The sequence below is a fragment of the Myotis daubentonii genome, chromosome 3, assembly GCF_963259705.1.
Source record: "Myotis daubentonii chromosome 3, mMyoDau2.1, whole genome shotgun sequence".
Lineage (NCBI taxonomy): Eukaryota > Metazoa > Chordata > Mammalia > Chiroptera > Vespertilionidae > Myotis > Myotis daubentonii.
In genome coordinates, this window is record NC_081842.1 from 6,578,966 (window position 1) to 6,649,936 (window position 70,971).

The window sequence follows — 70,971 nt, forward strand, 5'->3', positions numbered from 1 at the left end:
TACAATATTTCACAATTCAATTTACAGTTTAAAAAAAAGATACAAAACAAGACAAACGGGGGTCACATAAATAAAAGGGAGCAGGAAAGGAGGAACCCGTTCTCACACCGGGTAGCCTCCGGCGTGGGGAGCGGGCGCCTCAGTGCCGTGGGTCTGGGAGACCTTGGGGACGCCGCTGCCACGGAGGCCAATGGAGCGAGCATCTGAGAAGGCGGTCGCACCACCTGCCACTCCAAGGTCAAGTCCTAGCAGGAGCGTCATTTCATTCCTGGAACCCAACGTCCTGACTGAGCACTGACCGCCCCCTGCAGTTCCAGCATGGCCCCTCCTTCCGGGGGACACCCAGGGGCCGAAGGGGCCACCCACACGGAGTCCACAATTCACCTTTCCCTTCTTCGCCGCAGCACAGTGCTGCTCTCCAGCAAACTCCTTTACAGAATGTGAAACCAGGCGCAGGCACCGGGAAAGCAGCTCCCACAGGCCGCTGCTCACCCGTGGCAAGGACAGCAGTTCCACGGAACCCAATGTGGCAACTACTGGGAGCCTCACAGCCGAGACGCCATGAGCACTGAGGTAGAGTGGCACGTGGAAACGGTACAGGCAGACAGTGTCGCTGGATCACACATCCCTGATTGCCCCGTAACCTCGATTCCCAGTGATCAGCAGGCCGAAGGGCAGCGTGGCAGCGCACCTGGCCCTCCCTGAGGTGCACTCGCCTAGGCCTGTGGCCGGCAAACTGCGGCTCGCGAGCCACACGCGGCTCTTTGGCCCCTTGAGCGTGGCTCTTCCTAAGCCTTAGGAGTACCCTAATTAAGTTAATAACAATGGACCTACCTGTATAGTTTAAGTTTAAAAAATGTGGCTCTCAAAAGAAATTTCAATCTTTGTCCTGTTGATATTTGGCTCTGCTGACTAATGAGTTTGCCGACCACTGGCCTAGGCCCTAGGGCCCGGGAGCCAGGCTGGTCTCTCCGGGCGGAGCCCCACCCGATATTTGGTGGCCACACTGAGCGCGCTCAGGAGCGAACCCGTCTTAATGGCTGCCGTGCTCCAAGGGCTCTGTCTACACCAGCGGTTCTCAACCTGTGGGTCGCGACCCCTTTGGGGGTCGAACAACCCTTTCACAGGGGTCGCCTAAGACCATCGGAAAACACATATATCATTACATCTTGTTTTTGTGATTAATCACGATGCTTTAATTATGTTCAATTTGTAACAATGAAATTGGGGGTCACCACAACATGAGGAACTGTATTAAAGGGTCACGGCATGAGGAAGGTTGAGAACCACTGGTCTGCACTCTCACCCACAAGAAGAAAAAAGGTTTCTCTGCCCCTTCACGTGATTATCAAGTCATCCCCCATGAAGGGCGGGTCCCTGGATTTCCAGCCACCACCCGGGGCTGCTAAGTCAGTTAAACCTGATGAGTGAGAACTCCTGTGGGGAGACCGGCCCGGGGCTACCAAGGGGCCTCCCTAGCAGAGGCCCAGGGCGAAGCGCCCTTCCCATCTCCAACCGTCCACAGCCGAGAGGGCACCAGCCCCGTGGGCACCCCCTCGACGGGCTCAGAGGGAGATGCGGGTGGGCAGACTCCAGCCCTCTGCCCTGCGTTGGCCCGAGACACCCACACCCAGGCCGGGTGGTCACCCCTTTAGGACAGAAGCTCAGGGAGCAGGGCCCGGGGAGGAGCCCCCGTGGCCTTTGCAGAACGGTGGAGACTGCCAAAGACAGACAAGCTCATGATTTAATCAAAACGAAAGGACCTCTGGATCATCTCTAAAATACACCAGGCACGGGGAACGAAAGACCAGCCCCTCCGTTTTCTTGGTGACGGTGTTGGGGGCGAGGCCGGGCGGATCAGCTGTTTGCCTGTTCACAGGGAGAAGAAAGGATGTTACTTCCTTAAGATAAACGCGGGTAGAAAACTTCTTTTCTCTCTAGGTTGACAAGGCACTTGCACACCAGCTGAGCAAGCCTCCGAGGACAAAGGAACGTGGTTTCCCCACGGCACGAAGGTCAAGGGGTGAGGCTGACCGTGGTGGCGGGCAGCTGGGCTGAGGACCACGTGTGCCCGGGCCTGGAGGGAGAGGGGAGCAGGGCCGGGACACAGGCCTGGGCTGGGAGATCTCGCTCCACACGGCCTCTGAGAGACATCAGTGTTCAACCGCTTGGCTCCCTGCCCGTGGCCTCTCCTGCACCCCGCCTTCCGCCTGATGCTCTGGTGCTGGGCCCTGGCCATGTCCTGAACATCCATGCAGTTTGCTCTCTCACAGACCCGGCAGACTGTCCCCCCCCACCCCACCCCCCCCGGGCCAGGCTCCCCGCCGAGCCCCACCCGCTTCCCTCCACCGGGCAGCCCCCTACAGGACATCCGGGTGCCCGTTCCAGCACTCGGCCCTCTGCCGGGTGCGGCCTGGCCAGCCGCTGTGGCCACTAGAAGGTTTGAGGTCCTCTGGTTTTATTGGGGGCCACGTCAGACAATGCCCTCGTGTCCTGCCCCCCTCCCCAGACTGGAGACTTGGGGGGACACAAAGTGAAAAGACTTCTCTCACCAGCAGCCCAGCCCTGGCCGGGGACCGGGATGGAGAGGGACCTGGCTCTCGCCCAGGATCCAGGCAGCGCCAGGGGAGAGGTTCCCGCTGGGCAGCGTGGTCAGGCCCGGAGTCCAGAGGGCAGGATGGCAGGGAGCCCCCAGGACCTCCCGCCTTCACCGCCTCTGTGTGCACCAGAGAGCCCCAGCTGCTCCCCCACCCTCGACTTTGGGACCTGCCCGGGGTGCACTCGGCCCAGAAAAGGACAGGGCACCGTCCCGACTCCACTGGCTAATTTGCGTCCCTGTGCTCTCTGCCCGCACCGAAGTCTGGGTGGAGCCAGCTGAGCCGGACTGTGGTCAGCAGAGCACAGCCTGTGTGACGTCAGCCCTGCCACGCTGAGCCCGGCTGCTTCATCCTCGCCCACTGGGCGGCGTGCAAGCGAGGCCCCCAGCAGTGATGGGTGGACACCGGGGGTGGGGGGTTGGGGGGGCAGGAAGGGGGGACAGCCCTCAGCTCCCGGCAGCAGGACCACGGCTCATAGACACCTGGGCTGTGACGTGTCCGAGCTCTGAGCCAGGACAGGGAAATCACCTTCATTTGTCGATAGATCCAGTCTGTAAACACCGTCACGTTGCCGTACACTCCTGGCCTGTTCGCCTTGGCGCAGCCGGACCCCCAGCTCGTGTCCCCAATCAGCCACCAGATGCTGCTTTTCAACGTGACCAGAGGGCCGCCACTGTCGCCCTGGGGGACAAGCACGCAACAGAGCGACGTCAAGCCACAACCGCACGCGCCATGACCTTGCACAGAGGGTGGGGGTCCCAGTGGGTGTGCGGGTGTCATCTCTCCTCCAGTAGGTAAGAGTAATAGAATCCCCAAGAGAGACTCTGCCAGCGATGAATTTTAGTCTACTAGTAGATGCGCTAAGAGTTACTAAGTCAATTGGTGTCTGTATTTTAAAACAGTCCAATACTTGTTTCTGCTCCATGGACACTTAGCTAATATAAAGCCCTGTATCCCAGGGACATGGAACCTTCCCTCTCAGCGGGGAGAAGGGGCTCATGGACTCAGTGGGGTAGGCAAGAGCAGAAAGCGGCAAACACCTGGCAGGAATCCACGCTGCCCTGCAGGTACCCGGCGCAGACCATGGTGGGCGTGACCAGGTTGTTGTAGACGTATCTGCCGTTACACTGCCCGGGCTCGATGAGGGGCACCATCGCGGCGTTCAGCATGTCCGACGTTTTCCCTGAGACAGACCAGGTCATCGCGCCATCAGTGCAGCCCGTGGCTCCCACGGGAGGGAGACAGGCCACTGCGGACAGACAGGTGGCCCTGCCCCGCCCCTCCCTCCTCCCTCCTAAGCCGTCTCCCGGGGAACCTGGGTCACCCCTGCAGCTGGCGGGTCTGCGCTTAGTGCAGCTCTAGGTTTGGGTTTCAGGGGGAAGACTTCCTGCCCCTGGAGCCAGTCAACTCTCCTCCCCCTGCCCCCCCAGGTTCCAGAATCGCCCTCGTCATCACTCAGCGACTGGGTTCTGCGGGCTCACCTTGCCCCAGTCATTGCTCCCTCTTCTCCAACGACCCCACCAGCCAGGAGCTCCTGTCTCCCTCCGTAAACAAACCCGCTTTTCTTCATCCCACACCCTCCTTCCATACACTCGTCAAACTGAGGCACAAAGCCTGCGTGAACTGCCCCCTGTCACCCATCCCGCCGGAGTAGACCCAGGATCGGGCCTCCCCCTTGCAAACCCAGGGCCGTGCTCACGGGACTGCAGACTCCGTGCCCAGGAGCCTCACCTTTCTCGTAGGTGGCCCCCCACCCGGAGATCCAGCAGGCCTGTCTCGGCTCCAGCATCAGGCCGGGGTTGGGCAGACACACCGGCTTCACTTTGTCTGTTTCGAGAAGAAAAAGCACCGTGAGTTCGTCTGTTCTGACGAAGGCGGTGGCCTTCCGCTGGACCTTCCCCGTGTGCCTGCGCTGGGCCATCCTGCCCGAGGAAAGCCCGGGTGCCAGCGGGTCCTGGCACCCCGCCTTCTGCCCCTGCCGGCGCCCTCCTTCCAAAAGGCAGGACGCTCGCCTCCGGAAACTGTGCGACTTACAAATGGAACAATTGGCTAGCTCTGCTTCAAAACACACACAATTAACTTTTCTTCAAACGAAGTCTTCCAGAAACAGAAATGAAAAACACACAGTGTCTCCAGTGACAGACGGTAAGAAAGACAGACAGACCGGTGGCAGTGGCCAGTGGCCAGGAGGCTGGCGGGCACTTCTAGCTCCTGGGGGCGTGCTGGACCCGCCTCCACCTGGGTTGTTTCCTGACTGGAATGTAAGCACCTGGAGGGCAGGGGCGTGGTTTTGCGTCTTCTGCCCCGGGGGTGGGGAGAGTGGGAAAGAGGGGGCGCTAGAGGGCTCTGGACCCTTGGATGGACTAGATCGGGGCCCAACTAAGAAGTGCAGGGGATGCATGTTGGTTTGTTTTCATATCGTTTTAAGTTGTTATTAAAGTGTTTTCTTTCCAGAATAACGTGGAAAACTAAAGCATCTTTACAAGCCAGAGACCAGTTGGCCTCCCTGGCGGTGACGCTGCCCCCAAGGAGTGTCTGACAACCTTTGCCTGCACAACTGAGGCAGCTCCCGGCATCTAGGGGCAGGGGCCCCACAGTGCACAGACGCCCCCCAAAGAGCCTGCCAGCCCCCCATGCCAACATGCCACACTCTCCCGTGTTGGTTAAACTGCCCCCCTACGTGGAGGAAAGTGTGGTGGTCACTGCTTCCCTCAACACGCACGGGCACGTTTCCAGGTGATCTGGCTTCTGCTGAGCACATTCCTGCCAGCCACCCCTCCGCCCGCCGCCCCTGCCTCCCAGGGCTCCCAGCCCAGGTTTTATGCCCAGCGAGCCGCTCCTTCAGCTGTGGCCAGCACGGCTCACGCACCCGCGCCCCGCGGACAGAGGTGTGTACCGTTAAAAGTCAGCGGCGTCTGCAGCTTCATAAGAGCGATGTCGTTGTTCTTGGTCTTGGAATCATAGTGCGGATGAGAAATCACCTTGCCCACGCGGTACGCGTTTCCGTAGAACATGGCGGACTGTCTCAGGATTCCCGCAAAGGCCATCCAGTACCGGGGATTGTTCAGAGGCCTGGGGGGCAAAGGTGAACACCGCTCAGCGTCTCAGAGCCGCAGACGCGAAACACTCGTTGGATGAGCAGAAGTCAGACGCTGGAGCCCAGCGTCCCCGGGGGTGACAGGACCACCAAAGCCAGCGAGACTGGCCAGCAGGAGTCAGGCCTCCCCAGTCCCCGCCTCGGCCCGGCCTCACCTGCACACCTTCCCGCCTTCTAGCCCCTGCTCTGCCTCCTGGCTGAGCCCTGTGCCCCGTGGGCCCCGGCAGCAGCCCACGGAGCCCCACAATTCCGAGAACACTGTTTCTTGGACCTGCCTGCCTCTCTGAGGTTTTAAACTTCGTTTCTGGCAGGAGCGGGTCTTACCTATCTTGATGTGCTAGGGATTTCCTGACACTCAGTAGGTGCTTTATGAATGTGTAGTGCCGAATAGCCTCTAGGTCTCCAGCCCTCACCTTTATCTAGCAGCGATGGCGAACCTTTTGAGCTCGGCGTGTCAGCATTTTGAAAAACCCTAACTTAACTCTGGTGCCGTGTCACATATCTGCTGCCACCACAGCCCTGGCAGCAGCCCACACACCTGTCATGTGTAGACACCTTGACGGCCCCGCCTGAGGCCACACAGCCAGGCCAGGCCCGGCCCAGCCTCAGGCTAAACCAGAAAAACAGCTCTGATGAGTGAGTTTTCCTCCAAAACCAACATAGGAGCAAAAACTCTTATGTTTAAGCTCTAGCCGGTGTGGCTTAGTGGACAGAGCATTGTCCTGCGGACTGAAGGGTCCCAGTTTTGATTCCAGGCAAGAACACATGTCCAGGTTGCGGGCTTGATCCCCAGTAGGAGGCGTGCAGGAGGCAGCTGATCAATGGTTCTCTCTAAACATTGATGTTTCTCTCTCCCTCTCCCTTTCTCTCTGAAAGCAGTACAAATATATTAAAAAAAACAACAACAACTCTATGTTTAAGGAAAAAAAGGGGGTGGGGGGGACAGTATCTTCCACAAAAGCTAACGCTATAAATTATGCCTTCCCCTTGCCCCTCCCAGCTGGCTGTGTGGGCAGCGCTGTGGCCAAGGGAGCCTACCTGAGGCCACAGGGAACCTTCCAGCAGGGCCGTGTGCGATCCCCGAGTGTGTCTGAGTGTGACCTCTCTCAGGACGATCGTCCAGAGACCAGAGCTCCCTTGAGGGCAGGAAAGGCAGTGACGCCCCAGTCCGACCCTGCATCCTTGCTCCCAGAATCCTGCCTTCAGTGGACGCCCGATGCACGCTTGCTGAGGGATGGGTGTGGCCGAGGCATCACGTGCAGTGGCTCATCTGACCCTCCCAGGGACCGAGGGGGCGCCATTAGAGCCCCACTTATACACTAGGAAACTGGAGCTCGAAGAGGTCAAAACCTGTCGCTCAAGGTCACGGGGCCACAGAGCCACCTCCCAACCCAGGAGCTGCTTCCCCGTGAACATACTCTTCCACGCAGTGGGCGGCCGTCACGATCCACTCGGGGGTGATAATGGAGCCTCCACAGACGTGGACGCCCTGGACGTGCAGGCTGACCTGCCAGGGCCAGTCCCCCGGGGCAGCACTCGATCCGCCCACGATCCGACTCTGGCGGCCCATCTTCGAGTTGACCCCACACTCTGGAAGCGACAAGCACAACAGAGCAGGCCAGTGAGCAGGACCCGGGCCATCCTGCACCCCGATACCCACCCGTGCAGCGTGCGCCCGGACCGCGCCCGTCCCCCAGGCCCCGCCAGGCTGGTGGACAACTATTCCCACCTCTCATTCCAGGTTGTTTGGGGTCTGACTTTTGGAGAACATGGCCTGGTCTCTTAGGTTGGAGGGGTGGGGGCCATGCCAGTCACCCTGAGATCCCCCACCCCCTCCAAGCACCCCTTTGCCACTGTGATTCCAGACACACAGCGTGGGTCCTGGGTGACAAAGGCCCTGGATCTCCCGAGTCCTGGAGGGATTGGATGCTCAGAGGCCCAAGATCATGGAACAAAGTGAAGGAGGGATCCGCCTGTGTGCTGGTCACCTGCCCACCCGGTGCTGGCGGGGCCGGAGGGCGGGGCGGGCACCTGGCTCCCTTGGTACCCAAAGGAGCTTGAGCCCAGTGGGCTGGGAAGCTACTGCCAGGACCACTGGGAGCATCTGCTAGTCTCGCCCCTTCGATCAGAGAAGCTGAGCTTCAGGACCGAGCGCCCGTAAAGGAACAGGACAGGCGTCCCCGAGCGGAGCGCAGGGCAGAGCCTTCCCTGCTGCTAAGGGGTTTGCAAGCAGAAGTAACGCAAACACAGCAGCCTCAGGCCTCCAGCTCCACCTCGGGGTGGTCCAGAGGGGCCCCCTTCTCTCTCCACCTTCCCAGACACGGGATCTGTGTCCGAAAATACAGGACCAAACAGGAACACCCAGGCTCACTTACCTATACAGCGTAGAGAAACCACTGTTTTTGAAGAACAGACATCACTACAAAAGAAGAAAGACAGACAGATGAGTGTACTGAGTGGGCAAGGCGATTTCTCATCTGCACTTTTGACCTCTGTGGTCACAACGGATGAGTCATTTGACTCTCAAAATACTTAAGAGTGTTTTCCAACGTTCTCACTCCCCTGCCTCCCCAGACGTAGAGGGATCCATGACTGAAGGCTTGAATCAGGAAAGTAAATCCAGTTAGAGGACAGTGGTGAAGAGCAGACACCGAGAGTGGGTCAAACCCCAGCTTGGCAAGTTACGTAACCTCTGTGCCTCAGTTTCCCCATCTGCAGAATGGGCTAATGACAGCACCAACTCAGAGGATGGCTTTGAGGGCTTTGCAACAACATCGGCCATTATGTTTATTCTGGGATTTTAAATCAGCCTCTACTTTTTCAAGGGAGCCATTTGTAAACTTTGGTTTCCTATGACTGCTTCTTCACATTTGTCACACAGACAACAATTCAAGCGATTATTCGTCCGGGAGCAGAAGGGAAAAAAAAAAGAGTTACTGCTTTGGGAGGCAAACATTCGAGGTTTGCCGATGCATCCTGGTGTATATCGAATGTTCCCCTGAATATGCTGAGGAGGAGAGAAGTGGCCTCAACATCTGGGCATTCAGAGCTGGCCACGGTCCACTACACACAAACAGCTACAGAGACCAACACCGGGCCAGCCCACTGCTCGTGAAGGACAGCACACAGAAGCCCACCGCACAGTCCTGCCAGAGCAGACCGCGGGCCTGGTCCCAACCAGGGACCCTCTACTGTGAGTGACGGCAGCTTCCATGCCAACCCTGGGGTAGCCGGGCTTCATGCCACCCACCTGCTAGGAAAAAAGTGCTGAGATGCCAATCCAAGAATCACCCTCGACTCCTGCCAGCATCCAATCCAGAGCCAATCCCTTCTTCTTTGACTCTTCCCCCAAACGACACACCACAAGCCCAAATCCTGTAAGCCGTTTGCAACACCCTCCTGCCCACACGACCCACGTTCCAAGGACCACGGCGTGTCCCGGCGGTCCTGGCTGAGGGGCACTGGCAATGCCGAGAAGCACATTCCCACGAAAAAGTGTTTTCTAAGAACCGTGAGGTTGATTCTCCAGGGGAACCCGGCTGTGCAGTCATCAGCCTCTGGGCTCTCTGCGGCCACGCTGACGGGCCCCACCAGCGGCTCAGATGTAAGACCAACAATGTAAGAAATGCCCAAACCTGTACGAATTTTTTTATGAGTTCATTTGAGCCAAACTGGCGACAATTGCTGGGAAGCAAAATCACAATGGATTTGGCTTATTTTATATATTACAACCAAAGGAGGAGATATAAGTGGGTCACATGAAATCCACTGGTGATAAATTAGGGAGGCAGGAGAAAGCAAAGCAAGGAAACCTCTGGGATTGGATAAAAAGTGAAATGATAAATGCATGCTTCTTCTACAGAGGTGGATACAGGACAGTTTACAGTTAGCAATTAACATGATAATAACAATGAGGGGATCATGGTTTCCACTCTGATTGTGCTTTGAGGGGGGAAGGGGAGGAAATTACGTTGATATTCCAAAGGTATGTTATCATTTATGTTATTGTAGATGCAAAAAAAGACAACAGACAGGCGCAGTGAAGGCAAAGACTGGCCTTTGTTAAAGAAGAATACCGGCCTAGGACGTGACTATCGCCATGGCTCACTTGTGGTTAGGAAGTTTTCATTCCCGACCATCCTATGCGGTTACTTCCAGTCCCTGAGCTCCTGGGGTGTAGTATGCATGGGGTTTAGTGAGCTCCTGGGGTCTGTTATCGTCCATAATAACAAAGGGCAGCTTCTGAGAGCAAAAGGGAAGTCTCCCCACCCCTGCCACGTAGAGACGCCACGAGCCAGGCCAATGCCTTCTCTCTCCCCGCCAAGGCCGCGGCCCGCCTGAGCTCCCAAGGCTCACAGAGGCGAGGTGGCCGCTTCCGCCCCTGCTCAGCCCCATCCGCGGTCACCCAGGGGGACAAGGCAGCACTCAGCAGGTACAAAGGGCCCAGGCAGCTGTGTTTGGCTTCCCTGGCGGGCAGACCGCAGCCCCGCTGTTTTGATGGGCACACCTGGCCGGGCACAGCCCGCCTCCTGGGCGCACCCTGTCACCTTCCCAGGGACAGCCAGGCTCGAGAGGAAGTCGGCCACCAGGAATGCAAACCAGCTTCCGGCCTCCCACTCACGGGAAGGAGGGACGGCATGATTATCCATCCTTCCCTCCAGCAGCACCTGGCCTGCGGGAGGTGGCGGCTGGCTGACACCTGGGGGGAGGGACCGGGACCTGGCAGCTGGGGGAGGCTCGTGCACAAAGGACACTGTGTCTCACATTAAAGAGCATTCAGACAATGACAGGCTAGGGAGACTGTCAACATCTTAAATACACGCAAAACCAATCACGTAGCTCAGCCCACCCCTCCCCACCTTCCTAACCAGCTAAGCCGTCGATCATGTGACCTGGGGATCATGTGACCTGGCGTTTGGGTTCATTACCACCCACAGGGCACACTGTGACCCACCCAGGACTGCAAGTCAGCCTGGAGGTCCAGGAAATGATGGCTGAACTGAGCTGCTGCCTCCCGGCCCTCCCAGCGCATCCTGTGACCGTGGGTTTGGGGCCGGGACCAACCACCCTGCTGCCTGGGGCGGCGGGGATCCTGGAAGCAGGACGTCAGTGCTAAAACCAGCCAAGTGCAGGCAAGCAGAGGTGGTCACCCTGCAGGGACCCAAGGCGCTCTCTTCGTTTCCAGAGACCTCCCCTGACCGCACAGTAGGCTCAGCTCTAATATCCAGACAGTGAAGACACGAGTGCGGACTCCCCGTTTAGCAATGTCATCTAATAGCGCAGAGGGCACAGGGCACCACGAGATGGCACACAAACCTTCCCCGGAACGGACCCAGGGCTGCTCGGGGCAGTGGTCCTGCCCAGAGCCCATGCTCCTGGCAGTGAGAACCGGCCGAACCCGCAGCCGCAGCTCAGAAAAGTCAGCCCCGGCCGGCGTTGCCATGACGTCCCTGCCATTGGCTCTCATTATGAATGTCTCAAAGGGGAGCGGCAGCCGCCACATACCTGTGGTAGAGCTTTTTATAGAGGTCGGTGCTGCCGGCACTGATGTTCAGCTTCAGGAAGCTGGTGGCCCCGCTGTCATCCACTATTCCTTGGCTGGAATAAAAACTATTCCTGAAAAAGAGAGAACATCCATTCAAAATGATGGTTAAGTCGCAAGCGATTACAAACCCTGTGCTAACACTCCCCTTGCATGAAATTGAGATGAAGAGGGACGCCTTAGCAGGCTGGAGAACAGCATCACAAACACGGACAAGGGACTGTTATAGGCATCTTTGGACCCGATAACCCTGAGGGTCGGGCCAAGTCCCCCACCGGTGGTGATTCTAATCTAGTTGGGTTAGGCCAGTGGTCGGCACACTGCGGCTCGCAAGCCACATGCGGCTCTTTGGCCCCTTGAGTGTGGCTCTTCCACAAAATACCACATTTGGGCTTGCACGTACAGTGCGATTGAAACTTCGTGGCCCATGCACAGAAGTCGGTATTTTGTGGAAGAGCCACACTCAAGGGGACAAAGAGCCGCATGTGGCTTGCGAGCCGCAGTTTGCCGACCACTGGGTTAGGCCAAGGAAACGAGAAGGGGGTGTGTACGCACATGCGGCCTAACAAACTGACGGACGGTAAAATGCCCCAGTTAGAAACAAATTCAGGCGCTGGCTGTGACGGGGCTTTGCTATGCCCTTCCACCCTGCAGTGGGGTGGCATTCAGGCACTTCATGAGCTAAGCTGCCAATGTTTCTATCAAGTGGTGGTTCATTTTGAAACTTGGCACATAGAGAACACCCTGTAATTGCAGAGAAGCCACACAGGGACACCCCAAGCAAGGGGCGGTGGTAACCAAATCACACGGCCTTGCCTCGTGGGGGCGGGGGGCTGCCCTGGTATCCCAGGGGTGCTCTGGGAGCCCTGGCTGGGACGCTCTGGGCGGTGACACCCCCTCTCCTCTCCCTCCTTCCCTGTGGCCGCGTGCAGGAAGGAATTCTCTTGTATATGTCTGATGATCAGTGCTCCCACATTCAGTGGCCTTCACTGCCTCCTGTGAATGCCGTGAAAGTTGTGCAGGGTCTGTTCCTGCTGACCTTCCCCGTCCAGCCCTCCACAGGCACCCTGACCCCAGCCCCCCACCAAGGTGGCCCTCTGTCAACATCCTGGGCCCTGGTGACCTCAGCTCAGGATGGTCCTGAGTAACCAGAAGTGGATAGAGGTCAAGGCAGGGCTGGGTGGCCGGAGACAGACGTGGGGGTGGGGGAGAGCAGGGGTGCTGTGGGGGGGGGGCTGCAGAGCCACCTGCTGATTTCCCAAAGCAGCCCTGGGAAGGAGACATGGCAGGTGGTGTTTGGTAGGTGGTGTTCGTGGGCTGGCACGCCCAGGGAAGGGCAGCGAGAACCACTGGTCTTTCTGAAGTTTCTGCCTGTCTCTGTCACCATGGTGCCCAGCTCCAGCCGCGAAGCCAGGGGCCCTGAACTCACCTGTAGCCCATGTCCTGGCACGCTGCCCTCCCGTAGCTCTCGCTCCAGTCGTCTCGGCACACGGGATGCCAGGACTTCCTCTGGGACGAGTACACCTGCAGGATGAAGTTGGGTCCGTAGAGACGCACTGCAGAGGAGAGAGGCCCATGAGTCTCAGACCATCGTCCCAATTGCGCATGGGCCCCACCCTCCCCCGGACGCGGAGACTCGAGGCGGCAGATCTCTCTCCCCCAGGCGCCGACCACACACGAGATCTGCCGTCTCCTTTTCCTGCTAAGAAGTGCTCTTTACCCAAAAGAACTGAGAACAGGGACTCAGACAAAACCTTGTGCACAGACGTTCCCTGGGGGCACTGTTCCCAACAGCAGAGGGGGGACAACCCAAGTGTCCGTCAGCAGATGGAGGCACCATAGAGGGTCCTCGGCCACCAAAGGAAGGACGCACGGACACACGGACAGCATGAGCGCTGTCACCACTGACTGACAGAAGCCAGACGCCAGGCCACACACCGTCTGGATCCATGTCTAGGAAACGTCCAGGGGAAATCAGCAAGGCCCGGAGGGAGATTAGAGGCTGCAAAGGGCTTCGGGGGTGGGGAAGGGGTAAGGGATGAGGCTTGCTTCTGAAGTGACAGACACACCCCTCGATGGATGCGGCGATGGATGGCTGTGCATCTCTGAGTACGTGAAACCGCTGGATGGTTCGCTTTAAAGGGTGAAGGCTATGGTCTGTGAATTAGATCGCAATACAACTACTTTTGAGAGTTGCTCTTTCAACCATCACTTTGAGCAGCACGTGACCATCTCTGGCCCAAACCCTGGGCCCGGGCAGAGCACCCAGGGATGTGCCCAGTTCCTGGTGCAAGGCTCTGCCCCTAAATCCATCCACGTTTTGCCAAAACTGCAGCTCTTTTGTTTACAGACAAAACTTTATAAATACAGCGTGAGCCACCCCCAGTTCCATTCTTTTCTCTCTCTCCCTAGAAGGGAGCACAACTCAGAATTCTGAGACCAGCCCTAGCCAATCTGGCTTCGTGGATAGAGTGTCAGCCTGCGGACTGAAGGGTCCGGGTTCGATTCCCGGTCAGGGCACATACCCGGGTTGCGGCTTGATCCCCAGTAGGGAGGAGGGGGAGGGTGGTGCAGGAGGCAACAGATCAGTGATTCTCTCTCATCATTGATGTTTCTATCTCTCTCTCCCTCTCCCTTCCTCTCTGAAATCAATAAAGAAATATATTTGAAAAAAAAAAAAAAAGAATTCCGAGAACATCTTGTGTGGAGAGAAGTCGGGTGGCGATGCCATGTAAAACCACACTCTGTGTTCTGAGGGGATGTGTTCTGGGGGGTGTCTGTGAGCCCAAAGTGTAAAATGAGGGGCCCACTATTCTCAGGCCTCACTCTCGCCTCCCATCTGTGCCCCTGACTCACTGGACACGCTGACTGAGATTATTCCTCCGTGAAATTCCAGCCTCGGTTTGATTACTTCCCAATGTTTCCGTGATGAGTGGTTCCAGGTGCCACATGTTAGGTGCGTGGATAAGCAACCTGTACTGCACCCAGACAACGGGAGATGATTCAGAGCTAAAAAGAAATGAGCTATCGAGCCATGAAAAGACACGGAGGCAACCTCAATGCGTGTTACTAAGGGACAGAAGCCGATCTGAAAAGGCCACGTAATGTATGATCCCAACTATAGGACATTCTGGAAAAGGCAAAGCCATGGAGACAGTGAAAAGACCTGGGGTTGCCTGGTGCTGGGGGAGGGAGGGATGAGCAGGTGGGGCAGAGAGGAAGTCTAGGGCAGTGAAATTACTGGTACGACACTTCAAAAATGGAGACACATCATTATTCATTTGTCCAAACCCAATGCCCAAATGCAAATACATTACACACTTGTCCACAGTATTGAGAGCAAACCCGACTGTGATCTCAGGACTGCAGTTAATAATGACGCATGGGTATTGGCTCATCAATTGTAATGCACGTACCACCCTAACGCAGGACGTCACAGACCGGGACAACTCTGAGGGGGATGGGACCCTGTACTCCCTGCGTGATTTCTGTACACCTAACACTGCTCCAAAAATAAAGTCTACCAGTGTTCAGAAGGTAACCAGAATCAAACTACTTTCAAAATTAAAGTAAAACTGACACTGACATGGTTGAAAGTGAGGGAGACAGTCCGTCTTGACTTGTGGGTGATGCGGGGATTTATTTTCCCTTCCAACCATCTGCGCTCAAGGGCTAACTCGGAAAGAGGACGGGGCGCACCCGGGAGCCCACCCAGCCGGTCGCCAGCAGTGTGTTTTCAGGATGGTGACCTGTTTCAGCTTTACTGAGGCAGCACGGACACATACAGAGTGTGTATATTTATGTTGTTCCGACATATGTGTGTGTGCATGTGAAAGAAAGGCCGCAATCAAGGTGATGAGCGTCTCCAGCACCGCGGCCCGAGTTTCCTGCTTCCTGTGGCGGTGAGAACACTTCGCCTGCCCACTTCGCTGCTCTCAGGCGTGCAGCCAGCATGGTGGCTGCGGCACCTCGACGGCTCTCCCGTTCCCCTCGCTAGGGTGAAGCTCACAGAAAGCACAGCAGCGGACGTGGGATGTGAGCCAACGTGGGAAAAAGCGCCACACGCTGCTCGTTCTCCATGAGCGGCGGGTGGTCTCCGCGTCCGGAGCCGTGCGTCCCGAGGAAAATTCCCTCCTCCCCGGGGAGGACGGGCTCAAAGCGCATCGCATGCGTGTCCTGCTCGAGTACAGACCACGCACGTCGCGTCCGTCTACATTGTTAAATGTGAATCACTGATATGAAAACTAGATAATAGCACAACCACATTGAGGGGGACCTAGAAATTATACACGCACAACACTCCGACCCAGCAGGAAACGGTCCTCGAGGTGCTCACGTGCTTGGCGCATGTGTGTGACAACAAGTGGTGGCAGAACTAACTGTCCCCAGGAGGAGACTGGGACGGAGGGCGCGGCCACGCGCAGGGACTCGAGTCCCGATTCCAGGCTGCGTGCCGGCTGGATGGCAACCACGGGGAAATGGCATTAACATGCAAACAATATGTGCTTGTTTATGCAAAATCTCTCCTGAAGAAGAAGCAAGAAACTCATATTAGTTGCACCTGAAAAACGAGGCAAGGCTGGTGCACAGGCATGTGTGTATGTGTACATACATGGCGCGTCTACATGAGAGTGTGTGCATGTGCGTGTGTGTATTTGATACATGTGTACATGAGAGTGTGTCTATGTGGTATGTCTATGTGAGAGAGTGTGTGTATGCATGTATGTTTGTATAGTGGTGTGCATACATGAGATTGTGTGTGGTGTGTAAGTTGGTGTATGAGTGTGTGTGTGAGCAGAGTTGGGGGGATGACATCTCTCCTTTGGGACTTCCTGAATTCTGATCCACTTGAATGTATTAACTCTGCAGGTATTTAAGTACATACAACTTACATGTTAAAGGAGAGCGAGGAAGAGACTGTCCAGGTAACACGAGTCTGTCTCGCACATGCACATGGGAAATACCAAAAGCCATTCTACCCGGAATCTTCACCACCCTCCACTCAGCCTCACAAACGCCCCACTTTCTGTAAGAAACGGTGACAAACACCATCGCTAACACAGAGGCAGGCGCTCTGGCCCAAGTCTGAAGCGTGCGTGAGCCACTTGCTGACCGGGAGCTCCTGGCAGAGAAAAGGCCTTCGCCTGCAGACACAGGTGACATGCGGCGGCTGAGGCCAGCCCGGGGCCCAGGCATGTGTGTGTATGTGTACATACATGGTGTGTCTACATGGAAGTGGGGACGAGCAGGAAGGGAAGCTTGCTGAGGGAGCCACAGGGGCAGGAGGACGACCACGATGCCCAGTCTTTCCCTCCCGGCATGCACTGCACAAAGCGTTCCCAGCTCAGAGGACCAGCCTTTACTCAGGGTTGGGTACCAGTGACATTAGCCCCACTCCAGTACCCAAGCGTCACTCGCCCTCTCACAGCCACAAAAACTCAGTGTGCGCTCAACTTCACATTGTACACGGCTGCTCACTGTTACTGCCATGTGGGACGTCTGTGGCAGATGGGAGTGGGCATGTCCTGTCACGGGGACTGGCCTGTCATGTCCCTCCCGCCGCTGTGTGATGCCGAGTGAGGAGCACACCCGCTCTGAGCCTGTCTCCTCATCTGAAAATCGGGGTTAACCCAAGGCTCCAGGCAGGGACTCACGATGGAGTGGACATGCCCTGCACCATCATGCCCTGGCCACAGTGGACCCCGGACACGGTGGACCCCGGCGCCCAGCCCCTGGCCACGTGCAGCTTCCCACTCACCGCACTGGTTCTCGTCCTCCCCGCTGGGACAGTGCAGGATCCCGTCACACCAGAGGGAGGCGCTGACACAGGTCCCCGAGGAGCCACACTCCATCCCCGACACCGTGCACCTGCTCTCCGCTTGCAGAGAGATGGGAGGGCGACACCGTCAGGCTCAGGAACCAAGGAAGCTGCCCCTCGCCCACCACAGCGTGTCATCCCCCCACGCAACAAAGGGGAAGCACCCGTCCCCCTTCATTTAAGGAGGGGCTGTGTCCTAGCTGCAACATAGCAAAGAAAACGGGGCTGCAGCCAGGCCGGATGCTCAGGAGGTGAGAGTCGTCCCGCTAAGCCAAGGCTGCAGGTTCGATCCCCAGTCAGGGCACATACAGGAAGCAACCAGTGAAGGCATCAATGAGTGGAACAACACACTGATATTTCTTTTCTCTCTCAAATCAATGGATAAAAATTAAAAAAAATTTTTTTTTAAATCCTTAAAAAAAGAAAAGGAAACTGGGCTGCAGGCCAGCAAGGCAGAGCCCCTAGTCATGCTCCTCTCAGGGCCAGAGGAATGGCTCCCGGACTTGGATTCCGGCAGGCTCCATGCCCTCTCTGCCCAACAGGTGACTCCCATGGGCCCTCAGCTGCTGGGAAAGGCCTGGCAACAGGAGGAGGGCAGGCTGGCCTGCGGCCACCGCCATGTCACAGGGCACCAGGTGGGGCCCCAAGGCGGGGAGCCTGCGCTCAGAGTGCCAGGTGGCACCCAGTGCCCCAAACCACTGGGTAAACGTGGAATGTCAACACCTCGGAAACGGCACGGGCTGTGACCACCCTCAGATTAGGAGGAAGCACGCAACCCAGGCCAGGAGGCTGCCTGCTTCCAAGAGTGGTTATTCGTGCACCGTCACGGCTAAACGGAAGCAGAGAGAAGCAGCTCGCTATGTAAGAGGGACACTCAGGAAGGGCCGAGGGAGGGAGCTCCGGACCAGAGAGCAGGGCCACGAATGCTCAGCACCCAGCGCCAGCCGAACACCCAGGGCCAGCCCCAGCCCCCAGCCCCCAGGGCCAGCCCCAGCCCCCAGCCCCCAGGGCCAGCCCCAGCCCCCAGCACCCAGGGCCAGCCTCCAGCCCCCAGCACCCAGGGCCAGCCCCAGCCCCCAGCACCCAGGGCCAGCCCCAGCCCCCAGCACCCAGGGCCAGCCCCAGCCCCCAGCCCCCAGGGCCAGCCCCAGTCCCCAGCCCCCAGTGCTAGCCCCCAGCCCCCAGCACCAATACCAGCCTCAGCACCAACCCCAGCCATGCACCCAGTGCCAGCCCCCAGCCCCCAGCACCCAGGGCCAGCCACAGCCCCCAGCACCCAGGGCCAGCCCCAGCCCCCAGCACCCAGTGCCAGCCCCAGCCCCCAGCACCCAGGGCCAGCCCCAGCCCCTAGCACCCAGGGCCAGCCCCAGCCCCCAGCCCCCAGGGCCAGCCCCAGTCCCCAGCCCCCAGTGCCAGCCCCCAGCCCCCAGCACCAATACCAGCCTCAGCACCAACCCCAGCCATGCACCCAGTGCCAGCCCCCAGCCCCCAGCACCCAGGGCCAGCCACAGCCCCCAGCGCCAGCACCAATACCAGCCTCAGCACCAAGCCCAGCCATGCACCCAGTGCCAGCCCCCAGCCCCCAGCACCCAGGGACAGCCACAGCCCCCAGCGCCAGCACCTAGCACCAATACCAGCCTCAGCACCAGCCCCAGCCATGCACCCAGTGCCAACCCCAGCACCCAGCACCAACACTAGCCCCAAAACGAGCCCCAGCACCCAGTACCAGCCCCCAGCACCAATACCAGCCCCACCACCAGCCCCAGCCATGCACCCAGTGCCAACCCCAGCACCCAGCACCAACACTAGCCCCAACACCAGCCCCAGCACCCAACGCCCAGCCCCAGCGCCAGCCGAGCACCCAGCGCCTGGCCTCAATCACGCCCTCTCCGGCATCAGGGGCTGCTCCCCACTTACTGAACTTCCAGAGCAGGAGAGCGGCCGCCACTGCCCCGGCAAGCACGGCCACCAGGGCCACGGTGATGCACAGCACTTTCTTCGTCTCTGAGAAAAAGAAACACGCGCACAATTCATTGCGGAGGCTTTTTGAAGTCACGCTCTCAGACTTGATCCATTACCCGTATAATATCACATATCCAAAAATAATTCCTCATGCACTTAAAAATGTGACTTTCAAACGCATATCCTGGGAGGTCTTCATTGTTCCATAGCACTAAACGTCATGCTAGAGCAGAAAGCCATGATGGGAAGCAGGGGCGGGGAACGTCTGCCCACGGGCCGTATAAGACCCTCGAAATCATTTGGTCTGGCCCTGCCAAGGCACCCCTCTCTGCCCACCACCCCTCTTCTCCCCCCCCCACCCCCCGCATCCCCGCCAGGACTAGAAATTCCATAAACCTAGGAGCTTTTTTCACAGGAGGAGGCAGCCGATCAATGATTCTCTCTCATCACTGATGTTTCTGCCTCTCTGAAATCAATAGAACATATTTAAAAAACAAAAGACTGTGGAAAAGGAAACCAATGTTCTCTAGTCAAAACGAACTGACGTGCCACTGTGGGTCAGAGCGTAAGCCACAAGTGGGGTGGACAGGGCCACACGCCCACCCCCACCCCGACTTCCTACAGGGAGCTTTTGTTGGAGAAAGGCGGAGAGGTGGAGGGGAGGGTGAGCAGGACACATTTAAACAGACCCTCCGACCCCCTTGGTTTATTCAGGAGGACACCAGGCTGGGGAGGGCGCGGGGTGGGGAGACCTGGTGCACCCAGAGGTACACATCAGTGCTTCTGGGGTCCGCCGGGCAAGTCCAGCTCTGGAGCCCAGAGATGGGGACTAGGGCTCAAAGCCACGCCTCTGGCCTTTGTTTTGTTAAAGCATTCTGCAAATTCCACAGTCTGCTCTCAACCTGTGAACTGTGACAGGCTGAGGCTCACCTGGGGGGCCTGGTAACCACCCAGATCCTGATGCAGATGGGGAGAGGGAGGCCTGACTGTGCAGCTTTAACAGGCTCCCAGGTGAGGTCAAGGTCACCGGTCCGGGAGCGCCAAGTGCCACCCTGCCACCTTAGCTGACAGGGATTACGTCTTGGGCAGGCAGAGGTCTTGGGCAGGCAGAGCGGCGTGAAAGAGGCCGCTCTCCCTGGGGAAATTCCAAACAGCCAGTCCTACCCATTGGCCAAGGATAATCTTTTCCCTTGGGCGACTTCCATGTGTGTCACTTTATCTAAGAAAAACACAGCTTGCCTGGCGAGTTAGGGAATATTAAATTGGGGAGGCCTGACCTCTCGAGTGGGTGGCGGGCGATCTGCCCAGCTCTCGGGAGGAGCATGCGGGCAGCGGCTCCCCTGGTGTTACCTTTGCTGGGCAAGTGCTTTGGAATCAGTGTCCGCTCCGTCCAGAGTGCTGGTTTGCCCCTGCATCTGTTGTTGAGTTTAATCATAACTTACTGTCCCTTTACCTTCATCCTCATCCACTTAGTCTATTGTTGATTCAGCCCTACTGTTTCTGGTGTCGAGGGTTTCCACCACAGGCCTGTTGACCCTCATTCTCCAAAATCTACTGTCGGATGTGTACACATTGTGCTTCAGCGGGAAATACCACCGACGGCGATGGCTATTGCTAAAGCAGCGGTTCTCAACCTGTGGGTCGCGACCTCTTTGGGGGTCGAATGACCCTTTCACAGGGGTTGCCTAAGACCATCAGAAAACACATATATAAGTACATATTGATTTTGTGATTAATCACTATGCTTTAATTATGTTCAATTTGTCACAATGAAAATACACCCTGCATATCAGATATTTACATGACGATTCATAACAGTAGCAACATTACAGTTATGAAGTATCAACGAAAATAATTTTATGGTTGGGGGTCACCACAACATGAGGAACTGTACTAAAGGGTTGTGGCATTAGGAAGGTTGAGAACCACTGTGGTAAAGCAAGCAGATACATTGAGTCCAAGAATGGCCCTTGTACTCCGAGAGGCCCCAGGGCAGAAGGTGACACCTGGCAGCTGACAGCTGACACCGGGAAGGGCAGGGCGAAGGGTGAGAGGAAAGGCATGTTATACAGCCCAGCCCCAAGCGGAGAGAGTTGGCCACAGAGCTGATGGGAGTGGAGAGCCCACTAGAGAAGGCCGACCCCAAACTTGGTTCCAGTATAGGAAATAAATGGAAAACAGGTTCCTACTTGAGGTGCACAGTGTCCTCGATGGCGACTTGGGCTGCGTGCGGACAGCAGGTGTCGAGGTGTTCGTCAGAACCCTGGGGGCGTACTGGGGCACCGTGGGCGGGTAGTAGGGAGCTGGATACACCACGTATGCACTGGGGTCCACAGAGGGCCGTGGTGGGTACAGGTTTTCAGGCTGGTACCCATGGTTTTCATAGTAAGGCCCAACACCTGGTGGTAATCCCTAAACAATAAAAAAGAAGATGAATAATATGCAACCCTAATGACCCTAATTATACCAAAAGCCAAACTTACCTAGGAGAAAGGCTAACCAAGTTTTCAATTAATATTCATTTCCTTATTGAGGTACGAGAGGCCCGATGCACAAAATTCATGCGGGGGGGGGGGGGGGCGGGGGGTTGGTCCCTTACCCCGGCCTGCACCCTCTCCAATCTGGGACCCCCTCGAGGGATGTCCGAATGCTGGTTTAGGCCCCATCCCGCCTGAACTGACAGTCTGATATCCCTCTCACAATTGGGACCGCTGACTACTACCTGCTCGCCTGCCTGCCTGCCTGATTGCCCCTAACTGGCCCCCTGCTGGCCTGGTTGCCCCCTAACTGGTTCCTTGCTGCCCTGGTCGCCCCCTAACTGCCCCCCTGCTGGCCTGGTCCCTCCCTAACTGCCCCCCTGCTGGCCTGGTCCCTCCCTAACTGCCCCCCTGCCGGCCTAATCACCCCTAACCGCCTCTGCCTCAGCCCCCGCCGCCGTGGCTTTGTCCGGAAGGAAGTTGGACATCCGGTCGACCCGGTCTACTTAGCACATTACCCTTTTATTAGTATAGATAATTGACATGTAATATTATATTAGTTTCAGGGGTACAACATAATAATTTGATATTTGTACAAATTGTGAAAATGATTGCCACAATAAGTCTAGTTAACTTCCATCACCATACATGGTTAAAAATTTTTTTTCTTATGAGAACTTTTGAGATGTATTTTTTTAAGAGCTTTCAAATGTGCAGTACAGTATTGTCACTACAGTCACCGTGCTGCACATTCCATCCCTGGGACTTTTTACCTTCTAACTGGAAGTTCGTACTTTTTTGACCCCCTTCACCCACTTCACACATTCCCTTTTTAAGAAAAAGTGTGGAAGTCTGGGAATGAGTCAATACCGTGAGAATGGGGTACGAAGTTATCAACTAGCGATACCAGAATTATGAATAGACCCATTTTACAGAGTGACACGTGAGTGAGAGGTTACCAAATTTACCTATGCACGGTACTTGCAAATTCCTTTTGTATCTCCTCTTCTCTTATAAAAGTATATCACGTGTACTCACCATCTCTTATTAAAGGTCCTGTACCTGGTTTACAATTGGGGGCTGCTTAGCAGTTCTGCCTAAATAAAACCTTCCTTACGCAGCGCACGCATTTTGTGGAGAGTCTGTGGACTTTCTGGGTCCAAAAGTGGAAGGTACGGCCCCAGCCATCGAATTTTACTCTCAGCTGCAGCCTCGGGCTGGTGTGTGTTCTTAGAAAGCCCTTCTTCTCTTTCTACTTAAAAATTGCCTCTCCAGGCCCAGCCGGGCAGCCAATCAATGATTCTCTCTCATCATTGATGTTTCTCTCCCTCTCCCTTCCTCTCTGAAATCAATAAAAATATATTTTTTAAAAATTGCCTCTCCAGGTCTACCCTTCAAGACACCCCCCCCCCCGCCCCCGCCACACACCCCTCCCAAGCAGCCTTCGACCCTCAGACCCTCACCATGTCAGCACCTTCAGTCACCTGCTGGCTGGGAGGTTCCCAGGCAACCTTTCTTCCCCTGGTTAATTTCTCCGCTCAGGTCTTGTTGATTGTGATCTCAGAGAGGACCCGTACTCTGAGCAGAGGCAACTCAACGCTTGGAATTTTAAACGGAGCCTTCGGGGACATGTGATTATGAAGAAGTGAGCCAAATGCAGGCTCCCAGAGTCCACCTTCCCTTAATAACTCACCAATGCTCCCCTTCTAAAGTCTAAAGAGTATAAGTCTAAACCAAGCAGCAGTCAGAGAGAGAAAACGAGATGTAATCTGCCGCCAGAGGCAAAACAAGCGGCACGCGTGTCCGGCCCTATCGGAAGCATCTGAGAACATGCCGTCCACCAGGAAAGGCTGCAGCAAGCACGGGCGTCCGTCCTGGCAGATTCCAGTGCCGCGGACTTGGAATTTAAAATGGACCAGTAATATATACACCAGTAGCAACTAAGGGCGGGGGAGCAACGGGTCTATTTTCTAGATACAGGACCTAGAAAACTGTTCGTAACCACAACTCTTCACTTAAGAGTTATCCCAGGAAGAAGACGAACCTGTGAGATACGATGGCGAATGAGGGAAGTGCATCTGCCTCCAGTGGGGGGTTCCAGGGAGAGAGAGAGCCAGCACAGCGCCCCCGTCAGTGAGGACCTGTCCCAGTGTATCAGGAGCGAGGCTAAACGACCATCTGCTGGCCCATCTTACCCCTCTTAGCACCATCCTGCCCCCATCTGTACCCACACCACCCCTGTCCTGCCCCACTCCCACCCTTAGGGCAGGACGAGAAGAGGCCAAGGTGAGAACCCTCCTCTCCCCACACCCACCCAACAGCTTCGGGACTCTCCTCTGAGCAGCTGCTGTGTGGCCACGCCCTGCCTCCCGCTCACCTGTGATGTATAGAAGGCCGTGACCAACCTCCACGGAGCACACACAGTCCCGACAAACAGCTCTTAATGTGCTGACCTCCCTCCCTTCCTCCCGCCCCCCCCCCCCCACCTCCACCCCGGGGAACTACCAGAAGGAACGAGGGAGCCAGGAAAAGCGCAGGCACGCGGCAGTCCACCACTTACTGAGTTTAACGCCATCCTGGCTCCGTCAGCAGCATCAGGTAACGGGAGGTATTTGGGACGTTCAAGATGACCTAGAAGAAAGGATGACAAGACTGTGATCTTTCCATACCAGTCAGTTTCCAGAAGATCAGTTGAGAAAGAACTAGAAAACTGTCCAAGTGAGAGCTACCTCTCTCCAGAACAGGCCGCCGAGTCCTCCCCACAGCTGCCACTGCAGGAGCCCGGGGCTGCAGCTCCCGCCAGCCAGGAGGCCAGCCGGCGAGGCGGCCCCCACCCACAGGACAATCCAGGGACTGAAACACACAAGGAGGCTTGGCCTCAAGTGCAGCAGAGGCGACAGGTGGGCACACACCTGGAGTCAACTCCTGGCAGGTCCACTCCCTGGGCCAAAAGTAAATCTCTCTAAACCTCAGGCCGAGTGGACACAGTCACCGGGCAGTGCCGGGCACCGAGTGACAGTGGGCATCCATCTATCCGACGCGACCTGGCTCGCACCTGCAGAGAGAGAGCGCCCAGCGGCACGAGGAAGCAGCCCACACCGGAGCAGGTGGCCTAGAACGTAGTGCCGAGTAGAGGCCACACCTGGCTTCTTAACTAAGCCGTAGGGAATCTTCCATTTCTTAATAAACACACATGTAAAAAAAAATCTGTGAAACACATCCACACCCACCCTAGCCTAAATCCTGAGAGGAAATTCACAAGTCATCTTCTGGGTGGTTTTTAACGAAAAGGAAGCTCTGGGTCACTTGTCTGCTGTCTGTGAGGCGCTCACAGTAATCGCTAGAAAGACCTTCAACACAGAAAGCTCTGTGGGAAAGCCCCTCTGACCTCACTCGCCCTCCTGGGGGCAAATGAGGGCTTTCACCCGCCCTCCCTGCTTTCTGGCAACGACCAAAGAATGCTTCGAGGAATGGCCTTTGCCATCATGGGGACACAGACCGTGTCCCAGTGAGAAAACTCTGGGCTTCAAGGCTGGGACCAGGTCCGGAGGTGCTCCATCTGCACCGTGCCTGGCACGCAGTAGGCGCTCAGCGGCAGCAGGCACGTGGGTAAGACCAGGGCCTCTGGGGCCAGCTTCTGGGTCCTGACCCAGCTCGGTCTTCCACAGGCTGTGACTGGGACAAGTCAGTTAATGCTTCTTTGCCTCAGTTTCCCCATCTGCAAAAGGAGGTACAGTAACGCCCACTCCAGGGTCGTCGGGGAATGAGATGAGTTGATGCTAGTGACGCTCTCAGTGCCTGGCACACAGTAAGTGCTACATACATTTCTGTTTTAAATAAAAGCGATTGTAAGGCTGATAAATGTTGAGCAGCCAGTTGGGGGGGGGGGGGGGAGCGCTCAGCATGGCATTCGCAATTTGCCTCTGGTAAGCTACGGCCATGAAACCCACCAGCTCTGAAAACACAGGGGGGAGGAGGAACAGAGCCTGCTGTCTCCTGAGCAGAATTGCCATCTGACTCATGAATCTAACAACAACAGCATGCTCTGAATAAAACAGGAGGGTGGTTTTTTAATCTTGGGAAACCTCGTTGACTAGGTCCCCCCAAATGCACCAGATTGTCTATTTACTCTTCATGTCAGGATAAAACCTAAGAACCAGGTCACGTTGATAGCGCTGAGGCTTTTGTACGATTAAAAAGAAGTCAACAGCTTTCCAGGTAAGAGACAAGAGAACTGTTCTATACACAGGGGGAGGGATCCGCATTTAGGGTACATATGACATTTAAGCCTTTAAACGGCGCGATTATCACATATTCATATACCTTCCCTGCCTCTGCCCCGTGAAGCAAAAGCCTTCTAAAACGACATCCGCTCAGTAAACTCCACACCCCTCTAGTCTAAGCTGGACTAAACTCGTCACCTTCCTGAGATTAATTAGAACAGAGTCCGGCTGAGCGGGCGTTCTCACCCCTCCGGTGGCTCTGCTCCCTGCGGCGACCGCGATGGGGGTGGGGGGGGGCCTCTGAGCCAGCTCCCCAGTTACAGGTGTGGATGAAGTTTCAGGAAATGAACATTCGATCCACTGGCGGCTTTCCCAGGTGAGGAGCCCTCTGAAAGGAGTGAGGCATCGGTGCTCAAAATCCAGGCTTCCTATTCATTCCAGATCCCTAACAGTGAGACGAGGAGGCCGGAGAGGAAGCGCGGGGAGCCACGGCCATGAATGGTCCACTGAGAGCCCAGGGACCCAGAACGAATGCAGCGTGTCCCGTCTCATCCAGCCACCCACGGCCCACAGAGCCTCAGACCCAAAAGCACCCAGTGTGCCCCGGTCAGCTCCCCGACTGTGGAGGAGAAGACGAGGGTCGCGATGCCTAGGATCTCCTCTGGCCCAGAAGGGACCAGGATTTTCCCGGTGGAACGGGGTCTGGAAGGAAACCCGCAGATCACCTTCGGAACCGCTCCTCTTCAAACGGCAAGTCCGAGCGCGCCCACGCGGGATAGCGAGTCTGTTTTCTGAAAGTAGCCAGGCAACCTAGAGACGGCACTGTGCCACCAATGGCCTCTCGTGCCCTTTAAAGGACACCGACGATTGTTCTTCCCTCTGAACACCAGCCACAATGAAGCACTTTTCCTTTAAGTGACAAAAAAGCAAATATGCCTCCGAGCTCCTAACCGGCCAGCTCCTCGTCCACTGCACACAACAGAGCCCGGTCGTTTCGGTCCACTGTGGGCCTCCTCTCAGGGCGCTGAGTCACGCCCGAGTCACCTGCGGCCCCGTGGTAAAATCCTCGCTGCACCCCACGGCAGAATACCAAAGCTGGTCCCCAACAAGCATCGTCTCTTCTCGGGTGTCTGTCCTCTGGACCCCTCTGCCTACACTAGCTAGAGGCCGACTGGAAAAACCACCCAACTGATGCAGATCGGCTCAGTCTCCGAGATGCATCCAGGGGGTCAGGTGTTCCCTACAATGAAGGGTCCGCTGACTTCACCTCACACTCCCCTTCAGGCATGTGCTGTGGTGCAGCCCCCCCACTGGGCGCCTTCCGGAGGTCACAGGTGTGACGCACCGATGGGGCCCAGCTTCCTGGACCTCAGAACCGGCGTCCCTTCTTCAAATGCCAAAGCAAGCAACGGCAGGAGACACTCCCCATCCAACGGCCCCCTTATGCCTCAACCGCTGCACAAAACCACATGATACAAAAGGATGCTCTCATGCCTGTTGTGGTCAGCGCACACTCTTAAAGTTAACAGCGTAGATTTAAACAGCAGTTCAACACAAACAGTATAAGGCGATCAGACAAATGGCATATACAGTGATGGGGGGGGGGGAGGGAGAGAGAGAGAGAGAGAGAGAGAGAGAGAGAGAGAGAGAACCTCAGCATCCAAGTTTCTTTTTCAATGAATGCCTCATTGTCCTGACACTTTTTAGGGCAGGAACTGGGTGTGGTCCTTTATTGTTATTTTTAAAATCTAGCTGGTATCATACAAAGAAACTGTTCCGATATATTTTGAGTTCCAAAGGCCAAATGAGTAAGAGGCAACGTAAGGGTGAGACAGCCGGAGAGCCTGCACCTGGACAAAACCCCGCAGGTCCAGGTGTGCAAAACGGAGCCACGCCCAACAGGACAGACGGGTCCAGGCCTCTCCAGGAAGGAGTGTGCAAAGGCCACTGGCTGAGGTTTAGGGAACTGGCCCAGTCGGTCTGTGAAATGGGGCTAATACATGAGCAGGTTGCCGCCAGGAGGAAGTGTGTAAGTTCCCAGCGCCATGCCCAGCCGCGATGAGCACTCCGTGGTAACAGTGACAGGTGCTAGGATTTCCCTCCCGGTATCCAAGGGGCTGTTATGTGGAGAGGGACTCCATTTGTGCAAATCCAAAGGACAAAACCAGGACCAACATAGTCAGAAAAATCAGAAAGCCAGGTTTCACTCAACCCAGGGAAACCATGTTCAAATGGTTTCCCAACTGGGTCGTCTTGGAAAGAGCAGAGTTCTCACACTTAAGACTGTTTGATCCAATACTGGAAGCTCATTACTCAAGAATATTCTAGAACAGACCTGGGGAGGGTGTAGCTGGGAGGCCAGACATCATGATCGTTTATGCTGTGTGGTCGGAAACGCGAAGGAGGAACACTAAACTCGTCCCTAGAAAACCCAGCTCAAGGGCTGGAATGAGGTCAGCTGCGGCGTCCTGCCAGGAAGGCCCCTTGGAAGGCAATGACCTTAAAGGGAACCTGACACTGGGTCTCAAGCCACACACGAACCAACAATAATAAAGACCGCGCTTTGTTTCATCTTCCAATTCGGCTCTCACTGGGAAATATTTATCTAACTAACGTCCACTGGCCGGCCATCGCCATGCCCGCTCCTCTCAGCCCTTCTCAGGTGCTCACTCTCCCGGCTGTTCTGTCCTGGCGTGAACCTCCAGACATCAGCAGCCACAGCCGCGAGCTCGCAGAGCCCTCCGAACATTTTCCTCTCTGATGACATTCCTGTACTATCCCCCTCGTGCACGCACACATCCCCCATTGATGCCTGATGCCTGACCACCGTCTATTCTATACACACAGACCAAATGCCTGGAGATGGTCACCCAGAGCAAGTCCTTTCCTCCTCCTCCCTGGCTCGCCGCTAACAAGCGCAAAAGCCTGTCTTTGAGTCACTTCCCTTCTTCCCACGCCAGTTTACAATCCAAGTGACTGCCCGCACCCTCCCCAGAAAACCACTGCCTGCCTTTCTCCCAAGGCGCTTCTGCCTCCGCCTGTGACATGTCCCCCGTGTTCCAGTTCCTCTTCCAACCACTGTCCGGGGTGAGGACAAGCCAGGCCCAGGCTGCCTGACCTCAGGCTCCTCCTCTAGACGGTCTCCCAAAACTGCTTGTGTGATCAGCCCCGGCCTCTGCTAGTCTCGGGGATGGTACATGTAGTTGGATGTCGCCTTCCTTATACCAGGGCCCATCGCCCTGGGGTCTTGCAAGCCAGAGCTCCCCAAGATGGCCTGCGGTGCTCCCCTACTCCGAGCCGAGCCGAAGGGGCTCACCAAGCCCAGCCCAGGGCAGATCTCTGCTCTTAGGTCCTGACACCTTTTCACCCCAAGCCCCAAAGCCACCGGATGTCGGGAGGGGGGCAGATCCCACCTCAGGGCAGGTACCCTGGAGAGTAAGGAGGGCCCAGCAAGTGTGGGAAGGGGGACCCCTCTGGGGGTCCAGAGCAGTGGGAGAGAACAGAGGTGGGAAAGCCCTGAGGGCCTTAAATGCCTCTCCAGACCCCTCTCCCCCCTCCTCCCCAGCAGGCATGGCTTCCAAGCCTTAAGTAACCCAAACCGACCATAAATCGACCCGCTCACCTTGCCTTTCTGCTTCCAGGCCCAAGGCTTGGACTTGAGAGGCAGTTGCCAAACTGAATTTTCTGGAAGGTTTAGAAAAATAGACTCGCTGCTTCTAGAGTCTAATGCAGTAACTGAACCAAGGCAATGACCCCATGCTGTGACAAAGCTCCCCCAGGACTCCGTCACCAGCCCGGGTCCTGGTCTACGCTTCCTGTGGACCGCCCCCTCCCCACAGGCTGGACCCAGAGGCAGTCAGTGCGCCCAGAAGAGGACGATGATCACAGGCATGCTGTCCTGTGCATGTGACTAGGCTGCACCATCCACAGGACGTTTCACCAGCATCTTGTCCCTCGATGCCTCATCACCCAAGGAGGTCAGCCCCTGAGGAGTCCCTCTGGGGTCACTCTGGAAGGGGTCAGCACACAGCCCAGGGGGGACATTAGCCCGGCCCTTTCACCTGAGGCCCCCAGGCCTGACCTCAGCTCCCCTTTTTCCTCTCTCCTCTGGCTTTCACACATGCAAACCTCCTGGAGGAAGGCAAGGGAAGTGACCCATGCCAGCCCAGAGCCAGAGGGCCTGCCCTCACCCCCAGTTCTCTCCACAGGGCCTTGGACAGTCACCTCACCTCCCTGCCTCAGCTCCTTCCACTGCATTAAATAGGTAAGGAACGATGCCTCGCTAGAAGGAAGTGCCACATGTTTGACTTGCTGTTACTCTAAGACCAGTGGGGCCAAATTTGCTCCTACAGTTCAGGTGACTGGCCGGGGCAGGGCAGCCAGGGTGTAGGTGCCAAGCTCCAAGGCGCTCACAACCCTGTTGCTAGAAGGTTGACCTTGGGGGCATCCATGAGAAGGAAGTCACTGGGGACCAAACAAATGGCCAACCTAGGCACAAAGGCCCATGCTGCTCACCAGTTGCTATTTTGGAAAGACAGAAACAGGTGTGAATGGCCAACCAGGAGGGGGCCCAGCCCAGAGGACCCACCTCCTGTTTGCTCGCTCAGTTGGAGCCCTTGCCTTCCACTCTAACCTCATCTGCCCAGCAGGGTGGCTGGGGTGCAGGATGGAGGCAGGCCCCACCTCTGGTAAAGCTGGGGGAGCAGCCAGCAACCCTCTTGAGAGGGATCCCCATCCCCTGGCCCACCAGACCCCTCCCACTCACCCAGCAGCAGCAGCAGCCGAGGACCCTGGCTCCCTCAGTGCCTGTGTCCCCAGGTCCCTTGGCCTTGGTCAGCTCAGCCCCACTCCCTGACCCCACCCTTAGTCCCCGGTGGTTGGCTCTTTTCTCACACCTGGGGACCCTCCCACCTCCCAGGCAAAGTCAACAACCCTCCCCCACTCTAGTTCCTAAACATCTTAGAACTCGCCATGCTGCCTTTGTAACTTTCCATTCTGTGAGTGACTCTCCACAGCTGTGGGCGCCAGGAGCGCAAGGATCCATGCGCCTGAGTCCCTCCTTATTGTAGCGCAGGGACTACCCGGCGAGTTTGAATTGAGGGGTACGCAGCCTTGAGGCTGGGCCCTGGGGAACCCGGCTGACCAGGTCGACCTCGAACGCTGTGCCGTCATTTATTTCCCTCCCAAAGGAGCCACTAGAATTCCCCCCGCAGCCTGAAGCCTGGGCACCCGGAAAAGAAATTGGGGGGCCACTGCGCTGTGCCTCGGGCAGGGCGGCCCCGCGCGACACCTGCGTGCGTGGGACTGCGGGCACGCAGAGGCCTGGGCCTGAGCCAGGGCCGGTGGCCACGTGCAAGCAGGCGTCTGCGATGTGGACGCACCAACTTTGAGGCCGTAAAGCAATTCTCCCGCAGGACCCGAGGGCCGCGGGCAAGGTGCCCACTGCCCGGCTGGTGCGCTTGGCTGCCCGGCCACGGTCCCGGGTCCGGCAGGCGGTTGACCGGAGCGCCCGGGGCCCGGCTTCTCCTGCAGGGAGCGCGCGCCCCGGGTCCAGGACCGCCCCGCCCGACCGGCTCCTGCGGGGCCCGGTGCCCGGGGGGCCGGCTCCCGTCGCCGCTACCGTGTCGCCGCGTAGGCTGGGGCGGCGGGCGGTCCCTCCCGCGTCCGGGCCTCGCGCGGGACCCTCCGGCCGCCTTTCCCCACCGTCCCCGCCGCGCCGGCCGTATCGCTCCGGGCATCTCAGCGAGTTTCCAGTTTCTCCCGACCCCGGAGGGAACGGAGAAGCAGAAGGAGTTCAGGTAACACTCCGGGGCTGCAGAGATTTTCCCGAAACAAAGAAACGGGCCGACGTACCCCCTTCTTCCTCGTTCCCGGAGGAAAAAGGAAAAAGGCGCACCCCGGTCCCCAGCTCGAGGCCCAGGGGACAGACAGGTGGAGCGGGGCCGGTTCCCACCGAGGGGACCCACCCGAGGGCCCCGAGGCACCCTCGCCCTCGGCCAATTGCCCAGGGACCCCCAGGCAGTCTGCCCCAGCCCCGCAGCCGCGTGTTGCCGGGGGTCTCCGAGCGGCGCGCCCCTGGGCCCCCGGCACATGGCACCCTCCCTGCCCCCACGGACAGCCCTTCGCCCCGCTCAACCTCGCGCGTCCCGGACCGGCCGCGGTCGCCCTGCGCACACCCGGCTCCACCTGCCGCCTCCCCACCGCGCACGGGTCGCCCTCGCCTCCCAGGTTCTCCCTCCTGCGCCCGGGACCCCGCACCCCGCACCCCGCACAGGGACGCTCACCTGCCGCACGCGGGGCCCGGCGCCCCCGCCTCTTTCCCTTCTTCCTGCTCCACGCCTCCCACGGAGCTCGTGTCCTCCTCGATCCCGCGCGGGAGTCTCCGGTCCTCCCGGGCTCGCGCTTTAATCCTGGGAGGCGGCGTCCGAGTGCCCAGGGCAACACCCCCAGTGCAGGTCCCAGTCTCCGGGCTCGGAGCAGGGCGGCCGGAGCGCGGGCAGATCCGGGAGGGGCGGGAGGGGGCGGGGAGGGGCGGGAGGCGGTCCCGGGGGAAGGACCGGGACGCGCTCCAGGGCCCGGGGCGGGGCCCAGAGGGAACTTGGGGACGCTCCCCGGCCCAGTCTCCTCGCGGCACGTTAGGGCCGGGAGGGGAGCGTCTCCCTCCCGGTCCGTTGGACCTCGACGGTCGTGGGCGCTTCCAGCCCGAGGACTCGATTTTAACTAAGGAGGGGATTCCCGGGAACGCCGATCGGGACCCCTGGTAATCCCGGGAGCTGCTGCTTGGCGAGCTGCTGTCGACGGCTGCCCGAGCTCTGCCCCCAGCCCTGCCTGGCCCCTGTGTCCTCGGCGAGGCCCTGGGACCGCTGACCCAGGCACGAGCGCCCGAGGACGCCCCACCCCCCACCCCCCAGTCCTCCTGAGCCCCCTTCTCTGTCTTGGGTCCCAAGTCCCTTCCCCCTCCTGGGGACGTCCCAGCAGGGGCGCCAGGAGTCCCCGCCCACCCAAGGCAAGGGACAGGGGGCTGAGGAAAGGGAGTGAGATAAACTTTGGTCTAGCAGGCAGGCTCCCACCCCCACCACTCCCTCCTTAAGTGGCTCTCGCCAATGCTGTTTGCAACACACCCAGCTGGCTCGAGAGCCACATGCGGCTCTTTGGCCCCTTGAGTGTGGCTCTTCCTAAGCCTTAGGAGTACCCTAATTAAGTTAATAACAATGGACCTACCTATATAGTTTAAGTTTAAAAAATTTGGCTCTCAAAAGAAATTTCAATCGTTGTCCTGTTGATATTTGGCTCTGTTGACTAATGAGTTTGCCGACCACCGGTTTAGGATGAGGGGGAAGCCCAGAAAACCTACTTCATTCCGGTCACCTGCTGCCGTGGCTCCCTCCTGGCAGGTTTCCTGGGAGCTGGACTTTCCTGGTAATTCTTCCACCCTCGCCCCTACATCCACCATAGGGGACTGTGCTGCGCATGCCCCAGTCCTGCCCTCTCTCCTACTGCCCTGTGTCCAGGTTATTCCAAGGAGAAGACCCTCCAAGACCATCTTTAGCAAATAGGTCAGGGCTGTTCTCTCCTGGTGGCAAGTCACTAATTTGTTGTGAATGGTGTGCTTGGAGCCCGTGAGGAATGACACAGGTGCTCCCCAAACCCCCAAGGCCACTACACACCCGGGAGTTGTGAGTCTCTACGTTCAGCCCTCCTGTGGTGCTTTTTCTCAGCATTCATTCCCTGCTCTTTGGGCAACATTCTGGAATTTTTGTTGGGGTATGCGCACCTCCCGGGAGCAGACCACCAGCTTGGGGAGCCAGCCCCGCCCAGTGCAGAAGGTGGGCATACGGTCACTTGGCTTAGCAGCCGAATCCTGTTCTCTGCCAGATCCCCGCTTCAGAGACAAACACACCCCACTCTGGCCAGTGAGATGTGGCAGAGAGGGTTCCTGGGCTTGGGGGAGAAGGGGAACTGTTGTAACGTACCCCGCGAATCACAGAAGGACGCCTCAAGAAGTCGAATTAAAGAGTCACATTTATTGCAATCCGGGACTATGAGGGGGCATTCCCAAATCTCATAGCCATAAGATGGTGGCAAAGCCAGACTTATATAGGCAAAAATCACAAAGGTATTGATTACATCCCAGGGTTTGGAATGTGGCACCTGGCTCCCAAAAAAGCAGATTACAGAAGCAGAATTAAGCATGTTAATTACAGTTTCGGGTCTCGGGGTCACTGAATTGACAGAAATACATTATCTAGAGTCCTTGGGTAACCTGGGTTAAACTTAGGCATGTAATCTAAATTACAGTTTTGGGTCTCTGGATCACTGAGTTGATAGAAACACATTATCTAGAGCCCTCGGGTCTCCCGACCACTGAGTTGTCAGGACAGTTTAGAGTAATTGTGCTGTCCTGGTCTCGGGACCACTAAGTCAGCTGGAACGCACCACCTGTGGCCACTAAAACAATTTAGGGTAATTGTGCTGTCCTGTTTCCCAGGTACAGAAGAATGTGCTCTCTAAGACCAGTATGATAACAATCAATGGAATAGTCATTCAATCAATAAGGCATTCAATCGAATGGGATGATTTATACAATTCAGAAAATCAGAATAACCTGACCATTGTTAAACAAAGCAACTAGGTACCATACTTCAGAACATTTCCCACTCTTCTAAGGAAGTTTCCAGAACCCTCTTTCCTTGTGCCGGGTGGAAGGAGAAGCAAGTGGTCTCTGAATTGTTGGTTGCCATCTTTCCATCATGGGGAGCTGATTCCAGGTTAAAGATAGCTCCTTTATCAAAAACACAGCATAGAGGCTGGCAGGCATGGCTCAGTGGTTGAGCACTGACCTATGTACCAGAGGGTTAGCTCCCCAGTGTGGGGCACACAGGAGGCAGGCAATCAGTGATTCTCCCTCATCATTGATGTTTCTATCTCTCTATCCCTCTCCTTCCTCTCTGGAATCAATAAAAATATATTTTTTTAAAAAAGCATAGAGATGACCAGAAACTCAATTCTTCCTGGCATCACGGAATCACTGAGGCAAACCAGGTTTGCAGTTAAGCCCCCTCTATGTCTTCTTTCATGAATAAAAATGGAAAATCAGAATTGTTTACCAAGGGGAATAGCTGCGATACAATGAAAACAAAACAATATGATTATATATTAAAAAACAAGCAGCCAGAACCGGTTTGGCTCAGTGGATAGAGCGTCGGCCTGCGGACTCAATGTCCCGGGTTTGATTCCGGTCAAGGGCATGTACCTTGGTTGCGGGCACATCCCCAGTGGGGGGCGTGCAGGAGGCAGTTGATCAATGTTTCTCTCTCATTGATGTTTCTGGCTCTCTATCCCTCTCCCTTCCTCTCTGTAAAAAATCAATAAAATATATTAAAAAAACAACAACAAAACAAACAAGCAACAGATATAGCTGTATGGCAGCCTAGATATCCTGAAATAAGGCTCACACTGCAAAACAGCAAAAATAGCTGGGTAGAATATATGTTAATATCCTTTAAAATTAAAGCCAAATTTGCAAGAAAACTTAGGAAATCCTCTGACACAAAAGTTAAATTGGAAATGCAGAAGGAATCCTGGTGGCAAGGCATCTGAAATCATCTAACCACCTCAGTCAAGGTCAAAGGCCTCTGCACACTGGCAAGTTGGCTAGGCTATCACCACATCAAGTCAACATCTCTCAGACAAAGGATAATGTTTAAAAGAAATTTTTTTTATATCACCCAGCCGTCATGGCTCGGTGGCAATCAATAATTCTCTCTCATCATTGATCTTTCTATCTCTCTCTCTCTTTCTCCCCCTCTCCCGTCCTCTCTAAAATTAATTTAAAATCTATATATATAAAAGCCTAATATGCAAAGTGTCCCCTTGGGAGTTTGATCACTCGCTATGATGTGCACTGAACACCAGGGGGCGGTGTGGAATGAAGGAACGCCTGGCCAGCAGCTGGCAGCTGCTAGGGACCCTACCCATGTGTGAATTTCATGCACTGTACCTCTAGTAAAAAAATAATAATAATTAATTAATTTTATATCTACCCCACTGGAGGGTGATGACTAATAAACTTGTCTATATCTTAGTATTAGCTCTCAGTAGAGGAAGAATAATATTCTCCTGAGAATTTAGATTTTAGACCCAAATTTCCACGAGCTTTGTGGTCAGAAAAATGTCAAGCCACAAATTTAAAGTGGTCCTAGATTGGCAATGCTCCAGGCACACGGCAGAAGCAAACTCATATCCTCTCTAGCAGACTGCTGCTTGTGATGGTTAATTTCATGTGCCAACTCAACTGCGCTAAGGGACACCCAGATAGCTGGTAAATGTTATTTCTGGTGTGTCTGAGGTTGTTTCCGGAAGGGGTTAACCTTTGAATCAGTGGTCTGAGAAAAGAAAATCTGTCCTCCCCAATGTGGTGGACATCACCCAATCCTTTGAGAGGCCGCATAGAACAAAAAGGCAGAGGAAGAGTGAATTTGTTTTCTCTGCCTAGGCTGGGATATTTCTTCTTCTGCCCTCGTCATCAGCATTTCTGGTTCTCAGACTTTTGGATTCACACTGAATTCCACCGCCAGCTTTCCTGGTCCTCCAGCTTCCAGATGGCACATCATGGGACTTTTTGGCCTCAATAATCATGTGACCCAATTCCTATAATAAACACACACACACACACACACACACACACACACAATATCAGTGTGTTTCCTTTGGAGAACCCTGACTAATACACCACTTAACCCAGGAAAAATTCCCACACAGTCACAATTATAATAAGACTTTATTAAAAACAGTTCAAATAAGACCTAAAAGTAGACAGAAACAACAAGCAATATAATCAGACCATAGATATTGCCATAATTAGACACAAATGAGAAAATAAGCATGTTTATGATTTTAAAAAAATAAGAAAGAGAATCCAAAAATGAACAAGAAGCAAAGATTGTTTAAAACTACCTGGCAGAGCCGTGGCCAGTTTGGTTCAGTGGATAGAGCATCGGCCTGCGGACTGAGGGGTCCCGGGTTTGATTCTGGTCAAGGGCATGTACATTGGCTGTGGGCACATCCCCAGTGGGAGGTGTGCAGGAGGCAGCTGATGGATGTTTCTCTTTCATCGATGTTTCTGACTCTCTATCTCTCTCCCTTCCTCTCTGTAAAAAGACCAATAAAATATATTTAGAATAAATAAATAAATAAAATTACCTGGCAGAAATAAGGAGAAAATACTAAAGAGAACTTACAGAAATTAAAAAAATGTAGATTTTCATTAGCTGAAGAGGGAATCAGTGACATGAAATATAGATTTGAAGAAATTCACATAGAGATACTAAGTTATTTTTTAATTATATACAAAAGAAGCTAACTGGTATGGAGAATAGAGTATGACAATCTAAAATATGTCTAATTAGATCTCCAAATGTGATAATAGAGAGAAAAAGGTACAACAATATTTGAAGTAATAATGATTGATAATTTTCCAAAACTGATGAAAGTCATGAATCTTCAGATTATTAAAACAATTCCCAAGCAGAAAAAAGGAGAAATCCACAGTTAAATATAATATAGTGAAATTACAGAACCCCCAAATAAAAACAAGATCTAAAAAGCATCCTGAAACAAAATGTCCTCAAATGGAAGGCAGACTATAATAGAATTAAATATTTAAAGTGTTGGGGAAAAGTGATTGTCAACCTAGAATTTCATATCCTGTAAAAGTATCCTTCAAGAAAGAGGAAAAAGACATTTCCAGACAAGTCAAGATAATTCCAGAAGGAAATGCAAGAGGAAATGGTAAGTCAAGAAAATGGTAAAAATGTGGGTAAGTCTAACCAAATGTTGACAACATAAAATAATACTACTGAAAATGTTTGATTTGTAAGAGTAACAACAGCAACGAAAGTAGAACTAAAATATTGGAAAATAATAGCATGAAAACCAAATATTATCCCTAGTGGAATGAACAAAATTAAAGTATTTCAATTATTGTATTATTCTGGAGGAGAATAAACATACTGAATAACTATAGACTTTGTTGAATATGTTTGTTAAAAAGAGAATTACAAAAGAATAAAAATAGAGCACATATCGATTTTGTCTAAATAATGTCACAATGTCTGCAACTTAATTTCAAATGGTTCATTTAAAGTAGAAACAATAAAAAAAAATAAAATAAAGTAGAAACAATCAGATAATGGGGAAAATTCAATAAAACCAAGTGAAATAAAGCAAAGAAGAAGGATGAAGGCAGGAAGAGGAGTAAAGTTGAACCTAGAAATAAAAATGACAAATATAAATATAGAAATATATACAAATATACCAGTAACCATAATACATCAAGTGCGCCAAATGATTCCATTTATATGAATAGACTTTTTTTTTAAAGATATGAATTATCAGATTATTTCATTTTTAAGATAATTGTATGTTCTCTATGAAACATGTAGAATGGGCATATACAAAAGAAAGCTGGCTTGACTATATCAATAGTGGACAAGATAAACTTTAGAATAAAAAGTTGCATTGAAAATAAGGAGAGTCACTTAATAATGATAAGGTAAATAAATCACTTGGAAAATATAAACAGTTGTGAACTTATGTATACCTAACAACATAGTCTCAAAAAATGAATAAAGAAAATATTTCGAAAATTACAAGATCTTTACAAATTCACCGTCTTCTCTCTTAGTCATGAGGCGTTCAAGCAAACCAACCAACTAACCAACAAACAAGCAAAACCAGTAAAAATATAGATTTGAACAACACAATGAACCAGCCTCATTAATGGGCATATATAGAAACCTATACCAAATAATTGGCCAGGTGGTGTTCCAGGTTAATTCTTAGAGACAGTTATTAGAAACATACTATTCCAATCTTTCAAAAATTCTTCAAGGAGATAGAAATATAGAAAATACTGCCCAACTTATCAGTGCCTAAGCCTAGGAAAATAGTTCAAGGAAAATTACAATCCAATTTTATTCATGAATATAAATATAAAATCCCAAACAAATAGTAGGAAAATTAATCTTATAATGTATAAAAAGATTATGACCAAGTTGGGTTTATCCTAGGAATATAATATTGCTTTAACATCAGAAAAGCAGTGTTCACTATAGTTCAACCCAGTAACACATTAAAACAAAAAAATCATGAAGCCATTTTAACATACTTAGAATGAGCATTGAATGAAATTCAACATGCATTCATGAGAACTTGGCAAAAAAGTCCTTTGCAAAGATGAAGTAAAAAGAAACTTCCCTACATGACATATAAAAATCCCCCCAAATACCCTTAATGATAGAATGAAAAAGATTACTTCTAGCACCACTCTGCTTATCATCATACTGAATATTTTAGGCTAGGTAGTCAACAAGGGAAAAGAAATTTGCTGGAAGCCGGTTCATCCTTGCTGCTTGACACAGTCGCTGCAGGTAAGAAACATCTGCACAGCATATGTTTCAAGGGACCTGGCATATATGTCATACTGTTCTTAATATGTTTGCTCCCCTTAGTGCTATGTGTTTTAACCAAGGTCACCTCTCCAAGAAAGGTTGTTTCCCCAGGTAGGGATTTTTCCCTGAAGTTAGGGAGGGAATAAAACCCCTTAAGTGCCAGGCGGGTAGTTAATCACTCTAACTACGAACAATCACGCTTAAACTACATAATCTTTACTCCCTGGAATGGAGATAAGAAACGCCCTAACCTTTGGAATAGAGATTGATAGGATTGGAATCAACTGGTATAAATACAGATGTAACAAGACAGCAGGACACAGAACCTAGAGACAGAACCTAGAGAACATGGCAAAAGATCCTGGACAGAACCTGTTTACAGAACCTGGCTGGAGAACCTGGAGAACCTGGCGAACCTGGCTGGAGAACCTAGTGAGAGAACATGGCTACAGAACCTGGGTGGAGATCCTAATCAGAACTTGGCTGGAGATCCTGGCTAGGCTGCTGATCAACTGAACGCTGTCTCCGTGTCATTCCTTCTTCGCCGACTCCGTCCACACCTTGGGGGACCCCTGGACTGGCTGGAGTTGGACCCCAACAGAAATTACACTGAAAGAAGAAACAATTCTGTCAGTATTTGAAGATATGATTGTATACCTACAAAACCTCAAAGAATTAAAGAGACAATCATGCTGAAACCAGTTTGGCTCAGTGGATAGAGCGTCGGCTTGTGGACTGAAGGGTCCCAGGTTCGATTCCGGTCAAGGGCATGTACCTGGGTTGCGGGCACATCCCCAGTAGGAGATGTGCAGGAGGCAGATGATCGATGTTTCTCTCTCATCGATGTTTCTAACTCTCTATCTCTCTCCCTTCCTCTCTGTAAAAAATCAATAAAATATATTTTAAAAAAAATAAAGAGACAATCATGAGAATGAAGTTTAGCTACCTATATATGATAAATACAGAGGAAATACACAAAAATAACTGCATTCCATTGGAAATGCACATTTTAAAAAATGTTCTATTTATTTTTTAAATTTCATTTTTATAGTTGAAAGTTATTACAGATGCCCCCCTCCTCCCCACTCCCTTCCTCTCCCACTATTGCCTGTGTCCATGGGCTATGCATATATGCATGGAAGTTCTTTGGTTGATCTCCCTCCGCCCCCACTTCCCTCTGAGGATCCTCAGTCTGTTGCTTGCTTCCATGTCTCTGGATCTATTTTGTTTGTCAGTTTGGAAATGCACATTTTAAATGTCCCACCTCCTGTGATAATGGCAGTGAGATTTTGTAGGAGAATGCCATTCTTGAAGAGGCATGCCACAATGTCTGCAACTTAATTTCAAATGGCTCATCAAGGAAAAGCCACATGTGGAAAAAATGTTAATAATTGTTGGGCGTAGGAGGGCAATGTATTCATTGTACTAATCTTTCATATTTTCTGTATCTTTGAAATGTGTGGTCATACAAAGCTGAGAAAAACTACAAAGGTATACCACTTAAATGGCGACAAAAAATTAGTTACCTTGAATAGATCTACCAACATATGTTATGGAGAAAATGATAAGGCTTTACTAAAAGGCAGTAAAGACTGAATAAATGGAGAGATAGCAATTCATGTATAGAAGATACGATGTTATAGAAGCTACCATGTTATATCAATTGTCTCCTTAAATTGACATAAGGGATTTAATACAATTGCAACCAAAATTTTAATACATGTTGTTAGGTCTGATCAAATAATTGAATCAACACCCCCTCCCGGGAACTGACCATTAGACCACTTCACAACAGACATTCCCTTTTGCTTAGACCACGTTTCACTTGCTAAGACCACATTCCATTTGCTAAGACATTATCTTTCCCCTCGGGACCCGCCCAGAGAATTCTCCGCCCAGAAAAAGCCCGCCTAGGGTCCTTTAAGACCTCCGACCCCCTGTCTCTGGGGGCTGGTACCATTTTGGGGCTCAGCCCATCTGGTTTTCTGATGACCTAATGAATTCATAATTCTTTCCCCTTTTTGGCCTTGTGCGTTCCTCCTTCGGTGACCCTAACACATGTGTATTGGAGTTCACTGATGAGTTTAGTCTAAAATAAATATGCAAGAGCACGAGAGAATAAAGGACCAAGAGTCACCAAGACATCGCTGAAGAAAAGCGAAGACATAGCAGGATTATTCCCAAATAAACTGTCCCATTCAGAGGACCGACTGTCAGAGATGGAGTCTGTTAACGTCATTGTCGGGAGCTGTACAACGGTATTGGCGTAGCGAAAAGAGGACACAATGAGTGGGAAAGAAAGGAGAGCATAGAAACAGCATGCGAGGAGACATGGAGGTTACCGGTGGGCGTGCAGGTCAGTGCAGAAATCTAATGGGAAAACCCCTTAGCCACATGGAAGGAGGTGGAGTTAGCGTCCTACATCACATCATCCCTGTGATTCAGCACGGGTGAATTAAAGACCACGCGTGAAAGTAAAGTGTTACAACTTTCAGGAGATGTGGTGGCTTTGGGCTGTGACAGCTTCGCCAGAGTGTGTTTCTGCTTAGGTTGGACCCTGAGAGATCTTGGAGATTTCGAGGGCAGAAATGAAGCAGGGCCAGTTTCTGCTCCCACGCCTTGGTGCTGGTCTGCAGACTCGCCTCCTTGCAAACACTGCCCTTTCCCCCAGATCCTCCAGCTTGTCCAGCTTCTGGACTGGGCGTGTGTTTAGCTCTGCAGTGATGAGCCCAATCCCAATGTCTGCAGGAAACCCTCCTCGAGGTCAGGGCTACAGTCTGGCCTTGTGGGCTTGAGCTCATGCCTATGGGTCCCAGCTTGTCCTGGTCTCCCCCATTTTACATCTGCTGTGGATTAAATGATGACCCCCCTCCCCCACAAATTCATAACCCTAATGTAACTCGATTTGGTGATAGGGCTGCTAGGTAACTAAGGTTAAATAAGGCCCTAGAGTGGATTGGTGGAGTGGTAGGATTGATGTACACACCACGAGGAAAGGCCATGTGAGGACACAGCAAGAAGGCTGCCCACTGCAAGCCAGGAAGGGAGCCCTCACCAGGTACGGAACAGGCTGGCACCCTGACCTCAGACTTGCAACCTCCAGAACTGTGAGGAAAAAAATGTGTGCTGTTTAAGCGCCCCACCCTGTGGTATTTTGTCGTGGCAGCCCAGCAGGCTCAGACAACATCTCTCCCTGCCCCGTGGTCTTCAAGCTACAGCCCCAGAGGCAAAGACCGGAGTCAGACAGAGACTGGTTAGGCAGCAATCCTCTAACCAACCCCTTCTACAAACACCCAGACACGTCACTGTAGTATGTGGAGCACAGATCAGAGCCCGTGAGGTCTCTGAGGCGGAGGAACCTTGAGGACACTGGGCCGAGAGAAACCAGCCAGACCCAAAAAGACAAACACTGTGTGGTTCCACTTATAGGAGGCCCCTGGAACAAGAAGTAGAAGAGTGGGTGCCCAGGACTGGGGATGGGGAGGGAGAGTTAGTGTTTAATGGGGACAGGGTTTGCTTGGGAAGATGGGAAGTTCTGGAGAGAGAGATGGGTGATGGCTGCACAACAATGTGAATATACTTAACTAGAGGCCCAATGCATGAAATTTGTGCAAGAGTATGCCTTCCTTCCCCTGGCTGCTGGCACTGACTTCCCTCTCGTACCCAGGACCGGGGCTTCCTTCGCAGCCCCAGCTTTGTCCATAAGGTTGCCTGGAAGGACGTCCAGTCTAATTAGCATATTACGCTTTTATTATTATAGATAACACTGAACTGAACAACTGAAAAATGGTTACCAGCCCTAACCGGTTTGGCTCAGTGTATAGAGCATCGGCCTGCAGACTCAAGGGTCCCAGGTTCGATTCCAGTCAAGGGCATGTACCTTGTTTGCAGGCACATACCCAGTAGGGAGCGTGCAGGAGGCAGCTGATTGATGTTTCTCTCTCATTGATGTTTCTGACTCTCTCTATCCTTCTCCCTTTCTCTCTGTAAAAAATTAATAAAATATATTTTTTAAAAAAAGAAAGAAAAATGGTTACCATAGTACATTTTATGTAATGTGTATTTCATCCCAAAAACACCCAAATGCTAAATTGGCAAAATAATAAAGTTACCCAATACCATGTGTGGCCAAAATATAGTTAAGAGGAGGGCAGGAGAGGAGAAAGGAGGAGGGTCTACTAGTAAACTGGTACAGCCACTTTGAAAACTCTTCAGTATTCTGCAGTAATGTTGAAGATATGCAAACTTTAAGAAATTCCACTCCTAAGTATGTGCCCTAAAGTATGTGCAAAATGCCGGAAACTTCCACAGGGATGTTCACGGAAACACTATTTCTATTGCAAAAACATGGAAACAACCCAAATACTGACAGGAAACTGCTCTCAGTTCCCTCTAGTAGGACACGGAATAAACACATAGGGGTGTATTCATAGATGGAATACTATGCAGCAATGAAAATGAGAAAACCACAGCTCTACCCATGGATGAAGCTCTCAAAACACTGAGCTAGAGAGCAATTTGCAGAACACACACAGATGACTGCATTCATATAAAGTTCTAAACATTCAACATTAAATAAGATTTTGTTTAGAGGCATGTACCTATATGGTAAAACTGTAAAAGATAAAAAAAAAATGGATAAACACACAATTCAGTATAGTGTTTTCCACTAGTGGGAGTAACTGGGGGTGCAAGGAGGGGGAATACAAACTGGGGTCTGGACCTGGCGGCATTGGTGACAATTTGTTTCTTACCCTGGACAGTGACTCCATAGCTGATCACTTATTTTTCTTTATACCTTTTTGCATGAACTATAGGGATATGGGATATTGCGTAATTTTACCAATGATGTATGTTTAATCATTAACAAACTGATTTTAAAATGCCTGTGTCGGAAAGTGAGTCCCTTGAGGGGAATGAGGGAACCAGTCACCACCTGGCAGTAAGAAGACGATCTTTGGCCCCGTGCTGCTTAAGACGATAATTCTGTGCTTTAGGTTCTGTACTTCAAGCGGTTCTGAGTCCCCCAGATGCCCATACTCAGAGGAGCAAAAGAGAATTAACTAGTCCCTGGAATATAGGATGTGGGACACAGAGAAGGTGCAAGAGGAGGCTCAGCACTCTCAGATGCCACATGAAGCCACCTCTCAGTGAGCCCAGCCCTTTGGCGTGTCCCCAAGGGACGGACAAGGCCCCTCGCCCACTCACGGCGGGTGAGAGAATTAACTCACCTTCCCCGGGCCCCTTTCCGCAGTCACCATGCTTTTGGCAAGTCCTTGGAGGAATGCAGATCCCAGTGGCTCAAACAAGGAACAGGTTTTCAGTATTTGTTGTTTGTCATGGTTGAAGCAAGTCATGAGGCCTGGCCCTGAGGTGCAGCATGTCCTGGGTCTCAGGCTATAAAAGGGACAATTACCTTTTATTACACATTTACTGTGCCAGTCACCACACTCCTGTCTGCCCCCACATGCTTGTGAGATAGGTACATTGATTTCTCCGCTTCGCAGCTGTGGTCGCTGGGGCTCGGCTTGGGGTCAGCGCCTGACCTGCCTGGTCACATGGGAGTCAGGGGAGGGGGGGGAGGCGAGGGGACCTGAGGCCAGACTGGGGCTGTGGGCACTGCCGGCTCATGGGCAGCTGGATAGGAATCAGGGGCCTGAACTCTTGCCACCAAGACTTGGAAAGGTTCCCCTGCTCCCAGTCTGTCCCCAGGGACCCCAAATCCCACAGCCCCCTAGGATCCAGACCCAGAGGGAGGATTTGTAGGGAAGGGTGCGCAGGGCTGTGGGGAGGGCAACAGAGGTCGGCACTTCCCTCTCCACATGCTCCTCTAGGGCCTGGAGTCCCAGTATCTGACCTTGGTCCTCCCGCCCCACTGCTCTCACCTCCACAGGCGACAGACACCCACGTCTAGGGGCCCCGGACAGATGCTGGCTGATATGCGCTCAGACCAGCAGCCCCCTTAAGCCCGGCGCTGGGGGCTAAGTTATAACTTTGTCTCCAACACGCCCAATTCCTAATGATGGAGGGAAAAATGGGGTAATTGCAATTTAAAAAGTCCCCTTGGAAAGAGGAGGAGAAGCAGCATGTGGTGGTGAGCTGCCTTCTGTACACCGGGTCCAGCAGGAAGGACGAGGCGCCCTGCTGTCCTGGAGATGCCGGTGGCCCCCAGCTCTGCCCTCGGGGACTTCCTTCAGTGGCAGTGCAATCCTGGCGGCCCTGGCGCCCATCCAGGGCTGCCTCAGGGTGCAGTGTCACAGGCTTTGCTCTGCTGGACCAGCTTCTCCAGCCTCAGGTCTGTGGGGGCTTCCTGGGGGGTGGATCTCCATCAGCCAGAGTTCTGGTCAGACAAGCTCCTCGGGGCTAGACTCAGGCTTGGTCCTGCTGGTCCCCACAGCCCGTGTCCTGTTACCGAGAGCGGAGGGTGCTGGGTAGAGGTCCCACTGCCCCAGCCAGGCCAGGTGGACACAGCACACTCTTGGCCTCTTGCATGATTCTGTGACTTCTTGCCTGATAGCCTTTCTCCTTTGGAGACGATGAATTCCTGAGCTAATAGGCTTGTTCAGGTGAGGGGGTGAGCGACACATCCCAGCACCTCCAAGAACACAGGCGCTTGGCCCTGGTCGGTTGCTTAGTGGTTAGAGCGTCGGCACACACACCGAGCACTGAAGGGGTGCGGGTTCGATTCCTGGCCAAGGACACGTACCTGGGTTGGAGTTTAATCCCAGCCCAGTTGGTCTGGACACATACGGGAGGCCACCAACCCAATCAATGTTTATCTCTCACATCAATGTTTCTCTCTCCTCCCCCTCTTCCTTCCTCCCCCTTCCCGCTGCCTTTCCACTCTCTCTGAACATCAGTGGAAAAAATATCCTCGGTGAGGATTAACCACAACAACAAAACAGCGTTCAGGCTCTTGGATTACTAGTATGTCAGGTTGACTCTTAGCTGGGCTCTCCCCCAAACGCCCAGCATCAACACCCGCCCTGATTCCTAATCCACCGCCATCGGCTCCCACCCCCACCTACAAAACACACTGCCCTGAAGGGAGCCACCTGGCCTCTCACCTGGGACCGCTGCCCCCTGCGGGCGGTCTGCACCCAATGCGGCAGATTGGAGCCACCCTTCCCCCATGCTGGCCGAGGCCTCTGCAGGCACTGCCGGGGGCTCCATGCCTTCCTTGGCCCAGCTCTGCTCCCTCCCTCTCCAGAGGGCTGACCCCAGGGACTTCTCAAGAAACTCCCCACGCCCAGGAATCTTGACACAGGGCCCAAGCTATTCAACCTCTCGGTGCCTCGGTTTCCTCCTTTGTAAAGCCTCAAGGCAACTTAGTTAGATGGAGACGAGTGACGGCACATAAAGGTTTAGAAGAGCATCTGGTACCTAGTAAACGCCCAGTTCCTACCGCTGCTGCTGCTCCTCCCAGTGGTACTTGCCACGGCTGCTCCTCCTAGTAGTGCTGCTGCCACAGCTGCTCCAGCTGCTGCTGCTCCAGCTCCAGCTGCTCCAGCTGCTGCTGCTCCAGCTCCAGCTGCTGCTCGTCACACCACCTTCTTCTAAAACATGACCTGCTATAGCTTTTAGCAAAGCACCACGTCATCACAGTGATGTAGTCTAGACTCTCAAGGTGGCTGCCATGGCTCTAAGAACCGTCCGTTAAAGGTGTTCACTTCGTGCGCATGTGAATGAATCCATTTCTAGAATTGGCCCCCACGGATGAACCGTGAGACTCAGCCTGGTGAGTGTCCAGCTCTGTGTCTTGTCCAACTGCACTGTCACCTGGGACCGTCAAAGCTGTGTTACCACCCGAGCCCCCAGTGCCTGCCCGCCTCGGGAGCCCAGCGGGTCGTGTTCTTCTGCCTCAGTGAGTGAAACGGTGGTGTGTGCGTGTGTGTGTGTTTGTGTGTGTGTGGTTTTTTTTAGAGTGAAACAGTTTTTTTCATCATGTCAAGATGAGTATTTTCATGACATTGTTGAATGCCAACATTTTGGACAATGAATGGCGGCATAATTGCAGACTTCCAGGTAAAGTGCCAATGCTCAGCCTGCCTAGTACCTGCTGTGCCCTTCCTAGTGTTTTAATTGATGAGCCCTGGCTCCGACAATAACTGCTCACTGTTAAGCAAACTCCACTAAAGGTCAGCCTCTACACATTCTATCTCAAGTCCACGTCCTGGGCTTTCTGAAAAACCCCACGAATGACAGGTAGGATAACTCAGGGCTGATGAGGCATAATGGTGAGACCGCTGTCAGGAACCCTTTCTGTGTGGGCAACGTGATTCCCAGGAGAACAAGACCCAAGCCTAGAGCCAACGTGGCAGTCTTGGCAAGGAACGGCGGAGGGGGAGGCAGGGAGCGGCTGCGGTGTGGACAGAGGGAGCTCCTCCCCCTCCTCCCTATCAGCACACACACCCCTGTAAGCTGTGGGGCAGGCGCCATGGAGGAGATGGTGGGGGTGGGGACCCAGGTGGGGAGGGCCCCACAGGTCTGAGCACTGTCCTTGTCCGCCTCTGCCCGGATCCGCTTTGCAGAGGGGGTGCAAGGTTTCACCCAGGAGCCTGTGCTGATGCTGGAAGACGTCTGTGGGCTGGGTCAGGACTTGGAGCCTCACAGAGCCCACCTGGAGCCTGGTGTGAGTCAGTGCAGGGGCTCCTGAGGCTGAGGGGGAGATAGATAACTCACACCTCTCGGGTGTGCCCTCCGCCCTGCCCACCCGCAGGCACACAGTAGGGAAGGAAATGTTTGTGAGTGTGTGTGCATGTTCGTGGGGGAGCAGGGGAGGGGTGGGGGTGATGCTCAGAGGGGCGCTCACAGAGCCCAGGGGACTAGTTTTAAGCTTGATTTGCACAGCCAATCATCTACCCTTCTTTTTTTTAAAATAATTTTATTAAAATGTGTTTCTAAACGAGTAGTGCAGTTTTTGTTGCTCGTTTCAGAATGCACGTTACCTAGGTCTCGCAAGTGAAATCAAGTACAGTACCAAATGCAACCATTTCCAGAAAGTTTCTTCATGAAATGGGTCGCACCGGGCCCCGGATGTAAGCCCGGGCGCTCACCCTTCTGCCCCCCAACACAAACAAGTCCTCTTAGGGGTGCCAATGATCTGAATCATTGCTTTCTTTGAAAAGAGATATTAAAAATATGATTTTGTTCATAGCAAGTGCTTAAAAATCTGAAATTTACATTTTTTTGCACAAGTTTTTCTCATAATAAAACATGTTTATTTTTATGCTTATACATGTGTTTGTTATTCTGGCGAAAATGCACTCAAATGACTTTAAAAGAAAAAGATGTATCCAGCCAGGATCATCCCAGGTCCTGCTGCTGAAGCGCCCGCCACCTGCCAGGCCCCTCCCACGCCAGCCCCGGCTGCTCTGGCTGGGCAGGAAGTCCATGCAGGGAGCTACGCTGTTTTCTTTTCTGCTTTTTTTATTTTCCTGGTTATGCAAGATTCATAAAGCCCTGAATCTCTCTCTGCCAGAGAAACGCGTGCCCAGCCAGGGAGAGGCGGTGCAGATGTGAGTGACGTCCAGCCCTTTGGGATGGTGCCAAGTGCTTCCGGCTGACCGGGGCCTTCTGGGTGGCGGGCAGCCTGCAGGGACGGCTGGCCCTCCTTCCATCTCCTGGGGCACGAGGATGCGTCACTGGTGACTGTACTTAGTTATCAGCACCTACGTCCCCACGAGACAGGAACAATACCTGATCCATAAGCAGCCCACGTCATTTGGATTTGAATGCCTCTCGTTCAGTTGATTTTGAATAGATGACATACTAAGCACAATTTGAATATACTTACATATACATGTTTATGTGTGTGTGTGTATACACGGATTTGTATGTGCATATATACATGGGGGGGGGGCGCAAAAGGAGGCCTACAGTTGTTTATATGGGAAATAATACAATAATTCACACATCATAGGCTACGAATACACTGGGTTTCAGGTACTCGCAACTGCAAACGCACTTTTGCCCCCTCCTGCACATGTAGGGTGTGTATATTTTCCAAATGCCCACATACACAGGTACTCCTTCCTCTCACCGGAGTTTAGAAACCATCGCTGCTTTAGTGAGTCTGTGCTTTAAAGAAAATGAGAACTGGCCCTAGCCGGTTTGGCTCAATGGATGGAGCTCTGCCTGCTGACCAGAGGGTCCTGGGTTCGATTCCGGTCAATGGCACTTACCTTGGTTGCAGGCTTCGCCCCAGCCTGGGCCCTGGTCAAGGTGAGTGCAGGAGGCAACCAACTGATGTGTTTCTCTCACATCGATGTTTCTCTCTGTCTTTCCCTCTCTCTTCCACTCTCCCTAAAAAAAGTCAATGGAAAAATATCCTCGGGTGAGGATTAATAAAAACAAAAACAAGCCAACAAAATGAGAACTGAACCCACCCATACCCAACCCCCCCCCCCAATCAGCTCACTGCCTTCAATTAGCATGAACTTCCTATTGCAGGAGGCTCAGGCAAATGACTTGATCACTCATTACCGCAACCCACAGGCCCACCAGCTCCAGGGGAAAGGAGCAGCAATTCACACCCAACAGTCTTTTTTTTAAAAAAAAAAAATCTGTATTGTTGAAAGCATTACACATGTCCCCTTTTTTCTCCCATTGAATCCTTACTGTCTGCTGCCATCCTGCACCCTAGGTCTCTATCACCCTATAGCCGCGTCCATGGGTTATGCATATACGCATACAATCTCTTTGGTTGATCTCTTCCCACCCCCCCACCCCTGCCTTCCCTCTGAGTCTTTTTTAAAAATATATTTTTATTGATTTCAGAGAGGCGGGGAGAAGAAGAGAGAGAGAGGAACATCAATAATGAGAGCGAATCATCTGCCTTCCACAGGCCCCCAACTGGGGATCGAGTCACAGCCCAGGCACGTGCCCGGACCAGAATGGAACCACCACAACCTCCTGGGCCATAGGTCGATGCTCAACCACTGAACCTCTCCGGCTGGGCCCCTCTGAATCTTTTAATGGCTGCCTCAAGCTCCTTGTCTGGCTGTTTCCACCAGGGCTGGCTATTGTCCTCATCAACCCATTCCTGCACCCCCCCCCCGCCCCGGCCCCCTTAGCCAGACCTTCACCCAAACTCCCAGCTCTCCGCAGACCCCCTGCCTCCCCTCCCAGCCACCAGGAGCTCTGCCTTATCCCGTGTCTAATAACCTGGGCTTTGCCTGGTGTCGCAGCAGCTAACTGGGGAGCCTGGTCCTGACAATAATGGGCCAATGGCAGGTAGATACACAGCGATCCATCACTCAGTAGAGCTAATAAAGAAGATAAAACAGTGGTCATGTTCCCGTTTGTAAGCCTTTCGGTCCTGGGCACAAAGTGCCTGTTGTGAAACAGTAGGTTATTCTGCTAAAAAGGAGGCAGAGGACAAAAACCTACTTTCACCTTACGAACCACTTCCTTGAAGAGGGACTGCACGCGGGGAACAGGGGTGCCCGGGGCGGAGGGAGGAGTTCCTCTGCCCTCAAGGTTGTGCCCGCTGGTCTATTAATCAAAAGGACACAAGACAGATGAGCGAGAGAAATAGCCCAGTTGAACTGTTACCCTGGTCATTAGCTAGTTATTAACACTAATGATAGGAAGGGAGCAAAGGGGAGGCCAGAGGTTGGAAGCCTGGTCCTCCGGGCAGCTTCACCAGGAAGCTACGGCTCATGCCCCCCAGGGGACCACCTGTCCAGTCCCTGCCGATCCCTGGGGAGGGGATGGAACAAAGGGGCGGATGGGCGCACGCACAGTAGAGAAGGGGCCTGTCTGCCAGTCTAGCCTGGGGAACAATGGAGGGGTGGGAGGGAGGAGCCACTGCGAGTGTGGGAAACCCAGGGAAGGTAAAATTCCCCAGCAAAGAGTTCCGCCCCCCTGGCTTGCTCTTGCTCTGCCTGCCACAGGCAATGGACTGCAGCTGGGAGCACAAGCGGAGCCGGCCAGACGCTGGGCTGGACTGTGCTTTCAACTGGGGCAGACACTGCAGGCAGGAGCCTTCACTCAGGCCCCGCTGCACGTCTTCCGTGGCGAGACAGACAGCGATGGGGCCTTGGAGGGGGACCCCTTAAAGTTTACGCCGTCAATCAAGCTTTCCATGAAACGCCATCCTCCGGGAGCGGAGGGGCTCAGGAAACTCTTTTCCTCGCAGCACCCCAAGAACTCCACCTTCACCAACAACAGAGTCACATACATGTGTCGGGGCGCCCCGCACACAGGAGAGAGTCGGAGACCCCACACGCGGGAGAGGTTCAGAGACGGAAAGGGGCCGGGGGTGAGGTGACGTTCTGAGCTAGGGATGAGGTGAGCCACGCGGGGCTTCAGAAGGTGTAGGCATTAGCAGCTTGCCTGCCCCATGGACAGGTAGAAAGTCATTCCTATTGATCCATTTATCAGGGGCCAGGCTCCTAATTAAGTGCTTCTAGGGCAGCGGTTCTCAACCTGTGGGTCACGATCCCCCTTTCACAGGGGTCGCCTAAGACCATCCTGCATATCAATATTTACATTACGATTCATAATAGTAGCAACATTACAGTTATGAAGTAGCAACGAAAATAATTTTATTTTTGGGTCACAACATGAGGAACTGCATTTAAAGGGCCAGAAGGTTGAGAACCACTGTTCTAGGGAGTTGAGGGAGGAGCAGAAGCTGCTCTTGAGCCCACCGGGTCTTGGTTGCTTTTAGCTCAAAATAACCCACTGACCACAGAGGCACCACTGAAGGTGACTCGTTCTGAACCCGACACAGAAACCCGCAGGCAGTGCCCTGGGAGGGGCTGGGGAGGACCCCAGCGGGGGCTGTGGGTGCTGGGGTGGGAGTGAGAGCACCAGGACCTGTGGCCAGAGGCTTTGGGTTCACCTCTAACCACTTGGAAATCTGGCAGGCAACTGCCTAACCTCTCTGAGAATCAGGAACCACAGCACCTTCCCGGATCCTGGTGGATTGAACTAGCGAGTGAATGGGGAGAGGCTTGTCGATGTGAAGAGCTAGGCAAAGGAGGCAGCATCTGCCCCAGCGAGTGGAGAACTGAGATGAATGGAACCACCTCAGGGCTGGGGGGGCTGGAAAGACGTCGCGCCAGGGGTCCTGGCTAGTGTGCAGCCTGTGCTGCGGGACGCTGGGCGCGCTTTCACGCTGGTGGTCACGAGGGATGTGGCCTGGACCATGACATCTGAAGCCAGAGAGTGTCTCGGCGAAGAGATGATTTATTCTAGCAAAACCGCTAGACAAGCTCATGCTGAGGCTACTTGTACAGGCCACCGCCCTGTCCAGACACCATCCTGTCCAGGTCCGGGCACCATCCTGTCCAGGTCCGGGCACCATCCTGTCCAGGTCTGGGCACCATCCTGTCCACGTCCTGGCACCATTCTGTCCAGGTCCAGACACCATCCTGTCCAGGTCCGGACACCATCCTGTCCAGGTCCAGGCACCATCCTGTCCAGGTCCAGACACCATCCTGTCCAGGTCCAGACACCATCCTGTCCAGGTCCAGGCACCATCCTGTCCAGGTCCAGACACCATCCTGTCCAGGTCTGGACACCATCCTGTCCAGGTCCGGACACCATCCTGTCCAGGTCCTGGCACCATTCTGTCCAGGTCCGGGCACCATCCTGTCCAGGTCCAGACACCATCCTGTCCAGGTCCGGGCACCATCCTGTCCAGGTCCTGGCACCATCCTGTCCAGGTCCGGGCACCATCCTGTCCAGGTCCGGGCACCATCCTGTCCACGTCCTGGCACCATCCTGTCCAGGTCCTGGCACCATCCTGTCCAGGTCCGGGCACCATCCTGTCCACGTCCTGGCACCATCCTGTCCAGGTCCTGGCACCATTCTGTCCAGGTCCGGACACCATTCTGTCCAGGTCCGGGCACCATCCTGTCCAGGTCTGGGCACCATCCTGTCCAGGTCCGGGCACCATCCTGTGCAGGTCCGGGCACCACCCTGTCCAGGTCCAGACACCATCCTGTCCAGGTCTGGGCACCGACCTGTCCTGGCACCGACTGTCCAACGGGAGAAACTAGCCCTAAGGCAGCACTCCTACAGGTGGTTTGTAGAACTGAATCACAGTTTTGCATTTTAATTGTCCTTTGACTTAAATGTATGGCTAGAGGCCGAAAGTAAAAGCATCAGTCGATTTCAAAAATGTGTCAAGCAACTGTTAGATTGATCTAGAACACAGTCCTTACTGGTTGCCATGGGCCAGCCAGGTATGATGTATCTTACTAAGAAGCACTTACTGAAACTCACATTTTAAAATTGGGAGAGTTCACATCAAATCCAGCTTCCAGCTTTTCTGTAAAACTCGGGAGATGGGCCTGACTCTGCTCCCACCATCCAGATGGGGCAGAAGCTGCCTCCGCGGGCCCCGCAGTGACGGAGGACACCCACTTCTACTCGGGTACCCGACTGCGTGGCCGCGTGCAGGGTGAAGTTACAGCCCTCGGGGGAAGGCAATCAGCTGTCTATACCAGAGGAAGTGGAAACAATTAGTCTCCACTTAGAAAAGGGCACAGTGTGCATGGCAACACACCCCCTCCCCCAGCCCTCTCTCTCCTTCTCCTGGCCCTCTCAGCAAATTCTCTCCTCCCTTCATTCCTCAGCCTTTTAGAGTACACCCTCTAGAAGATTCTTCTAAGGTTTTGGACTCACAAAACCACCAAGAACCACTTCTGGCCACTTCCTGGCACCTGCCACCTCTATCTCCTGAGAAATAGAACCCAGAGCAGCTCCCGTCTGGACACGGGAGGGAAAAGAAAGGGAAATATATGAACTCATATCTCAAACTGTCTACTCTAGCCGCATGGGAAACCGTGACTAATACCACCGTGCCTCGGAGCGCCAGTGGGTCTTTCTTTATTTTTAAAAGACTGCGCCACACACGCCCAGCCCCCAGTACCGTCCCAGCCTGGGCGAGGGGCCCCCAGTGGTTTGCAGGCTGGCCACGCCCCCTATTGTGGTGTGGCGGGTCGGGGGAGTACCCTCATGGTGACTGGTTGTTTAGTTGTTTCGGTGGTGATGTCTCTTGGCCTTTTATTATTAAGACGAGGGGCCCCAGTGCACGAATTCATGCACCTTGAAAGGAACTGTGGGCCACGAGGCTGTGGTAGGCACAGGGGTGAGTCTCAGCCCATCCTCCACACCCCGCCCAGCCCCTCCTACTGTGGCCCCCAGTCCCCTGTCTGCTGGCAGCCCCGCTCCCACCGCCGCAGCTCTTATGCACTGAAGGTGCAGAGCGATTGGGGCTGGAGCCAGCAGCGGGTGCAAGTGGTGGCTGCTGCCCTGATCACCCCTCAGGAGAGGGGGTAGTGGAGAAACCCTCAGAGGCAATCAGGGCCGGCAGCCACCGCTTGCACCCTTTGATGGCGTCGAGTGATTGGGACTGGCACTGGGCACCGGCAGTGGGTGCGAGCGGCAGCTTTGGTGCTGGCAGAGGGCGCGCGCGAGCACTGGGAAGAACCATGGCACACAGGAGCAAAGAATTTTCAGTAACCACCAGAGGCTCACCCTAATGACAGTGACTGGCACCCCGCCTTGGTCTGACACCCCCACTCACCTGCTCCACCATCCCACCAAGGCTGATGCCTGCCTTTTTCTGGAAGCACACGCCCCCTGGTGGTCAGCGCACATCATAGCAACCGGTTGTTCGGTTGTTTGGTTGTTTCAGTTGTTCAGCCGTATGGTCTATTTGCATATTAGCCTTTTATTATATAGGATATAGACCTTTAGCTACTCCCAGTTCCCTTATCTTATGGAAATGTAACTTCTGCCACTTCCAGCTTCCTTGTCTTATGGAAACATAACTGTTGCCTCTCCCAACTCCCTTGTCTTATGGAAATAATGTGCCCTTTTGCAGCTCTGTATTTTTCCCATGGACCTCCTTAATTTAAAAATTTCCCTAAACCTGCCTATTTCACCCCTAAGAATTCCTATTTCACTCTCTTGGAGCTGGTGATAGTGGGAGGCGGGGAGGAGCTGGGGGAGCCGGCACAAGTCAGGGCTCAGTGAGGGAGACAAGAGACAGAAACTCAAAGTGACCCGACCCTTCCTCGCAGGGGCCTGCAGGGTCATGTCCACAGTGGGTGCTGGGTCCAGGGGCCCGTGCTGCCCCAGGGTGGTCTGAGTACTTGTTGAATGATTGCTCCCCTTTTCTTCCCTTTTCTCCCTGCGCCCTGGGGACACAGTCCTCTCCCCACTGGCAGCCACAGCCACCCAGAGCCCACGGGCCTGGTTTTTCCTGTTGGACCAGAAACGCAGGCAGAGGCACCTTAACCCCTGGGCTCCATGCACAGATCTTAGGATGCGGCCCTCACTAGGCACCTACATGCAGCCAGCGACTGACGTTCCCAGGAAATCTGGGCTGGGGTTCCAGGCCCCCATTCTCTAGTGGGGTGTCCGCCTGCCAACAACGTGGCCCCAGCCTTGGCCGGTATCCATTTCTGTGCAGGGACCAGGTGATCCGTCCTTCACTGAGGATCCCAGGGAGCAACGGATCAGAAGGGGCTTTGAAATGGGAAGAAAGTGCTGAACGGTGCAGGGAGCCAGACCGGCGGGGATTGGGAACTGGGTGCAGCCCCCCTCCCCCCCCCCCAAGTCCTTGGATTGGCTCAGTCCAGCTCTGCCCCATGTCAGCAGTGGCAAAATAAGCAGGCTGTTCACACAAGACCTGCTTCCAGTGCTGCGGGACAGGTTACGGTCCATGGGGGAGCGGGGTCCGGGGTAGCATCCAGCGCCTTGTAGTCCCTTAGGCCATTGGGTGCAGGGTCCACAGGGACAGCTGGACCTGCAGCTGCATGGCATGGCGCAGTGCCTCGTTTTAAAGTCACTGTTACGTTGTTTTTTTTTCTTTTCTTCTTTTTAAAAATACTCCCCCTATAGCCTATGCCCCACTAGGATCCACTTCTTATGCAGATGCCAGGCTTTTGGCTGCCTCCTGCTCACTAACTTAGCCTGAGTGTTTGGGGTAATTGTTAGGGCTTTCAGATATTCTTTCCACCCACCGTCCACCCTCCTGCCCTTCGGCAACCGCCAGCTTTGTTCTCTGTATCTGTGGGTCTGTTTCTGTTTTGTTTGTTTTGTCCAGATTCCACATATAAGTGAAATCACGTGGTATTTGTCTTTCTCTGCCTGACTTATTTCACTCAGTATAATACCCTCTAGATCAGGGGTCCTCAAACTTTTTAAACAGGGGGCCAGTTCACTGTCCCTCAGACCGTTGGAGAGCCGGACTACAGTTTTAAAAAAAGCTATGAACAAATTCCTATGCACACAGCAGCAGCAGAAACACCCGGCGGGCCGGATAAATGTTTTCGGCGGCCGCATGTGGCCCGCGGGCTGTAGTTTGAGAACCCCTGCTAGATCCATCCATGTTGTTGCAAATATTACTTTGTTGCCGAGTAATATTTCATTAAATATCTCTCTCACATTTTCTTACCCATTCATCTATCAGTGGGTACCTACATTGCTTCCATATCTTGTCTATCAGTTGTAATGCCGCAATAAACATAGGGATGCATTTATCTTTTCTAATTATTGTTTTGTTTTCTTTAAATAAATCCCCAGAATTGGAATTGCTGGGTCACATGGTAGTTCTGTTTTTAATTATTTTTGAGGAACCTCCATACATTCCCACCAACAGTGCATGAGGGTTCCCTTTTCTCCACATCCTCACCTACACTTACTGTTTGTTGATTTGTTGATGATAACCTTTCTGGCAAGTGTGAGGTGATAGTTTGTTGTGGTTTGAATTGCATCTCTCTGATGATTAATGATGTTGAGCATCTATACTAATAATAGGGTAATATGCAAATTGGTCGGGATGCCTTCACAGTAACGACCAATCAGCAGGCTGCGTGCGCAGCAGGCGCAGGTGGGTGGGGACTTGCAGCATTGGGTTGGGGGCAGGGCCATGGCAGAGAGGCCCCTCCACCACGGGCCCAGCCTGGGGGTGGTGGTCTGCAGTCACGCGGACAGGTCCCTCCGCCGTGGCCCTAGCCAGGGGTCCGCGGGTGCATGGAAGTCAGCAGGCCTCCCCCGGCTCCAGCCTACCTCTTTGGGGCAACCCATCAAGGAGCCCCGGATGGGTGTGCAAGGCCTACCTCTTTGGGGTGATGGCTCACAGGGCTCCCGCACTGTGACAGGGTACAGGCCAGGCTGGGGGACTTCCTCCTCCTCCCCCCACCTCAGCCCCAAGTGCATGAATTTCGTGCATCAGGCCACTAGTCTTTTTATATGTCTATTAGCCATTTGTATGTCCTCTTTTGGAGAAGTGTCTATTCAGTTTCTTGGCCTATTTTTCAATTGGATTGTTTGCTCTTTTAATGTTAACTTGCATGACTTCCTTATATATTCTGAATATTAATCCCTTATTAGATGTATAATTGATGAGTATCTTCTCCCATTCAGTAGGTTGTCTTTTTGTTTGAAATTCGCTTCTCTCTTTCTTGCACCTCAAAGCACCCTCATATACATACACAAAATATTTTATGCACATAGCTACTCTAAAACAAAAGTAATGTTATGGACTAGAAAGAGAATGAGAAAACTCATAGAAGGGGCACAAGCTACTGGCTTATTGGTGTTCAGCCCTGGACACTGGCAGTGCCATCAGAATGTCACCTCCTACGTGGGAAGAGGCACCAATGGCCCTGTGTGTGTGGCAGGAGCCAGCTCACTGTAGGAGCGAGAGCAGGGGCGTGGTTTCCCACCCAGGAACACAAAGTTGGACTGCTGGCGATAAAGACTGTTTGCTTGACCTTGGAAGGGAGTGGAGTTAACCATAAGCCTACCCGCCATACTACATGAGAGAAGAAAGAGGAACCCTAAACAAACAAAACATTGGAGATTGCAAAATAATGACTCAAAGCGAAGGGTAAAAATAAACGCCTTCCACACATTCCCCCCGAGTGCAACAGGTGGAAAGCTGCTCCTGAGGAAATCCAAATAACAGTAATCACCAAAGGACTTCCGCTGACTGAGTGTGATCCAAGAAGAGGCAGAGGAAAGGAAAATAACAGAAGCAAACGAACAACAGGAAATCACAGAACACCTCAAGCAGCTAGGAATCAAGAAGTAGATTTTTAAAATGACTGGAATTTAAAAAAACACACCTGTAAATATTGAAATAAACAACTTAAAAAAACAGGATAAACACTAACGTGGATACAGTTAAAGAGAAAATTAGAGAAATAGAAGGTTGTACCAAGGAATTAATGCTAATAGGATAGAGAAAAGGCAAAGAAATGAAAAATATGAGAGTTAAATAATAAGGAGAATAAAAATGAGACATTACAACATACATCTCACAGGAGTTCCAGGATAGGAGAATATCAGAAAAGGTGGAAGAAATATCCAAATCATAAGAGTTGACGAGTTTTCAAAATTGAAGAAAGTCATAATTTTCCAAATAGAAAGATAACACTGTGAAGCAAGCAAGATACTTAAAAATAAACCCACAGGCAGACACATTGCAGTAACAGTGCAGGACGTCAAGGACAAAGAGAAAGTCTAAAGGCTTCCAGAGAGAAAAGAAAAGGTAACCTACACAAACAATCATCAGCCATCTCAACACCCGGATGGAAGGTGGTGAGTGGAAATTTCCAAAAGGCAGAGGAAAATGGCTTTCAAGCTAGAATTCTATAAGCAACCACACTATTTTTAAGATTGAATGCACGCTCAGCTGGTGTGGCTCAGTGGTTGAGCATTGACCCATGTACCAAGAGGTCGCTGGTTTGATTCCCGGTCAATGCATATGTGCCCGGGTTGCAGGCTCAATCCCCAGAGGGAATATAGATGTTTCTCTGTCATCGACGTTTCTCTCTCTCTCCCTTCATTTCTCTCTAAAAGTCAATAAAAACATATATATACTAGAAGCCCGGTGCACAAATTTGTGCATGGATGGGGTCTGGCCAGCCCTCCCCGATGGGGGCCAATCGGACCAGGCTGGCAAGGGGGTGAGGGTGAGGGGCCACGGGAGGTTGGCCGGTTGGCCCCTCCCCCGATCTGGCCGGGGCTGACCAAGGGAAGGCCCCCCCTGCACCACCCCTCACCCCCCAGATTGGGCCATTAGCCAGACACAGTGCTTATAGCAACCAGTCATTCTGGTTGTTCCGACGTTCTGGTCGCTTGGCTTTTATATATATAGATATTTTAAAGATTGAATGCACAATAAGCATTTGGACTTAGAAAGACCGAAGTGCGTAATGCAGACCTTGATGGAAGAACCGCAGAATCAGTGGCTCTCAGCCTTGGATGCTCACTAAACCAGAGCCGCATGCCAGCTCTCAGCCTCCCTCGGTCCTGCCAATGGCCAGCCAGGGCTGCAATCACTGGTCTGCCTGGAAACTTCAGGCAGATGGAAAACAAATCTAGATTTTGCCACCTTCGTCAGTTCCTGTAATTAACTATTGTTTGGGATCGGGGGGCGGGGGTGGGGGGCAGAAAATAACCCTTTCAACCGTGTCGTTGGTTCCGGTGAGGTAGTTCTGGGACAATCTGAATTTCGTGTGGTTCATTCATGTGTCAAGTACTTTACACCTGTTTTGAAGAGGAAGGTCAGTTCAGTCGTGCGAATCTGTGATCCCTGGGTCACAGCCCGGCTGCTCACTGCAGCCCCCTGGGGAGAGTTTTAAATGTCTTATCCTTAGGGCTCCCTTCCTGAGGTTCCGCTTTAATCCTTAAGGCAGCGGTTCTCAACCTGTGGGTTGCGACCCCCTTGGGGATCGAACGACCCTTTGACAGGGGTCGCCTAAGACCATCGGAAAACACATATATAATTACATATTGTTTTTGTGATGAATCACTATGCTTTCATTATGTTCAATTTGTAACGATGAAATTGGGGGTCACCACAACATGCGGAGCTGTATTAAAGGGCTGCGGCATTAGGAAGGTTGAGAACCGCCGCCTTAAGGAGTCAGGCCTCCCTGGCAGGAGCTGGCAAGTCCCCGGGGCAGCCAAGTTTGAGAACCGCCAGGAGAGGCCAAGGACCCCCGCAGAAGCAGAGAAGGCCGAGGCGTGGAGTCTGATGAACTGTCCTGGAGCCTCTTAGAGGTCATGGGTGGCTGAGTCTTTTAAAAGGCACGAACACGGCTCATTCACAATGACGTTGGACAAAGAATCCATGCGTTAACCAAGTTAATGTTTTCTGAGCCCCTGGGAGGTAGCCAGAGAGTTTGCGGATAACTGAAAGAAACGCTTCCTTATACTCCTCCTGGGCCTTCTTCTGCTCTGCACATCTGGAACCACTGTCCCCGAGGGTGAGCAGGGCTCGGAGCTCTGATCTCAGCTGCGCTGTCAGCAGGGGGACTTGGAATGAATCGGCTTATTACTCAGTGGGGTTACTTCCTTAAGAGTTTATTTGATAGCGAGTTCTCGGGAAGGCCGGGTGGCTATGAAAGATAAGGTGAGTGACCTTTGCCCAAGCATTGCATTTCAATTCATCTCGACATTTACACAGAGCAGCCGCAGCCTCCTGCCCTGGCATAAACGGATCCAGGAAGAGGAGGGCCGCATTTCTGCCCTGAAACCCGATCTCCATCTCAAATAACCGTTCTTGGAACAGGCGTTGCGCAGGTCACTGCCTGAGGAGTCAGGCGACGACACCGCACGGGTCCTGGAGGCAAGCTCCTAGGACGGGGCGGGCTGTAGGGGCACGCGAACCGAGGCGGCCATTGCCCGGCTGTCTACACCAAGGGCATGTGGGGCCGTGGTGAGACCTTTGCATTAAAATCAAAGCTGGCCAACGTGTGAAGGATCCGGGTATTTCCTTTGATAAATCAGATGTTGCTACCCAGCCTCCCCGTGATTTCCACACCTTCATGCGCGTGCAACCCCCTCAGGCGCGTGGTATAAAGTGCAGACCCCTTGGGTCTAACCTCAAAGGCGGGCGGTGTGTGTGGGGCAGGGCCTGGGACCTGCATTTTAAGCCCAAGTCACACTTTGAGGAGCACCCCACGTTCCCTGCAGGTTCGCCGGCTTTTCCCAGCAGGCCCCCTCCTCCTCTGGCAGGTGGGCCTCTGGCAGGAAGCGGCCAGGTGGAGGAGGGGCAGGGGCTGCCGTCAGCTCTGAGCCGGGTTTAAACTGACCCCATCACCTGCACCTCTCCCAGTCCAGCTTCTTGCTGAACAAACTAGACCAGGGATCCTCAAACTACGGCCCGCGGGCCACATGCAAATACAAATATTGTATTTGCTCCCGTTGTGTTTTTTTACTTGAAAATAAGATATGTGCAGTGTGCATAGGAATTTGTTCATAGTTTTTTTTTTTTAACTATAGTCCGGCCCTCCAACGGTCTGAGGGACAGTGAACTGGCCCCCTGTTTAAAAAGTTTGAGGACCCCTGAACTAGAGTAATGGCTGCAGGATGGACGACAGGAAGTGTCTCGAGTGCACTTGCCCCTCGGTGACACCTTCCTATGTCTCTCCACGGGGTTCAGCAACGTGGTTTCCCTGGTGACTGGTGTGTTTATGACTCACTTGTTCCTGGAAACTAGAGCTGAGTGTAGCTCCCGATTGCCTGCATGTTTCCTGGTTGTTAAATGTGGGGCTTGGGGGGTGTTTTACAGCTTTCTCTTCAAACAGCATTCACTTCCTGGGGCGTTTGCACGGCGTCTTCCTCCTCTCCCGGGATTCATCACCCTGACTGTTCAAGGACAAGGGACCTGCACTTCCTGGTGCCACCACATTGCCCTTCACACACGGCAAGTCCGTGCAGAACTGCCACCTGTCGTCTATTCCCCCCACTGCCCCTTCCTCTCCCCCAGTTCTGCCATAGGCCCCCCTGGGTTATCACTCCTGTGTCGGTACTGTGAACTGTGCTGTTTCAGCCCAAAACAAGGCAGTCAAACCGAGTTTCATGGGACAAAGTCTGTTATAGTCTTTCAAGCAATTGTCAATGCATCTTTTTATTTTTAATATATTTTTATTGACTTCAGAAAGGATGGGAGAGGGAGAGAAATAGAAACATCATTGATGAGAGAGAATCATTGACCGGCTGCCTCCTGCATGCCCCCCACTGGGGATCAAGCCCACAACCCAGACATGTGCCCTTGACCAGAATCAAACCCCAGACCCTGCAGTCCGAAGGCTCTATCCACGGAGCCAGACCAGCCAGGGCTCAACGCACAACGCAAAGGCTGTGTTTAAAATTAGCTGGCACGACTCTCCGCCTGTCATCAGGACCTCCCTCAAATGATACAAAATTCAGTGCTTTTCAAATTGCGTATGTCCTGGGACCCACTAGCTCTATTTGAAATTTAGAAAAGCTGTTATTTGTTCAAGCTCATTCCTCCCCAGCCACGTTCATGGCTCCTTCCCTCCGGCCTCAGGAATCCCGCACATGCTGTTCCTTATCCCTGAATGCTGTTCTCTCCTCCCTCCTCTTTGCCTCAATCAGCCTCCACTCTGGCCTCAGAGGCCTCCTTCCTTGGTGGGGAAGCTTTCCCTGACCTCCTGATGAGCCCGCATCCCCAGAGCTCCTGCTTCTACAGCACCCCACACCCCGTGCCGTCTGTCTGTGGGACTGGATGTCTGTCTGTCTGCTGATGCGCTCTCTCCACACCGGCTCCTGCCCTGGGGAGCAGGCACAGGCCATGCAGAGGCCGAGCTGCCCAATGAACAAAAGTGCTATGTGAGTTTATCACACAACAAACCTGCAGAGGAGGAGAGTGACTGGGCCACCACCACCCCACTTTGTGGGTGAGGAAGTTGAGGTTTAGGGAGAGCAAATCTGTTGCCCAAAGCCCAGGGCTAGTGAATGGTAGACTCCACATTCTAAAGCCAGACTCAGCCATTGAGCTAACGACTGCCCACTTTTTCTTCAGTGAGATCTGGCTTTGGCTGGGTAATCCCCACTGCCGTCCTAAGATTGACTTCCGTCCAGGCTCCTTGAACTCTGGACCCTGATTTGAAGGCAAAGGGGCAACAGAGCCCTACCAGGCTGATCCTGGGAGGAAAGGACAGCCATAAAAGCTCACTCCCCCATCTTCTACTCAGTGACTAGGTGGGGCTCTTCAGGAGGGAGAGGCCAGGGGACCAGCTCCCAGGCCCCCGCCCCTAGGAGTCCTGTGGAGGGCAGGGGAAAGGGCGCCGTGTCCCACACAGCGGGAAAGCATGTCCTGCATGCTCCCACATGTGGGAGGGGTTTCCAGCAGCTTCCACAGTGAAACGAATGAGCGAATGGATGAGTGAGTCCATGAATTCTACCAGCCTGGCATCGAGAGCCTGGCTGCTACATTCAGAAACTGGTTTCTATGTTAAGCAGGATTCTGTCATGAGGTACAACTTACTACAATCCTCATCAGCCTTTTCTACTTGAGTGAGAATTGGTATTAGCCTGCCCTCCTCCTGCTCGGTGACAGCTGGCTGTGTCGGAAGAAGGCTGAGGGGACATCTGGGTCCCATGGGGCTGAGGGATCTAAAGTGCAGGAGGGGATGGAAGGGCCCCGAACACAATCTTTGTCCCAGAGTCCTCACTGGGTTGGCCCCGCCTCAGCTGAAAGCCACGGAGAAGCGACCTGGTGTCCAAGAGTCACTGAGTTGGAACCACAGAAGGACCAAGTCTGGCTTCAGGATCAACTCCCTCCTGCCACTCCCTCCTCTGGGGCAGGTGGCACTGAATAGCCATGTTCCCAACCCAGGGGACATGGTCGTGTGTCTCTTCAGGAACCCTAAGGGGCCCCTATGTGCTTGGTCGCCCTGCTCTGAGGTTTGGCTGACCCCAGGCAGTGTGTCTATGAGCCAATGGGCTCTAGGACGAGAGTGACCAGGCCAGCCCTCCCTTATCCAGGCTGCAGACACACTGCATGTGTTTCAGGAGGAGATTTATTGGAGGGGGCCTGGGTGACATCGACTGCTCCACACGAGGTGATGAGTGGAATACTGGGGAGCCACCTGTGCTCAGGGGGGTGAGCCTGAGAGGCAGATGACCAACGAGCAGCTGGGAGAGTGTTTTCCCCGCAGTCCAGTACCTGCTGAGCTGTGAGCAGCATTTCCCCTCATTTCCACCAACCTGCCTGCTCCCTCCTTTAGCCCGTCTCCCCACTCCTGGCCCTCTGCTCACTCTCTCTCATCGCAGGGAGCCCCAGGGGTGGGTGTGCAGTGGGGAGGAGACAGAGAGGGGAAAGCCCAGGGTGCCAGCCTGCGGACTTTGCCAACATGCTGGGAACCAGTAGTTCTGGAATGTACCTCTCTGCTTAGTCACTGACTGGCTATGTGACCGGGAGCCAGTTGTCTGTTTGCTCAGTTCATTCCATAAAATGAAAATAGCGTTTCATCTACTTTACAGGAACATTATGAAACAAAACTAGGATTTATAACGTTGTAAAGTAGCCTGAAACTCCAAGTTACGGTCAAAACGTTGTCCAATGTGATGTCAACTTGCGTGAGCCATCTTGATGCACCAGGAAATGCTCGGGAGGCCAGAGTGTGTCCTTCCCATCGCTCCTGTCCCTCTGCGTGTCTCTCCCCAGCCTGGGAGAGCTGCTCTGCTCCCCTCCTTCTGTCCTCACCCTCAGGAGGGGCCCCCTTACCTGCCCGGGTTCTGTCCTCCTGGGGAAGGCCCACCCCCATTCTCTTCTCCCTCCCATTGCTTTGTGTGCTCCTGTCTCCCAGGCCTTCCTGTCTCTCGTCAGCATTCGCACCTGTCTATGTCCCCAGTGTGTTTGGAATCCCAACCTCAACCAACTTTAGCACACATCACTGCCTCCAAAATGCTATCACCAGCTTGCTACTTTTCATTGATCCAAATCAACCATTTTTCTACCTCTTCAATTGCCTGCGACTGTTGTTTCATGAGCACTTTCACATCCTTAACAGCATTCGTCCTCTTGATAGCTTCTATGTTTTGAGATTGTGCTAATCATGCCATACTCATACATTCCAGAACTACTGGTTCCCATACAAGGAGTGGGTCACCATGCTCACAAAGTGTCTGCTCTCGAAGCTCAGCAAGTGAGGATATTAAATGTTCCTTCCAAAATGAATAAAATGCTCCTTTCAGAACTCCCTGAGGGTTTAATAGTTTCAGAGATCACCTCAAAACACCCCTGAAACAGGGCTTTTGTATAGAGTTTCTTTTCTTTCTTTCTTTTAAAATAGATCTTTACTGATTTCAGAGAGGAAGGGAGAGAGACATAGAAACATCAATGATGAGAGAGAATCATTGAACGGCTGTCTCCTGCACGCCCCCTACTGGGGATCGAGCCCACCACCCAGGCATGCGCCCTGACGGGGAATCAAACCGTGAGCTCCTGGTTCATGAGTCGATGCTCAACCATTGAGCTACGCCGGCCTGGTGATGTGTAGAGTATTTTTAAGTTAGAAATGACCTGCTGGTCGGTGGGCTGGATGGGAGGAGTGGGGTGGGTGGCGAGGACCTAGCAGTGATGAGGCTGTGCTCCTCCACCAGCTCCGCCCCATGACAAGTGCCCTGAGTGGCAGCTGCTTTCCCCAGAGGCATTTCTTCACACTTGGGGCAAACACTTCAACGTCCACTCAAAAAAATTCCCTGGTTACCCAACCTTTGCTTTTAGCCCTCCCCATCATACACAACTTGTTTTTCATGATACAATTTTTCTTGGAAACTTGTGGGTTTTCAGAATGGTAGGTGAGTAGAGGCTTCCATTTAAAGCCCCTCCTCCCATTCCCACGGGCGGTAACATCAGCCTGTCCTTCATGGCGTGTGTCCTGCAATGACCTCCCCTCCTGTGTGACGTGGGTCCTCTTGGGCATTTTCCCCCAGAAGAGGCCTGTGTCACCACCACTGAACACTTGTTGGGGAGCAAATCCCTCGGCCTCTACATATTCCCGAAATTCTGTCCCGGAATCACCAGCAGCTGCTTGGTTAGGACCGGCAGCCTCACTACACTATGAACGGCACGTCTCTTCTTACATTTATCGAACCACCCCTTGTCCCAGGGAGGTCAGACGCAGCATCTTCGCTTTAGCACACATCACTGCCTCCGAAATGCTATCACCGGCCTGCTACTTTTCATTGATCCAAATCAACCATTTTTCTGCCTCTTCAATTGCCTGCGACTGTTGTTTCATGAGCACTTTCACACCCTTAACAACATTCATCCTCTTGATAGCCTCTATGTTTTGAGATTGTGCTAATCATGCCATACTCAGTAGCCAGACCAGACACGCAGACACCTCTGTCATATTGGCAATTACTCCGTATTTCTTTTTAAAGCTCTTTTTGTTGTTCTCACAGCTTTCCTTTCATTTTGCTGCTATCACTAACCTTCTTAGGACCCATGGTGACTTACTGTACCTGTTCTATAATAATAAGCAGCAACAAAACCTGAGTTCTAGTCCGCAGGAGGTCTGGTTTTTGTCCCTTCCTAGTCTGAGGATGTGGCCCACGGGGCTCCCAACTCAGAGCTGCAGGAGCATAAAGACCCTGACCCTGGCCTGGCTAGCATAGCTCAGTGGTTGAGCATTGATCTATGAACCAGGAGGTCACGGTTCGATTCCCGACCAGGACACATGCCTGGGTGGTGGGCTTGATCCTCAGTGTGGGGCGTGCAGGAAGGCAGCCGATCAATGAAGCTCTCTCATCATGGATGTTTCTATCTCTCTCTCCCTCTCTCTCTTCCTCTCTGAAATCAATAAAAATATATTTTTAAAAAATAAAGACCCTAACCCTGGCCGGCCTGGACTCCTGCTCTTGTCCTCCCACCTCACCAGGTGGCCAGAGGGCCATTCATTCAGCTTCTCACCTCCCTTCCTGACTCAGCCGCCGGCCCCAACAAGGGCAGCAGCCAACGCTGGCCATACCTCCCTGCTTTCCACCTTTGCCTAGATCTTCATCTGTACCGTTTCACCACCTTGTTGGGGCTCCAGCTCCTTCCAACAGTTTAAAAAGACACTCTCTCCAGTTTATAGTTGTTTTCACTGGGATCGTTGCTCCACACCATCCGTTCAGCCCCAATAGCCAGCGTGGAACTTATTTAAGACCCCGATGAAGGAAGGTGGGCGGTCATGCTCTTTTCATTAACGCAGCCCTGCGGGTCTTGGTCAGATAGTGCTCCAGACTTCACCTGTTTATATCACAGTTTACGCTCCACAGCCAACTCTCAGAAACTCCAGGCCACGGCGTTAACATGACTCACACGGCAACAGTGTGAGAATGCCCGGGTGTATTCTTTGCCATCGTTCAAGATGACTCTCTGTAACCGGCCCTTCTCCACCCACCGGAAGCAGGATTATGAATCTCAGTCAGAAACACGCAGGCAGAGGGACTGGGTCTGAGTGAGCAGTTGTGTCTGTTAAGGTGAAACAGGCCCAAAGTGTTAGGAGAGCGTTTGTAATGCAAACATCGACATACAGGCCTGCTGCTGGGTGGGAGGCTGTGGGGTGACGGTGGAAGGAGGGGCGTGGCACAGTTAGTCTCTCCCAGAGGCGGTGGGTGGCAGTGACACGGGGCTTGACTTGGACGCACCTGCGGTGGGCGATAATGGCATGTCCTCGGCAAGCTCCGCAGCCTGCCCCGCCCCCACAGCCCCACCAAGTTCCTGCCGCCCTGTTGCCCACTTTCCTTCCCCGAGCCATCGCCTTCGGGAGAACTAAGGGGTCAGAGTGCAGAAGCGAGGTCTGGGCGGGTGGCGTGAAGGGGCGTGGCCGTCAGGATAACACTCCTCTGGAGTGGGGAGCGCACACTTGAGGGGGGTTGTTTCTCCGACATCAGGAGAATCTCTTTAGCAGCTGGGATTGTGGGGTCAGACAGAGAGTCAAGAGGCATCACGATGCAATAGGATTTCATCTCAAAGTCTAGTGATTTGGGGCCACTGAGAGATGGGACAATAGAAAACGAATTCAGGATTCTCATGAAGTTCAAGGGTCTTTAGAGTTAAAAACAACAAAAACAAAGCAAAATCTAATAGATGAGAGGACAGTGCGAGGGGACCGCCGACCTCCGGGGCAGCTGGAGGAACTAACGGCTCTTCCACGGCCTGGCTGGTGGCCTGCCCTTGCTTAACTCCCAGGATCGCGCATGGGGAGGGCACGAAGGGGCTCAGAGAGAGGCCAGAGTTGCCAGCCGCTGAGGCAGGGGGGAGCTGGACGAAGGTTAGGGCAGTCAGGGAGCAGGGGTCTTTGGGCCAGCTCTGGGGGGTGGGGGGGTTAAATAGTTTTTCCGTGTGCTATGGAATAACTCATTCCGTTTAGCGAACTTCAGGAAGAATTAAACACCTTTTCCCTTTTTCTGAACGTTGCACGTTGCCAAGCTGAGCTGCACAGAAGGATCGGGAAGGGTCAAGTTGGCACTCACTTGACATTCTCCTAGAACAGCGGTTCTCAACCTGTGGGTCGCGACCCCTTTGGGGGTTGAACGACCCTTTCACAGGGGTCGCCTAAGACCATCGGAAAACACATATATAATTACATATTGTTTTGGTGATTAATCACTCTGCTTTAATTATGTTCAATTTGTAACAATGAAATTGGGGGTCACCACAACATGAGGAACTGTATTAAAGGGTCGCGGCATCAGGAAGGTTGAGAACCAGTGTCCTAGGAGTACGGGAGCCACGGCAGGTTCCACTGAAGTGTGTCTGTGAGACCTCGTCACCGCAGCTGAGAAGCTGGGTCCGACGGGTCGGGCTGGACAGAGGGAAGCGATTAAAATGCATCGCCCTCCCCGGGAAGGAGGAGCTGGCCCCGGGGGTCAGGGCTGGGGTGGAAAATGGGGCGGGAAGGAGCCTTAGGATGCCAGCGTGGACTGGCTGTGGGTGTGAGAGACCGGCATGGGGCCAGGTGGGACACCTGGCAGGGGTGTGGACGGAGAGGAACTCCAGGACGTCCTCCTTTGGGTCCAGGCAGAGGATGGCTGCCCTGAAAGGGACAGAAAGAGCGCCCCCTCTGGACAGGAGGGAGGAAAGCAGGGGAGAGGCCCTGACCAGAGCGGCCTCAGGGTCGCCAAGGACTCAGGTTCCTGACAGTCCCCGTGTGTCCCTGCCGTGCTGACACTGACCCAGTTCCCTCTTCCTGGAAGGCCTCCCCTGTGACTCAGCCATGTTCGGACCAGACACAACACACCTCTGCCACCTGGGGAGGAGGAAGGCTGAGCCGGGAGTGCAAGGGCCCTGGGCCTGGGGTGAGGTAGGGTGAGCTGCAGGCCGATGGCATCACTGGCATTGCCGGGAAAGCCACTGGGAGGCCACTCAGGACTGCTTCCTCCACACCCTGGTCTACAGAGAGAAGTGCGCTGCCTCCTCAGTCTCTCCCTCTCCCTCCTCAGTCTCTCTCTCTCTCTCTCTCTCTCTCTCTCTATCTCTATCTCTCTCTCTCTCTGTCTCTCCCTCTCTCTCTCTGTCTCTGTGTTCTATATGCATCTCTCTGTCTGTCCGTCTGTCTCTCTGCATGTATGATGGTGACCCGACATGCTCCACTGGAAAACCAGCACAAGAAGCCAAACCACCCCAACAAGCAGCCGTGCTGGGCGGCTGCCGAGGGCCGGGGCCCTGTGTACTTTCTGGGCAGGAGAGGCCTGCGTGGTGCCCGCCTGGGGCCTACTCGCCTCCCGCAGGCCACACGGCTCTGCTCTGATTACTTATCTACCTTGTTCCAGGGCTGTAAGGCTCGCACACTCTCACATGTAATGATAAAAGCGGAGCCAGGGAGGGAGCAAGATAGCAGGAGAGGGAGGGCATCGGGTCGGACCGGGGGCCCACACCCACAGGGACTGCCTACGTGCCCGTGAGGGGACCCGGGACCAGCGTCCACTCCGTAGCCACCAGTTCTTCAGCCAAACACGGCATTCCCACATGACCCCGATTCCCTGTGTCAGAGCTGCTTGACCGCCTCCCCACGCCTCAAATCCTGGGGCTCCCTTACCCCAGGGAGCAGGCCAGGCCTTGGTTTCGGAGTCCAGACCCTCACACAGGATGAGGGGCCAGGAGTGGAGCCTGGGATGATGGGTAGGGGGTGAAGGCCGGACCTGGCACCCCCGAGTCAGGGGGTGTGGGGCAGGTAGGGCCGTAGAGGTGCCAAAGGGTCAGGGACTCCGCCTGGGCCCCGGGGCTGTTGCCGCCTGGGAGACGCCGGGCTGACCTGGGCAGGAGTCAGCGGGCAGACTCACTCGAAGGGGGGATCCCCGCCCACCACTGGGGGAGGCTGTGCAGTCCCCCTCAGGCCCTTCCCGGCGCCCACTGCCCAGCCCACAGGGGACCAGGAGCTGAGCGGGTGAACTTGATTTAGGGAGCGAAGAACTACCTGCTCCTGTCCCCATCACACATCCGTGTTCTGTGTTCCGTTTGCTCCACTGAGTGACATGTGGGGGCTGCACTGTCCCCAGAGCTGAGCTCGGGCCCAGTCTCCCTCTCACCGAGGACAGTGGACAGAGCCTCGATCCCCGGCCTGTCTGAGCGGCGACTCTTACAGGTGCGCTGAGCAGAGGAAGCGGCGGTCCCCCCCGCCCGCCCCGGGGCTGCGGTCGGGAAGGCGCCGAGGCACCTCCATCCTGCTCTCTGCCAGGCTCTGCCCCACGGAAGTGCCGTTACCAAAGGGGTGTCTAGCTGGGAGCCCACAAAAGTGCACGGGGCCAGGTCTACCACCCGGGGGCTGCCACCCGGAGACGGAGCCTGTGGGTGACAGTCCCGGATGGGCCTCTGGCCACAGGCAGTCCCATTTGGGGGGACGTGCCCAGGTGTGAGCGGGGGCTTGGGGGCGCTGATAGAGCTCTTCACGCAAGACAGGCGACAACCCCGTTTCCTCCGAAACAGAGCTCGTGGCCTGGCTGAGCCCCAGGGCAGTGCCTGGCATGCAGGCACCGGTGTCAATATTTGCCATTCTTTGTCATTGCTTTTAATTCAAAC

The 70,971-nt window shown here is 53.6% G+C and overlaps 1 protein-coding gene across 2 annotated transcripts; it reads right to left on the reverse strand.

Annotated features, from left to right (window-relative positions):
* Positions 1-1,726: 1,726 nt before the first annotated feature.
* On the reverse strand, positions 1,727-32,158 carry TMPRSS2 (transmembrane serine protease 2). Of its 2 annotated transcripts, none has more exons than XM_059686505.1 (14): positions 32,001-32,158; positions 24,054-24,124; positions 21,206-21,428; positions 18,972-19,058; positions 16,995-17,114; positions 12,666-12,792; positions 11,200-11,310; positions 8,070-8,113; positions 7,113-7,284; positions 5,494-5,669; positions 4,329-4,424; positions 3,638-3,780; positions 3,126-3,278; positions 1,727-1,869 (listed from the first exon to the last, which is right to left on the reverse strand). In XM_059686505.1, the coding sequence occupies exons 2-14, from the start codon at positions 24,066-24,068 to the stop codon at positions 1,858-1,860; spliced, it is 1,479 nt and encodes a 492-aa protein (XP_059542488.1). In that variant the 5' UTR covers positions 24,069-24,124; positions 32,001-32,158; the 3' UTR covers positions 1,727-1,857. The 2 variants fall into 2 exon arrangements, with proteins under 2 accessions (XP_059542488.1, XP_059542487.1); XM_059686504.1 differs by lacking the exon at positions 32,001-32,158 and adding an exon at positions 29,339-29,363.
* Between the last annotated feature and the right edge of the window lie 38,813 nt (positions 32,159-70,971).

What these genes read in the sequence shown, in the direction of transcription:
- TMPRSS2 (XM_059686505.1), bottom strand. An exon ending in GAGGACACTGTGCACCTCAA is followed by an intron (nt 19,059 to 21,205) that starts GTAGGAACCTGT and finishes TCTTTTTCTCAG; the next exon opens with AGACGAAGAAAGTGCTGTGC. An exon ending in GCAGCGTGGATTCCTGCCAG is followed by an intron (nt 3,279 to 3,637) that starts GTGTTTGCCGCT and finishes CTTGTCCCCCAG; the next exon opens with GGCGACAGTGGCGGCCCTCT.